At 38.2% G+C, this 69,635-nt stretch overlaps 8 protein-coding genes across 12 annotated transcripts; 6 read left to right on the top strand and 2 right to left on the bottom strand.

The window, feature by feature from the left end:
• The first annotated feature begins 5,801 nt into the window (after positions 1-5,801).
• LOC135623791 (uncharacterized) lies at positions 5,802-9,490 on the top strand. 2 transcript variants are annotated; one of them, XM_065127135.1, is made up of 6 exons: positions 5,802-5,897; positions 5,971-6,439; positions 6,635-6,825; positions 7,742-8,248; positions 8,840-9,001; positions 9,327-9,489. In XM_065127135.1, the coding sequence occupies exons 2-6, from the start codon at positions 6,346-6,348 to the stop codon at positions 9,447-9,449; spliced, it is 1,077 nt and encodes a 358-aa protein (XP_064983207.1). In that variant the 5' UTR covers positions 5,802-5,897; positions 5,971-6,345; the 3' UTR covers positions 9,450-9,489. The 2 variants fall into 2 exon arrangements, with proteins under 2 accessions (XP_064983207.1, XP_064983208.1); XM_065127136.1 differs by lacking the exons at positions 5,802-5,897; positions 5,971-6,439 and having other exon boundaries at positions 6,607-6,825; positions 9,327-9,490.
• A 3,176-nt stretch (positions 9,491-12,666) lies between these two features.
• Positions 12,667-13,813, bottom strand: LOC135623792 (probable aquaporin TIP2-2). The gene is made up of 3 exons (XM_065127137.1): positions 13,596-13,813; positions 13,249-13,496; positions 12,667-13,169 (listed from the first exon to the last, which is right to left on the bottom strand). The coding sequence occupies exons 1-3, from the start codon at positions 13,720-13,722 to the stop codon at positions 12,807-12,809; spliced, it is 738 nt and encodes a 245-aa protein (XP_064983209.1). The 5' UTR covers positions 13,723-13,813; the 3' UTR covers positions 12,667-12,806.
• Positions 13,814-16,120: 2,307 nt separating this feature from the next.
• On the top strand, positions 16,121-20,613 carry LOC135581004 (probable lactoylglutathione lyase, chloroplastic). 2 transcript variants are annotated; one of them, XR_010491487.1, is made up of 10 exons: positions 16,121-16,327; positions 17,304-17,502; positions 17,583-17,707; positions 17,907-17,971; positions 18,731-18,943; positions 19,073-19,120; positions 19,668-19,775; positions 19,934-20,074; positions 20,187-20,250; positions 20,388-20,613. XR_010491487.1 is itself a non-coding variant. In XM_065127134.1 (9 exons), the coding sequence occupies exons 1-9, from the start codon at positions 16,195-16,197 to the stop codon at positions 20,430-20,432; spliced, it is 1,077 nt and encodes a 358-aa protein (XP_064983206.1). In that variant the 5' UTR covers positions 16,132-16,194; the 3' UTR covers positions 20,433-20,613. The 2 variants fall into 2 exon arrangements, 1 of the variants encoding a protein (XP_064983206.1); XM_065127134.1 differs by lacking the exon at positions 20,187-20,250 and having other exon boundaries at positions 16,132-16,327.
• An 878-nt stretch (positions 20,614-21,491) lies between these two features.
• Positions 21,492-28,734, top strand: LOC135623789 (U11/U12 small nuclear ribonucleoprotein 59 kDa protein-like). Its single transcript, XM_065127133.1, has 10 exons — positions 21,492-21,714; positions 22,046-22,221; positions 22,310-22,727; positions 22,889-22,972; positions 23,495-23,560; positions 24,813-24,885; positions 25,418-25,791; positions 26,512-26,552; positions 27,137-27,266; positions 28,483-28,734. The coding sequence occupies exons 2-9, from the start codon at positions 22,073-22,075 to the stop codon at positions 27,213-27,215; spliced, it is 1,284 nt and encodes a 427-aa protein (XP_064983205.1). The 5' UTR covers positions 21,492-21,714; positions 22,046-22,072; the 3' UTR covers positions 27,216-27,266; positions 28,483-28,734.
• A 1,000-nt stretch (positions 28,735-29,734) lies between these two features.
• On the top strand, positions 29,735-33,195 carry LOC103999320 (uncharacterized). Of its 3 annotated transcripts, none has more exons than XR_001975569.2 (4): positions 29,735-29,998; positions 31,518-31,650; positions 31,725-32,646; positions 32,784-33,195. XR_001975569.2 is itself a non-coding variant. In XM_009421043.3 (3 exons), exons 1-3 carry the CDS (start codon positions 29,826-29,828, stop codon positions 31,779-31,781), a joined length of 363 nt encoding a protein of 120 aa, XP_009419318.1. In that variant the 5' UTR covers positions 29,735-29,825; the 3' UTR covers positions 31,782-33,195. The 3 variants fall into 3 exon arrangements, 1 of the variants encoding a protein (XP_009419318.1); XR_010491486.1 differs by having other exon boundaries at positions 31,725-32,727; positions 32,805-33,195; XM_009421043.3 differs by having other exon boundaries at positions 31,725-33,195.
• A 2,208-nt stretch (positions 33,196-35,403) lies between these two features.
• LOC103999319 (ubiquitin-conjugating enzyme E2 10) lies at positions 35,404-45,022 on the top strand. The gene is made up of 5 exons (XM_009421042.3): positions 35,404-35,498; positions 35,585-35,669; positions 37,423-37,550; positions 40,556-40,660; positions 44,668-45,022. The coding sequence occupies exons 2-5, from the start codon at positions 35,600-35,602 to the stop codon at positions 44,809-44,811; spliced, it is 447 nt and encodes a 148-aa protein (XP_009419317.1). The 5' UTR covers positions 35,404-35,498; positions 35,585-35,599; the 3' UTR covers positions 44,812-45,022.
• Positions 45,023-52,434: 7,412 nt separating this feature from the next.
• On the top strand, positions 52,435-54,396 carry LOC135623900 (ethylene-responsive transcription factor CRF1-like). The gene is made up of 2 exons (XM_065127361.1): positions 52,435-52,721; positions 53,059-54,396. The coding sequence occupies exon 2, from the start codon at positions 53,149-53,151 to the stop codon at positions 54,151-54,153; it is 1,005 nt and encodes a 334-aa protein (XP_064983433.1). The 5' UTR covers positions 52,435-52,721; positions 53,059-53,148; the 3' UTR covers positions 54,154-54,396.
• A 13,205-nt stretch (positions 54,397-67,601) lies between these two features.
• Positions 67,602-69,390, bottom strand: LOC103999316 (uncharacterized). Its single transcript, XM_009421040.3, has 4 exons — positions 68,920-69,390; positions 68,523-68,669; positions 68,319-68,402; positions 67,602-68,246 (listed from the first exon to the last, which is right to left on the bottom strand). Exons 1-4 carry the CDS (start codon positions 69,358-69,360, stop codon positions 67,938-67,940), a joined length of 981 nt encoding a protein of 326 aa, XP_009419315.2. The 5' UTR covers positions 69,361-69,390; the 3' UTR covers positions 67,602-67,937.
• Between the last annotated feature and the right edge of the window lie 245 nt (positions 69,391-69,635).

Here is a 69,635-nt window from a genome sequence, read left to right as displayed (position 1 = left end):
TCATAAATGCATTCCATCAGTAACAGGCGACGTCCGTCAGGTTTCGGGTTCTGCTATCAGCAGACTGCTTTGAGATGTGATGAGGAATAGTCTCATGATGCGAATTATAGAGAGAGAGAGAGAGAGAGAGAGAGACAGCGGTGGCTCTGCACAAGTTGGAGGAGATCAGACTCGGCAGTTTCAGAGTGCATTCACCTGCATTATTTCATGGAGCTGGGAGGGACTCGAAGACAAGCTTGCGATGCAGGTACTGAGTCCAAAAGACGAACTAGTGCTCATTCTGTTGTCGGTAATAGTTGTTGTACTTGTTTACAGCGTCGGCTCCATGAGACGTCGGCAAAGTAAAGCTTCCTTGGTCCTGTACCAGTTCAGTGGCAAAAGGAAAAGGAGGAAGTCTGATAGGATTGTTTGATGAGACCAATTCAATCGGCTCCATGCCAGCAACCGAGACGTGCCCTCTCCTTTAGTTCAAGGAACAGTGAATCATATACTTACGGTCAGCTCGACAGATACCTTCGACCTGAGATAAGTTTGATGGACGAAACGTAAAGCATATGATGAATTCAGATCAAGTCGTCGCATTCCTAATATGAATCTAATTAGACTCGAGTAGTTCCTCACCTCGGACAGGTGAGCTTGTCTCATGGGGGACCGGCTACTATGAAGAGGGACCGGACCCTAAACGTGGGGTGGTGGAAGAAGGAAAGGAGTTCGTAGGTGACGACGACGACGACGATGTGATCACGTCGGACGGCCAGGAGCAAACGAGATGAGATGCGAATTGGCCACTTGTAACAGCACAACATTCCATAGGAGAAGCCGGGAACAGGAGTGGACAAGGAGACATTTCTCATCAAGAAGCACTACTCTTTGGCAGCGCTCCCCTCGAGATCAGGTGTACTCCTCATCAGGACAGGTAAACCATGTCACTAAAGCTGTAATGATGATGAGGATTACAATCCTTTCCCTTCGGTGCATCATTTCATGGCGGGGTTCGGAGCCAAGAAAGTCTGTGTCGCAGGTGATGGAAGAGACAAGTTGTCCTGGACTCGGGAGTTGTCGCAGTCCATAGCGAGTCCTTTTAGCTTTGCAGCAGTATCTATTGGCTGGCCACGAGGCCTAGGCATCATGAAGTATTGGGACATCTGCAAGTGAAAGAAATATCATAATTAAGAAGCATATAATCTTCCAAAAAAGAGTGATAAGACTATTACTTTTTATTTATCTTATCCATATCTCTCAGCCTAAGCTCTTAGATGGCCAAACAGATGCCGAGGCCTAACATGATAGTGTCATAGTTAGAAGAGTTTCCTAAATATCTCGATGCTAAGCCACTCCTCTCAGTCACCAAATTCTCTACGCTGAGCTGAGGTAAATGGAGAGAGCAAACACAAATTAAAACTATGGTCCTAAGGTTTCTCTCCAGTGTCGTTTCATTTGCTTCTCATTTCCATGCTTTTACTTTGAATCTCTTTTTCTATGTTGGCCACTGAGTTCTCCATTAATCCCAAAGCGAATTATAAGCTCCACCATCTCAGAAAACGAGCCATAATTGTTATTGCTGTTCCCAATCACTCACAAGTTTCAACTCCCAGCATAATAAGCTTGACACCCCTCAAGAACAATAATAATAATAAGATACACAGTTTGTTTCTGCTCCCTACTGGCAAACTAGTTTCAGTGGAGGGTGCTGTCTCAGCCATGAGCAAATTGCTTTAGAAAAAAGTAGTCCAAAAGAAATTAGTTCCTCTCGATGTCATGACAAGGAATCATGATAGATTGAAGTGGAAGTCATGATCTGCTCATCTTGGGCAAGAAATTTATTCAAGTGGAAGTCTTTTCTTCTGTGTGCTGATCGATTGAAGAGTTTGCTGCACTCCCTGACATCTATGAATCTGGCCTTTTGTGATGCATTTCCTCCATCTGTCACTGTTGGTAGCTAATTAAGGACCAGTGACACCAAAGTACATACCAAGCCAAATCTAAGACAAGACAGTGAAGTGATAAGATTTTATAACAACTCATGTAGTCAAGTTATTGTGATTCTTTTGTCAACTGTCCACAGAATTCACCTTCTCCACAATTTTTGTTTTGTTTTGTTTTTTTTATGCTAACTTGCTTTGAGATTGTTCTCTACTTTGATTTCAATAGATTTACCAGATGAGAAGATCTTTCATCTACACCAGTATGGATCCAACACCTGATTCTTCATCCAAATTATTGGGCATGGAAGTGATGTTGCTTAGATTTATATTCTGATTTTGTTGATGATCCTTTATCATACCACTCAAGAGCTAGTTAACAATTTTCTTGCCACCAAATCTGCAAAAGAAAATTCCAAGTCCTCATGTCACATGAATTAAATAAAGTGAGACATTTCTTTTCTTTTGGGGGTGGGGGGGGGGGGGGTGTCTTTGATGACAAATAGTTTCAGCTAATGTATAAACAGATCATGCATGCATGCATTAAGAGGTTTGAAGCAAGCATTTCCAAGACCCAATGATGTCCCCAGTGCATGCATGAGCTGAATTCAAATCTACTTAGGAAAGGTGTGCTTGAAGATGAGATGTGGAGGAAATCTCTATGAAATCTACCCCAAATCCTCATATCTTGTCATGAGTTTGTCCCATAGCAAGCATTAGGCTCATTTCAATTACTTTTAGGTCTTGGATGTTCTTGTAGTGACCTCTTTAGTCACATTGGGTGATAACGTTACTTCATGTCGCCATGGGAAGTGGAAACCACACAAAAATGGTAAGGCCCACCCACCACATATATGGTTCGTTCCATGTGTCGAATTTACATTTGTTAGGTTTTGTTCATCATATGGACACTTTGATGTAGTCAATCAAACATCTCAATTATTTGAAGTTTGGCTTCTTTTGTCATGCACAAGTCATTTGAATAGACAAATTAAGAGCACTAATTTTTTTTTCTTATCAAAACTATAAATTGCATACCTATCTTTCTTTTCTTTTGCTTCTAGATTATAAATAATTTTGATTTGATTGATAATGATGTACTAAACCGATTTAGACTTAAAATCTTATCTAATATATTTTACATGACATATTGGACTCACTATGGGTCGAGGATTCGAAATCTTATCCAATATTTTTTTTTATTTACTAAAGAATTAACTTATTAAAGGTTGTGATGAGCATCTTGATCGGAAATATTTTATTAGACTAAAAGGTCTTGGGGTTAAATCTTGTTTTGACTACTTGTTCTTTCTTAAAAACACAATGTTGCTTTTATCTTTAGCATAATTGTTCTATAAAAATGCTAAAAATAAATATGAGGGAACAAATAATGAATTGAAATAACAAATAAATTTGTAAACATTTAATATTTTAATATTTAAAAACCCAATGTTAATGGGACATATATGAAATATCTAAATATTTGAAAATATATGTATTTATATTATTAAATTTTAGAAGGGTACATTATACATTTATAAATTTTGAATGGATAAATATATAAAACCCTTAATATTCCTCCTATGAGATTTATAAGATTTAAACCATATAAAAATTTAAAACTTAAATCGATGCACTTAAACGATCGATTATCCCTAATAATAAGTTCGTCAAATAACATTCACATAAATATTTACTACATCAAACCTTATAAGCATTACATTTATTTCCTCCCATCAAAATCATAGATAATTCACTCCTTATGATTTGACACCTCAATAAGGACCAAAACTATCACACTCTTATTGTAAAGAAATATTTACAAATTTTGTACATTTTTTATAAATTCATATATATATATATATATATATATATATATATATATATATCATACAATCATTTGAATAATTTTTATAGTAAAACATAAGTTGATAGAAATAATTTTAGTGCAAAATTTTATCATTAACTAATTATAAATATAACTGAAAATTCACATATAAAGTTACATATGTTGGAATGCTAAAAATTATGACCAAATTGTATCGGATGATAATATCCCGAATATGCCTAACCCTTTGGTAATAAATAACATATTTATCTAAATTAATCTATGATCTTATAACTAATTTATAGTGTCTACACCATAGCCAAAATCACTAAACAATTAAAAACCATTTAAGATAACATATCAATATAGGCTTTCAATGCATAAGTCCTTATACATCATCTTAAATATGACAAATAATCTAATGTTCGAAACTACAATAATCAAACATTTTTAAAATTCTTTTAAATAAATATAATATTAAAATAGATTTTTAAAAACTAATAATTCATTCAACACTGGCAAATCATATTATTGGAAATATGTACATTATTAATTTGTTGCTTGCTAGCACAATGATCAAGATCCTCTCACATTTCTTAGATCATTAAAAGTAGCATAAATCAATATAATAAAGAATAAATCCTAAAATCATATTAATCATTAATTTATCCTTTTTTTTCTTTTCTATCCTCAACGATAATCATTTATATTAATATTTTATTTTATTCTTTAATATCATATTGCAGAATTAAATCAATTGTTCTATAATCCTACTTACTTTTTTCAATAAATAGGAAATCGTAATTACTCAAAAATGTATATAAATATAATTTCTTTGAATATAAGCTGACTATTTTGATATAAAAACAAGACATGGGTAAGATCATATTGTTTTTTCTCATTTTTCTTCTTCTTCTTCTTCTTCTTCTTCTTCTTTTCTCCATATTTTTCTTCTTCTTTTCCCCCTTTTACTTCTCCTTACTTTGGCACAACCTTTTTCTTTCCATTCCTTTTCCTCTCACTCACCACGTCAAGCCTTTCTCTATATTTCTCTTTTCTTCTCTTCCTCTCTCTTTGTTCTTCCCTTTCTTTCTTTTATTTTGTCTTTTCTCTCTCTAGGCGCTGTGTTTCTTCATTTTATATAGACTTTCTTTCATTCTCCATCTTATCATCGAAATGAGAAATGAAATGGCTAATTGGGAGAGTTTAAAATTCTAGAAAATTTGATAATGAATAAAAAATATTTTGATTTGTTGTTGTCGATCCTCAGATACAACATTTTCCCATCATAGTGGAATATATAAGTAGATGTTAAGTATTAAAACATCCTAATATCTCACTTTTATTCAAGTATATCTATCTTAGATGATAATAATAATAATTTTTAAATCAAAAAAATCTCTTAGGTATTACAATTAATTTAAAATTATTTAATATTTTAAATTGAAAAGGTTCAGTAGTAATCATCCTTTTTTTCATTTTATTTACATCCACTTGCTTATTAATATACTAAATTTATTTTATATTTTTTTCATGTGGCTATCTTAAGTTCTACTTTTTCTAGGATGCATCTAAATTTCAATTGAATATTTTAATATTGAGGATGGAGGAGCAACGAACGAAAAAAACATAATACTACGATGTAATTAAAAAGAATCCTTTCGATTAAGAAAATCGATGTAGTGTTTAAACAAGAGGAAAGATATAGAATACTTATAAGATATTCCCAAGTGCATACACACACACTGTCTTGCTTCATGAATTATTGTTCTATTTATAGGACCTAGAGGTAACTGTTTCATTTCATCATGTCCCCTATGATTGAGTTAAGTATAGGAACTACCCTATAACTTCTAACTACATATAACTACCTAGAACATTGTAACTACCTAGATAACTACTATGAATCAATTCTCAAGTTTATCACCTTTCATATCCTTAACGGTTTTCCTTTCATTCAATCAACACATTAATCGAAAACAAATTAAATCAAAAGCTCTTTCATTATATACAGTCAAGAATTCTTTACACAATCCTAGCTCTATAAGACACTCTACAGACCATCCATCTTTTGAGGAAGGTTACGATGTATGCGAATGATGTTCTCGAGTCCAACCAGAATCTTGAAGGCTCTAATGAGAGTACAGGTGATGGCCAAGATAAGCTATGATTTCTTTCTTGAATCTGATGGCTCTTTTGTTTCGGCCAATCTCCTTGCAGGCGGACAGACAGAGTTGCACATCGGGAACTCACACAATGAACCTCTTTGCTACACCGCTACGATCCCATCGATTGATGTCTGAAACGCCTTACTGGATGGAGTCAGGATCGTCGACACCTTGCAACTTGCATCAATTTGGATTCGTTGGATTTGTGATGTTTTTTTCCTTTTGTTTGCTCAAAGTAAATGAGTGCTCAAGTCATTCATTCAGTGGCTCTTTTTGGTAGATGCCATGCTTCATACTTTTTTCCTTCATGCAGCCGATCTGAAGCCTCATCAGCCTTTTTGTATCTAATGCTTACATCAACATAGTGTTTTTTTATGTTGTTGTTGTTGTTTTCCTTTCAGAAAAAAACACGTTCTACAGTTTATACATGCTGAGATTAGAAGCAGTAGTTCAGGAGCTTTCCAGATGGAGGACCATGTTCGAGACAAATCTTCAACTGGTGAAGAAGATTAAATTATTAGGTAAGTAAAGATGGAAAGATCCACCTTTTCTTCTTTCTGATTCTGTGTTTAATTAACATCACCTTTTTTGTTTTCTTTCCTAGTAATTATTAATTTGTGGTTTTTGTCCCTTTTTTTTTTTCCTTTTACTACTTCTTTCATGCTCTCTCTCTCTCTCTCGCTTCTTATAGTTTCAGTTCCTTCTCGGCCTTCTAGTTCCAGGTTCCGAGCCAAGAGAAAAGGCAAGAGAGAGAGAGAGAGAGAGAGAGGAAGAGATGTACGCAGAAGCCGGGATGCTGTCGCCGTTCATGCAAAGCTTTCCACCAATGGCCGAACAGCATCTCCTTCCATTCACAGATCTCGAAGACTTGCTCACCACAAATTTCCCTGATGCTGCTTCCAACCCGGTACATGTCGCTCTACCGGACATTCTTTTTTTTATTGGTGTTTGCTGCTTAAAGTCTCATTGACTCATACGGCGGCTTTTCCCGCATGAAAGAAACTCAAATCAGTACTGAAACACTTGGAATCGTTGACTTTATGCTCTCTCTCTCTCTCTCTCTATATATATATATATATATTTATAGACATATTTCTTTTAATTATTTTCTTTCCTTCCGTTTGGAAGTCCTAAGAAGTGTATAGATGTTAAAGGCATATTTTAGTGATCATGTCCACTTTAACAGATGTAGAAGATGTACTACAATTTTTCTTTTTTGTTTGTTTGTTTGGAAAAATTAACTCAAAGAGAACTTCGTTTATTTCATGGGAAATGACGCGCAGAACTCTGAGGATTGTTGATTCTGTGCAATCTGTCGAGTGCTGTGTCTGTAAGAAAGTTTGTGTCTTTTGTTTTCCATCCTATCACTTCTCTGATATCATGTTGATGTTGAGTTGATTAGTCTCATGTTAATAGAAGCAGTATATTTGCAAGAATTTTATAGTGTTTGACATTGTTTTACATTGTTACAAGGTTAGATGCCAAATGTAAAATCTTTTTTACATCGTTTCTTGTAATTTGGTTTCACAAAAACTGGAAGCTTGCTTTTCTGATCCAACAAGTCTCAAAACATCAAATTTCTGCATTTTTCATTTGAAGGAAACAGAGAATTTATGGAAGTACATTTGTGAAGTTTTTCACAGTTTGCTTTGACACCATGCAGAAGATTTCATTAGATACATACATTTGTTTGCTTGCTTATACAACATTGTGGTCTTCCCTGCATTTGCAGCTCCTCATGTTTCGTATGATTTCCCCAGCAGCTCTTCTGTTCTTCTTTGCACTTGCATATGATGTTGATTTGACAGAGTACTCTGTTTCAGACATGTGCTATATCTGAGTATGACCTGGGAGGAGAAGGAGATCTGTTCAAAGCTCCAAAGCCCATATTAGAAGAATCACTACTTGCATTTGATCCCATGGCAGCAGCAAATTCGATGATATTTGGTGGTGAAAGTATCATCATGGAAGACAAGATTCAAATAGCTCACATGGAATCAATCCAAAATGAAGATCTATTTTGTGAGGTCTTCTATGACTGCAAAAATGATCTTCTTGCAATATCGACTGATGCACCAGTTCCTGAGGCAGCAGACTTCATGCTTCCTGTGCTGCAGACTGAAGAAGTTGCGGTTGGAGAAAACAATAACATCTTTGCAGAGGGGCCTTTGCAGAAGAGTGTCAGCTTTGGGTGTCTAAGGTCAGTAGACTGCACAAATGGATCTTTGCAGAGGGGCCTTTCCAGCATTGGACCATGTTTACTTGATGTTCACGAAATGAATCTTGAAGCTGCATTTGGAATGAGGACATACAGTGAAGGAGATATCCAGGTCAGATTAAAGAAGTCATGACTTCCAATATGAATTATTAATTTTCAAGTGATCATCTCATATTTGGCTTATCATATGATATATTATTTTTCAACTGTACATATTTCAGAGCTTATCACAAAGAATATAATTGTTACCAATCGTTAGCTTTTAACACTGGATGCAAGGAACATTAAGAACAATCATTTAGTTCCTCAGATTCACAGGTCGCAGTGTCATCAGAACTGCTGCAGATCCTCTCCTTACCTGGTAATGAGTTCAGAGACAATGAATGATGCCCCTACGACATAATCAGACTATTCAACTTTATAGTGAATCTCTGATAGTTACCAATCATCCAGGATCATAAGAAATATGAGGGTTTTGCTACATTTTTCTCTGTAATTTTCCTGAATTTGTTAGCTTTAGTTGTGAATTGTTCTTCAGTCTAATAGCATCATCAACTGAACTTGATCTTGAGATAACTGGATTAGCTGAATGATGACAGTTGTCTTCTAGTCTTCATATCATGTATATTAAGATATGTTTAGGTCCTGCCAATTTCCAAAGGATGTGGCAGGTCATTGATTCCGAGTTTTTTTTGTCTGGCAGAGTATTGGAATCATCAATAACTTAGTTCATGGTCATATGAACATTGTTCCTTCCTTTAAGCTTTTATCAACAAATGAGGGTCTGAAGATTGAAGAAAGAATCCAAAAGCTTTCCAGGTACAGGAAGAAAAGAACAAAAAGAAATTTTCACAGAAAGATCAAGGTGAGTTTCTAGTCTATTCTCACATAGTACTTGTAGTCTATATGATCTCAACAGTTAACTACACTAATCAGATTAAAATTTTGACACACCTATGATAAAAAAAATGAATCATCTACATTTGAAAGTGATATTACCCACCCCTCCACATATTAGCTTTTGATGACAGTTTTCAAGCTACGTCGTTAGTTCAATTGAGCTACTCTAAGCAAATCCTGGAATGGCATTTTGAGGAACAACACATCTTAAATCTCCACGTAACAGCCTTCTATCCTCGTATGAATTCATCTAATTTGAATAACAGTGATCATATATGTGGATTGTGCAGTATGCATGCAGAAAGGCCTTGGCCGACAGTCAACCTCGTATACGAGGAAGGTTTGCAAAGATGCAGAGCAGTTGTGCGAAGACTGAGCATAATGATGCTGCAAACTGTAGAAACAAGGAATAGGGATCGTACCAGGAAAGAGCTTGCAACTTGTACTTCTTTCTGAGCACACCTCTAGTTGTGGTGTCGATCTGTCTATCCGTATTCTGTACGTTCAAAATAAATCAAATTTTGACATTGCACTTGGAAAATAATTTTGGCATGAGACTTATATGCAAATAGCAGAGATTCAGCAAATGATGCAGAAAAACCTGGGAAATGTCTTCTGTTATTAGTTACAGGTCTCACTCTCTAAAACAGGGTTGTGCACAGCTCCTCCCGCTGGGAAAACAGCACACAAGTATTAGATTTACATACAGTGAACGCATGCAACTTCTTATTGTGTACGGTAGTGGCTCCAAATCTATGTTATTTTTGGTCAAAAGAACAAGTCTTCATTGTGCACAGTAGTCTGTAATAGTGAAGGCTGAAGACTTGTATGCTTTCTTGATTAGGATGTTTGCTTGATCCTACATGTAGCACTTGCAGCGAAAAAATCAAATGCTACATATAGCAATTTATATTTCCTAACCACATTGCTTGGAGAGGGAGGAGATGATGACTATATGGACTAAAGTAGGGAAAGACAAAAAAAATATGAGGAGATGATGCTTGAGAGAATAAAGAGGGTATCTAAATTCGTATATTTCAATGCACATTGTTGGTCAACTTGCAGGATGTCAAGGTCTAGTTACACATACACACACTGCAAGTGATGTACTTGAATAGACAATCAAGTATTTCCAAGTGGACTATTTAGTGCAAAATGATTTCGAACAATTCACTAATCAGCAAACAGATGCCCTAGAAATGAAATTTCTAATTGTTGCTGAAGATAAACAGTCCGCAGAACTTAACTACAATACACCATAAAATCAGAGGAAGATGAACCCAGGTTGTATTCAAATTTGATTTCTGCTTTCACTATAAAAAAATATTCTGTGAGGACACAAAAAAACTAATCAAGTGCTGTAAACTAGAAAATGTGAAACGTGATGATCAAATAGCATAAATAGGCCAACAAAAAATGAGGCCAGCATCAATTCTAAATAAAACTTTTGCAAGAATCGTGAAAGTCGTCGTCTAATTCAACTGCAATTTCTTTCTAAAGAGTGAAGAAAGGAAGAAACTTTGGATCATCAAGATCTTACAGGTTGAGAGTCATCAAGTCGAAAACAATAAAAGTTTTCTTCTTTTTTTTTTGCATATCAGCCTCATCAAAAACTGAGATTTTCAAATCTCTGGCTAAAATGAGTAAAAATAATGCGATATGCACCCGCTGATGTACCAACTCCAACAGCTTCCTTTATTGTGCCATGGTTCCATCATCCATGCAATCGCTTCATCTTCCATGTTGCAGTGGCAGACAGTAGATTATACATTTTGTAAGGTAATCCTGCTGAGAAATATGACCGATGACAAAATGGTGACAGAAACTGAATCATGATATAGGATAATCTAAGTTGAGAAATTTCAGCTAAACATAATCAGTAAGTATGTATACTGTATTGGAGGTTAATCACTGGTGTTCACGAACTTACGCTTTAAGCAAACATGAATATGTCATGGAAGAAAAATCTAGGGCAAAATGTTACAGGTTCCAACCCAGCGAGGTAACCATGTACAAAAAGCACATGATACATTGTAATTTGGGCGTCTGGACATGAACACAGATAGCAAAACAATAAAGTTTGCAAGTCTAGTGTCAGATGTCATGGAAGTAAAAATTGCACAGTATAATTGATATTCTATTGTGGTTAAACTATCAACTCACACTATTGGAAACTTGATTCTCTTCAAGCTAACTTTCAAGCAATGAGCAAGTGAAAGCAGCATCTTTATCTCAATCTTGCCATAAAACTTCTTGTATGTGGGACTTATTTAAGTAAAAAGTGCTTATCAAGTGAGAAACATGTTCATTTCTATAATTTATTAAAGGCAATGTAATGGAAGAATATTTACTATCAAACAAGACACCCAACCATAGCTGAGTAATAAAGAAAGATGTACCATTTCCTGTGCTAGCTGCAACAGAAGAACTAAATACGACTCTTCCTTAATGGTAGTCTTATAGATTTGCATATCACTGTTAGAGTAAACGCTCAATATTTCAAGAATACTATATTGTCCTCAAGGTTTTTGATATCTACATCATGATTCATTTCCGTGATGAATAGTTTTAAACAATATCTGCAATTAAAAGAACCATGAAAAGCATCCATTGATGCCTCCAAAGTGTGCCTGCAATCCAAGATCTTCAAGTATAGGACTAAGCATACAAAATTGTGACAACCCAAGCTTAATCCCACGTTGGATGCGAAAAGCCAATGGACTAGAATGGGTACACTATCATTCAGATTTATCAACAACTTAATGAGTCAGTCACTCCATCGGTCGTATTGCATTTGCCGGGTCATGGCAGATGCATTTCAAACTCTCCTTGAAAACTCATTAACAAGATCAAATCTACAACCTTAAACCGGGCATCGTTTTCCCGGCCGAAGATCAAAACTACTTACCTGTACGTAGCAAATTGCGCTGACGGGATTCGGCTTCCGAGTCTTGAGTCCGAGGGCTTTGGGTTTACTCCCTCGGCCCTCCACCCTCCTCTTATTAAACCCCAAAGCTTTACATTTTCGACCCTTTCATGCTCTCTCCTACGGCCTCTTTCTTCCCTAAGCGTTATTGTCCCTCTCCTCTGATGGGGAAGTGTCGTCCGAGGCTGAAGACGTTTCAAGGCTTTTGGGGCTTGCGAGCCGTTCGATAACATGGAAGGATTCGGCCTTGGGTCAACAACTTGGGCTACGCGGTCAGATTAAGCACTAACTCGAACCCAATTTGAAATTTGACCACAATATTTGGATCAATTTTGACCCCGCGGTATCTTGATCTGATCCAACCCTAGCCAAGAACCCGGTCTAACCCGAGTCAAACCGGACACAGCTCAAGATTTTGGCCACGAGTGAGGTTTAGGTTCGGCTCAATTAATCTCAACCCGATAGGCAGATGTTGAATCAACATACATATTTTTTTCATATATGTGTATATATACATATATATATATATGTATATATGTATATACATATGCATACATGTATATGTATACACACAAAGCCATCCATTGGGTTGATTAAACATCATCTAACATCACTTTCTTGTTTGTTGACCGATTAGCTCCATTATTGTGCTGGTTATTGTGATGCTTCAAGGACTTCTGAGTCAAAGGTGAATAAGAACTTGATTGGCAAGAAGATGACACTGGAAATCTTAAGAAGCTCAGAGAAACACACAAGCAAATTGGCTTTCAGACTTCCAAAACACAAGCAACATCAAGCACTCAGCAACTCATATCTCTCGTTCTTATTCAGCTGAGCTTGCAGGTCACTGAGGGAGTGGCTGGTGGTCTGAGCACATGTAGGCGTAGGTGTACACCAGCCCGGCGATGCCGCCACCGATGAGGGGACCGACCCAGTAGATCCAGAGGTCGGAGAAGTTCCCGCTGGCGACGGCCGGCCCGAAGGAGCGCGCCGGGTTCATCGACCCTCCGGAGAAGGGGCCCGCCGCGAGGATGTTGGCGCCGACGATGAAGCCGATGGCTATGGGGGCGATGGTGCCGAGCGAGCCCTTCTTCGGGTCGGCCGCCGTCGCGTACACCGTGTACACGAGGGCGAACGTGATGATGATCTCCATCACCACCGCCTCTCCTGCTCCCACTCCGTCTCCCAGGCCATGGGTGGGGGTGTCCTACATGTTTCAGTGGAAGACAAGCATTTAGCTCTCTCTTGCGTCAACCCACCACAACCATGCTTTGTTCCGATCTTACCAGTCCTGTCGCGAACTTGACGAGAAAAGCTCCAACGACAGCTCCAAGCAACTGCGCGACCCAGTAGAAGATCCCAGTGAGGATGGTAATCTGGCCTCCCAGAGCCAGCCCGAAGGTGACCGCCGGATTCACGTGGCCGCCGGAGATATTGGCGCCGACCGACACCGCCACGAAGAGCGCGAAACCATGGCAAACAGCGATCGCGACCAGCCCGGCAGGATCCAAAGCTGCGCTCGACGTCAGCTTGTCTGCAAACCACAGCAAGCATCTAAGTCGAGACACAAAAACCCCACGGAAACTGTTGTAGGAGGGATAAAGAAAGAAAAAAGAGAGGATGATCAGTTAACTGTAAGCGATAGCTGATCCGACCCCGGCGAAGACGAAGAGAAGAGTGGAGATGAACTCGGCGAGGTAGGCTTTGAGTGTGCCGACACTGAAAGAGTCGTCAAAGCGCCCAAAGGCGATGCCGGCCATGATCAAGGAACTCAGAGATCAAAACCTAAGCAAAGGCTGGAGAGGGAGAGACAGCTACCTAAACAAGATGAAGGCTGTTATGCATATTTATACACACACAGACATACAACTACAAGAGTTCACGGATTAGGAATGCATGTGATGAAATAAGGAGAGGGCGAGGAATGACATGGAGTGCTTATCCAATCCCATCTTGTCTACTATAATTAACATGCAGTGATGGAAACGTCGGGAAGCTCATCAATGACTTGTGGGGATTCTGCAGCCGACCAGCCAATGGTGTGGCCTGCATGGTGGGCCACACCATGGATTGATCCAAGGAAGAAGATTGAAGAAGAAGAAGAAGAAGAAGACGAAACATGTGATGGAATGAGTGTGTTGTGGTAATTGTTTGAACTCAAAATATTGATGTCTCATTTGTTTTCCTTTTGGATTGTAGGGTATATGACCTCTGATGATAGTTATTTCACATAGTTTCATCACAAATAATGCTTCGAATAGCTGGAAGAACATGTAGCCATGTGGCTCACGCTGGTCTGCAGATTAAAAATTTGTAGTGGATGGAAATCTGAGCTAATTTAAGGTATTGGCTTTGCATAGCTTATCGGTTCATCATGTTAGGACTCCGACATCTCAATCGCATCAGCTGATCTTAAATTGTGATAAGGTAGCTACTAAAGAAAGCTCCAGCAATGGAGTCCAAGGCAGCGATTAAATAGATGATAACCACCAAAAAAGCATCTAAATTATACATCAAGAAAAATCATGGAATAATTTTGAGATGATTCTGATGTCTCTTTCAAGCATGAAAATTATCTTCCATATCACAGTCAGGATATTTACGAAAGACCTCTGGAAATGTTTGTTCGTAATCAGAACCACATTTTTATTTAGGTTAACATTGACCTGTGGAAGAAACCAGTGGTTGAAATGATCCGGAGAGGAGGACAATGGCACATGACATTGTCGACTGCAATGGACAGGAAAAAAGATGAGAGGGAATCGTCTCTTGTGATGGTGGGGCAGCTGCAGAGAGACCAAAGGGCTTGATGATCTCAGTAAAAATCTGTCGTCCTTGTCCTGAAAAATGAGGGATATTCTTTGATTTATTCCTTCTGCATATGAGATGCCAAGAACTGTTCCCAAGGAATGCAACGTCAGGAGGAGCTGGAAGTGGTCCGTCACACTCATGCTGAGCTGAAAGAAAACGCGGATACAGTGAAGTTGGCAGTCGCATGGAGAACTCCAAACCTTGGCTGGAAAAGATGAGAAGAAGTGGAGAAGATTGTAACATGCCAACCACTCATCACACCTTTGCGTGAGTTCTCACATCCGTTCCTGATTTTTCTGCTGCTGAAAACAAGGGGATAACTTAAGCACCATGAAAGTGCTTGACGAAAGGAAGCTTTTGCCTCCAAGTTCAGAAAAGAAAAAAAGGAATCATCTTCGAAAGCCAAACACAGTGTTGCTAAACATGTTCTTTCCATGCAGCTGAGAGATGCAATTGGTAACATTAGTTACGTTTATCTACTGCATGCAAATGGGTTTCGGAGTGAAGCTTTCGATTAAGATTCTAAGGAACATGTATCTATTATATGAAACAAGATCTCATTTGGCCAAATAGAGCAATCCAGAACTAATAATTGCTTTGGGTACTTCTTCTTCTAATTAATGAAGTGCAGATAAGGCCAAAGATCTTGATGGAACTAGCCAAGAGGGGCTCTTTAGATTTAGGTTGAGAGCCCAGTCTTTTTATCTAAAGCTCTATAGCTTTAGCTTTAGATTTAGATAGAAGTTTGTCTTCCATCCAAGCCTATGATGCTCTATGTTACAATCATAATGTATCAACTTTTGGTTCCAGAGGAACCTTACATGTACCCGATGGTGTCAGATTTGTCCATCTTATTAAATTGAGACAATGGTTGATCAAGAATTTTGCTTCGGTAAAATATGTGCAATTACTAGATTTCAGCTCTATACCAAACCATGTATGTATTTGTGTATATGGTTGTGTATGAAGGTACGCCACTGTGTACATACATACGTTTGTGTGTGTTTACGTGTGAATGACGGCATGTCATGTCTGTGGGATCAAGAGGAATCTCCACCGTTGAATCCGCTTGCGGATTGAAGATCGAACTTGCGATCGTCTCCAAATCGTGCGGTTACGCTTTCTGCCACGATGAGCGCATCCTGGCCGTTCCCGAGGGTCTCAATTGTCCATAGGCATGGGGCCCACTTGTGTGAGCGGTTGACAGATGGAAAGTCGAGATGTAGTAAGATCATGGTGAAGCGACGACGAAAGATAGGGAGTTGAAGGGACGCCGGATTCGCCTGGGTTGGAGAGGATCCTGACCTGCACATTCAGCACGTGATTACCACGTGGCCGTCAGGAGCATGATGGATAGAGGCGGATTCGAGGGAAGAAACGTGAATTGCTTACGAGGTCGAAGACAGGATCTCGGCCGGCGGATGGCGAGGAGTGTTCCCATGGCGGCCACCTCCTCCAACTCGCACATCCGACTCGCTGCGCTCCACTCGCCACTCTCCTCCATCGCCGCCGCCGCCCGGTTCGCTCCCAGCAGTCTCAGCTCCGCCCCACGCCGTACGCTATCTCCTCTCTCGGTTGCCAAACTCCCAATTCTCCGCCTTCTCTTCTTACCTTTTTATCGATGTTTTGGAGACTTATCGATCTCCTTCCTGATTGGTTTCCCGATTGCTTGTTTTTGGGAGAAAAAAGACAATTCTTTTGGTGAACGCAATTGAGTACAATCTGGAATAATGCTTGTACAGCAAGTCTATGGTGAACTACTCGATTATGGTCATCACTTTCGCTCCAAGATTCGTGTTTCAGCTAAAGAAACATATGTTAGTGATGAGCAAGCAACCTCGGCAGATGAATTTAACTTGGTCGTGCTTGTCGTATTTTGGATAAATGATCTTTTTATTTGGTAACAGTTTCATTGATTATATTCAGGCATTTAGTATCATATTCCGTGTGTTTTGCGTTCTTTGTGATAGATTACTTGATTGCAGATACTGACTTCTCTCCAAGATTACATTCTTTTGGTAAGTGTATCTTTTGTTGGTATGCTATGACAGCATCACACCTAACAGAGATATCTCTGTTGGAATATTAAATCAAACTTTGGAATATTGTGTTCAGTCTCGGCCCTTCTTTTTCTTTGATCACTAGTCTATTCGTTTGTTTAATGAACTGTTTCTCTCAAGTGATTAATCTTTTGTTTAAATTTGGAATTTTCAATCTTTTGCTGTTGTTTTCCAATTTGATTGTATTGTGCCTGCTCACTGAATAGAGGTTGTAGGCTTACTGAAGCGACTCAGTAAAATTGCTAGGAGGCAAAGCTTATACTATGTGTGGCATTAAGACTATTTCTTTGTTATTACCTTGTTAACTATAATATGATGTTTTTTCAATACTGCATGATTACTTTTCTCTCATTTTCACATGCTACTTCCCTTCTATGTCCATGGTAAAATGTAAACAGCTTAAATCTTGTTTAATATAACATTAATTTCTAGACCTAATCCTGTGGCTCTTTTCTGTATGTTATATTCAGCTATACATCTGGAACATTTGTTTGGAATAACAACTTCTAGATTGGTAAGAAAAGCAAATTGTATAAAAGCCAGTGTCTCCGGCAACACGACGCAAGCAAGCACTGTTGATAAAGAAAGCGCTTTTGAGTGGGTGAAAACGGATAATCGGAGAATGCTTCATGTTGTTTATCGTGTTGGTGACTTGGAAAGGACAATAAAGTATCATGCCCTCTTTATTTAAATATATTTCATCTTTAATTGAAATATCTGGTTTAGACATGTAAAACATATTGGTGCAGATTCTACACAGAATGCTTGGGAATGAAGTTGTTGCGGAAACGTGACATTCCTGAGGAGAAGTACACTAATGCCTTCCTTGGATATGGACCCGAAGACTCACATTTTGTTGTTGAACTTACTTACAGTAAGGGACATGGATTATTTCTTCATGACATTAGAGGAACATTTCTTTTAGACATCTTTGCACATTTTTAATACCTACATCTTTTGTTAGTTGAGGAACTCAGAGTCTGCTATAGTGTTGCTGTTTGATAGTGTCATAATGCAAAATGTGTATCCCTGACATATCTGAATCTAGCTCTGTATTTTGCAAATGATGGCAGACTATGGAGTTGACAAGTACGATATTGGAACTGGTTTTGGACACTTTGGTGTTGCAGTTGAAGATGTAAGACTTCTTTTCATGTATAATAATGTACTGGCTTTTATCATCAGTTTATGCATGGTTTTGAGGAACATAAATGCCAGTCCTAAGCTCCACGTGTGTCTAAGGACATAGCATAAAGAAATAATAGAAAAAGAGCTTTAGTAATCTTCATTAGTCCATAATCTGATTGTATATCACGCTGATAAACACTGAAATAAGCAATCTTCATGTCAATTTATATTTGGTGGTTGAATTTTTTGTTATAACTCGTTTATCCTCAAAGACAATTTTTATGTTGAATATGGATTTTAAGTTCTCAAAACAAGCCTTATAAGTTTTTCTGCTTTGCATGAGGCTATGATGCCTTGAGATCATTCTCCTAGTGTTATACATCAATGAAATTTTGTCTTCGGAAAAGGAAATCCATTATGTGCAATAATATCATGATGCTTCCTTTCACATGAATATAATTGGAACATAGTTTATCTTCTACTGGAAGTTCTTTTCCATCTTTTCGCGATAAGCTAGTTTTTTAACCACTCAATCTATTGAGTTGGTGGACAAACATTATTTCAGATGCTTGCTTTCGTGCTGTAACAAGAGTCACTGATACTCCTACCCTGGCCTAGTTCTGATGTCTCTCTTCTTGAATGACTAGGCTTCTTCAAAATTTCTTCAATTTTAAAAATATATTTTGATCTAGGTAGCATCTCACCAACTTCTGTACAAATCATTCTTACAAAATGTTGCTTGTGAGATGATTTCTTCTTCTGGATACAGGTTGCCAAGACAGTGGATCTTATAAAAGCTAAAGGAGGAAAGGTAACCAGGGAACCTGGCCCTGTAAAAGGTGGCAGAAGTGTGATTGCTTTTATCGAAGATCCTGATGGTTATAAGTTTGAGCTTTTGGAAAGGGGCCCAACACCAGAACCCTTGTGTCAAGTGATGCTTCGTGTAGGAGATCTTGATCGTTCCATAAATTTCTATGAGAAGGTTGTTCTCTTTGAAATTTGACAACATTTCTTGACCATTCTATTTTTCCTTTTCATTTCTTGAGAAATGGTGTTTGATCATTTTCTATATTCTAAGTTTCTTTTTTATTTTTATTTTTCTTGTAACAAGGCATTTGGTATGGAGCTTCTTCGCAAAAGAGACAATCCTGAATATAAGGTAAATTTGATGCATCTGAAGTTTTGAATGCATATTTTCCAAAATTATTTAACAACGCTATACATTCTTGTTTGATTTTTTCTAACTCCAATTAAAATTTTAGCAATGTTGAACGCTGAAACGGTGGGAACCTTGTTTACTGGTGCACTTTATGTCCACCATTGACGAGGAACTACCTTGTTTCTTAAGTATTTGAGTAGTGGACAATATCCACTAGGCAGAATATAGTCTCTATCCTTGTTATCCACATGGACAAAATGATCTTTGAAACTTCATTTCTTAGAAGGCCAATTCACATTCCTTTCCTAAGCCTTTGCTGATACAATACTATTGGTGTCTCCTAGAATGCAGTGTCTCTCCAATTTTCTCGTTCATATATGTTGATTGATACTTAGCAGGAGAGTTGTTCGATACAATGCATAACTTTCTTGTTGTATGTACTACTACTATTTATTGTCTAAGCCTTGTTCCTACCTTTCGCTCTGAAAACATTTTGATGCCTTTTTTTGTCATGTGTCCTGTAATCGATGTGTAAGTTCATTTTTAGTACACTATAGCGATGATGGGATACGGTCCTGAAGATACAAACACTGTTTTGGAGTTGACCTACAACTATGGAGTTACAGAATATGACAAAGGGAATGCCTTCGCACAGGTAATTTTCGTTACAATCTGCCTAGAAATCTGTTTAGTATCTCAATATGAAAGTTGTCGAGGATAATCTATGTATTGTTGCACTCTTTCTATTAAGATTCTAGTGATATGGTAATGGAATTGAACTTTCTCTGGAATTGCCACATATTATTATTCTAGATTGCAATTGGCACGGATGATGTTTACAAGACAGCAGAGGCCATAAAACTGCATGGAGGAACGATCACCCGTGAACCAGGCCCCTTACCTGTCATTAATACTAAGATAACTGCCTGCTTGGATCCAGATGGTTGGAAAACTGTATGTACCTGCATTTGACTCATTTTAGTATCTTGATTGTTTTATTTCAAGATTCTTGCAGCCCTTAAATACCGTATGCATATTTATGTTAGCTACTTGTTTATTATACTAGGTATGAAAGTACAATCTTTTAGGATGATGAAGGATAACATTCTGTAAAGGTTAACCAACACACTGTATGTCCAGATTGAATCTTTAAAGTCTTAATAATAACTTCCATAGTTCAGCAAATTTCCACTCTGCATAAACCAGTAAAACCACGCTATACTAACTGTAAATGCGCATGAAAATGGAGGATCATTTGGTTTTGCAGGTCTTTGTTGACAATGTAGATTTTGTTAAAGAGCTGGAGTATTAAGCCCTTGTTATCGGACCTACATCTCAAGGAGCATCAGTTACTGGACGACAACGGCTGGCTGTCGCCTAACTAATCTTGTAAAAGACCTACATCAGATCTCAGTTTGTATATAAATTGTTTTGCCCACCATGTTAACGGAAGTACTAAGATATGAATTTCGCACTGCATCGGAGTTTTGATATTCTTTTTTTGTTTGTTACAAAGTAAAATCAAATCAATCTCGATTGGGTTCTGCCACAATTAATCACTTTTATCATCCAAGTATATCATCTTTTTCACACTGGCTTCCCTATGTACATGTCAGGCATGACTATCCAGCATTTGTGTGATGCCTTGGATGCAGATCTTTTCATCACATTTTCTGCATTCAAATTTGGAGGTGAGATTTATCTACAGGATTGACACAATAGTATAATATTAAGAAAGATCTAGTATATAGAATTTCAATATTCTTTTCAGAACCAGCTTCAATTTCTGTAATTGATCATTTTTATATCTCTGAGTTGTGAACCCATAAATGCTGATTGATTATGTTGAAGGCCACCTTCAATGACTGTTGCTTTTCAATTACAGAAAATATTAGTACATATAGTGTTGAACCAAATGTGACTTTGCTATGGACTTGTCCATATAGTGTTGTTAGTTATAATATTTTTAATAAACTTATAATATTTGTGGTGTATTTATCAAAATATTATATGATTATTTAAAAATACTATAACTAAGATAAATAGATTCAAATTTATTTTAAAAATAGAATCTCAAATATGTATTCTATATTTATAATGTTTCGATTAAAAAATATTATAATAAGATAAGAAATTGGATTGATTCATCTTATGAATTGGTCGACTGAGTGTAGCTAAATATTACTGCTCTAATTATTATATTGTAAAATATTTTTGAAATTATGAAAAATATTAAAAAGAGATAGCAGAAAACACGTTTTACTTACTGTTCTACCCACACGACGACCCCATAGCGGGCTCCACAGTGGGTCCACTCACGAGCCACTGTTCATCTCCTTATAAAGGGCCGACGAAACGGGTAGAAAATGGAAAGCCCACTAGAAATTGCCTTCCGTTCTTCTACCCAAGCCCTAGTGAACTGAAGGTGCTCTCCGCCGGTGGTGCCGAATTCATCTCCGTCGGTCGAGGGCGGCATACTCGAACGAGAGGAAGAAGGCGAGGAGGGAGAACTCGCCCCCCTCCTCGATCAACATCTCTCTAAGGTGGATCTTCTCAAGATTCCGTGGCTCCTGTGGCTCTCGTGCAATCGCAAGGTGAGAATGCTCCTTTACGCAGAAACCAGTATTAAAGGATAGGTCCGCTGTCACATCGTTTCCGGTTCTGTTGATAATGGATTTATCAAAGATCACTGCTTGTCAGTATGGGGATCCTTGTGTTTAAGAATTGACTCTCGAAAGATGACCCTCGATTGAGAATGGGAAGGAAGGTGCAGGGAACCTTGGGGGCCATCCAGTAGTCGTGGCTTACAATGATATTTTTCCTGACGTTTTTTTCTTTCTTTTGAGATTGGCTCCTATGTATCGATAAAGCAGATATATATTAACTCTGTTTCTGACACAATGTAACTGTTCTCTTGCCTTGCAGTTGCTTCTTTTTCCCTTCTTCTGTACCATGTTTACGGCTTCATTTGCACCCGGTGCATCTCCTCAGATTCCGACATGGCATCCTGCTCAATCTTCTTTATCTTCCTTCTGGCAGTCGGAAGATGTGCATGAGCATCTGAGAAAGTTGAAAGAAACCGTTGGTCTTGCAAAAGCATTGTACATTTGCTCACCATCCAACTTTGTTGAAAAAAATTGATTTTGATTCCTCATCCTAGTCCTTCAATTGTATAAACGCTTCCTGCAGGAAGACAGAGCTAGAAGAAATTCTTCTTGTTAGAAGGTCAAGGGACCCCAATTCTGAAAGAGTTTCCTTATCTTTGGATTGCCCATCACCAAGAGAACTGTCGCCGTCTTTAAACGATTCCATTGCCACCGGCGTTTCTCGGTGTTTTGAGGATGAGTCGAATTTGCAAATTTTAAAATTGATTGAAGCAAAGAGAATCAGTCTGGATGTTCAAGAATCTCTCTCGATGGAGGCAGCAAACACACTGCTTTCGACTCTGAAATATCAGCTTGTGCCTCTTAATGGCATCACAAGTCAAGCAATACCATGGGAGGAGAAGTCAGCGGCAGTTCAATTTGCTAACAAGCTGCAAAAGTCCAAAAGGAACAAGTTGTGGAAGAAAAAAAAAAGAAAACGTGTTGCTGAATTAGCACGCAAGGTTGTTCAGGACTGGTTTGCCATATTAGTTAAATTTCTCTCTGTTCTGAGGCTTTGTTGATAAGCTTAAAGTTATTAAACTTGCGGTGCCTGCGTTAGACAAGTTGTATTGCTGCTTTATGTTTATTTATTGATTTCTTGGATTGATTTTATGTTCTGAAGTTGCGTGAAGATTATGTTAAAGCTGACCACGATGCTGATGAATGGAGAGCTAGGGAGATTGCCAACGACATGGCGAGACACAAGGTATGCCATTTATTAGTCATGAGTTCAGTATGATTTTTGTATCTTACAGGGCTTTTTGGTTGCTAGTCTTTAAGTTCTCGAAACATGAAATTTCCTCATCCTGCCGTTTGCTATACTGTAGATTGTTGACTTCTTCCTGCCAAATCATGCTTCCTTGTTTTCTTTGCAACCCTCCTTTGGATAATCTATTCAATGAACCAGGTCACCAACTTTAAAGTTCATCATGCCTGATTAGTATTCAATTTTTTTAGGAGTCTCCTATTCAATATGTAGGTGCTGCTATACTGAACATACAATGGTAAATTTCCAGCCACTTAGACTATTTCTTGACATAATTGGGAAAGGTTGTGGTTTAAATTTTTTCTTTACATTTTTTAAGTTAAACTTTGATCGCATATTCCCTTTCTCAGGTTATCACTTTTTATGGTTCTTGTTGATGCATGTATGTGTCCTTTCTGATCTTACAATGGATTACCAATTCAACCTTCTCCCTAGTGGCTAACATAAGCATGGTGATTCCAGGTAGAAAGCATGAAAGAAATTGCAAAGCTGAAGTCTAGAGAGGAGAGAAAGAGACTAGAATCTGAGGTAAGACATTCTGGGCACATATCACATGTATGCTACAATAAGGATGTTGAGTATTCATGATTTAGTACTAATTATTAATGTATATTATTTGTTCATTTGATTTTGAGATTTGACAGTTTATTATGTTGTCTGTTTTTTTATTGTTATAAGAGCATTTGAAAAATGTACTTCCATCAAGGATTGCCTTGTCATGGGCCATGTTGGCACTTGGCATTTATCATCGTGCTGTTGATGTGTCCAACATTCTGAGTTTCCAACACAATTTTCTTCAGATGCTTTAGTTGTTGAATCATTTAATGGCTGTTTCAAGCATATGTGTTGTTTGATATTTGATAGTCATCTACATTTCATCTTATTTCCTTGGCAGAGCAACATTTATTGATTATTCTGTTACACTGTAATGTCAATATATTGCCGTATGTTCTGTAATGATTAAACATTTTGATAAAGATGGTTTTGCAATGGACGGTGAGTTGTAATTTAATTTTTACATTTCAAAACTAATCAAATTATATTTAAACAAGGAAGCTTCTTGAATTCATGTGATGATTTTAGCTGTGTTTTGATAAGGTTAGTAAGGCATGTGAATACGATGCAACTGCAACAGCTTTGAAATAGGGAGAAGATTGATATGACTGCTGTGATAGGTGCTACTAGACAATGTATCCCCGTATGAATTTCCAATAAATGTAGGCATATTTTATGCTGATGCTGATGTGCATGTCACAGATGAATCCCTGTGATACAGACATAGTTCCATGTTGTACTGCTATTTCTGGATTGGTAAGATGGCAGAACTGTCATACTGTTACTACCGATGAAAGTTTTGAGCTAGTTCCCCATGGCAAATAGTCATGCTCATGTGTTTTTCTGCTTCCCGACCTCAATCTTTCATGGTACTTAGTGGTTGAATCTTGTCCTGATCTTGGGTGGCATGTGTGGAAATCTGTTCCTTTTTCCAAATATACTGTCTGTTCTTGAAAAGAGCCTGCCCTCATCATGAACTTGTAATATATAACTTGACTACTGCAGTAATGTGCTTAAATTCCTTTTGTTGTATGCCTTTCCATTATTTTATTGTCTACATTTATCAGTGCATAAAAGATAGCTGGATTTTGTTTAATTTGGTGGTACACATGATTATTTGATATGTGTACGATTTCTGTTTTTTGCATTCAGAGATAGTATTAAAAGAAAATTGTCAGTCCTGATAATTTTAGCATTTTTAACCAAAAGTTGTCTTAACTTTCAGCTTGAGCTTTTCCTAGTTGTTGAGAAATTGCAAGAGCTTCACTCCATCAGAATTCAGAAGTTGAAAAAACAAGGCAAGACACCCTTTTTTTTATAATTATATAAAACTCCCAAAATTTTATATAGTTTCTAAATTTCTTTGTTTTTAGTTAGATCTTGATAAGTTGCGCTAAAGAATTGTCAGATTATAATAATCTCAGTTTTGCTAGTGTAATATAACAAATATTATCCTTCATACATTGCAACACGATCTGTAGTATGACAAGAACACATTTACTTTTTGTGTGATTTGAAGTCTTATTTTAGTAAGTCATGCACTGTTTTGAGAGTTAAGCTTATGCCAAAAGAATTCAGTCTTTACACAGGTTCACTAATAACAATCTTAGTATTACACTGTTGTGACAGCAACTAACTGAAACAAATAGGCACAAATGACAAATTTACTCTAACAACAGATCGATTGAAACAACTGTCTGATAGTAAAAAAGGATTTGTTTTACTATATCATGAATTTTCCAAGTAAAAAAGACTGGATGATTTGACCCGGTTCAGTAAGGTCGGTTCCAAGTAAGAAGCCTGTCAGATCTTGAATTTGTGGTTGTGCAGGTCATTTCATTCCAGAAGAGGATGATAAATTTCTTGAGCGTGTACGAGCTGCTGTTGAGGAAGAGGAGCGGCAAGCTGCAGCTGCTGCTGACACACATGCTGCCAAGGATGCCATTGCAACAGCCGAGGAGTCTAGAAAAGTTATGCAGAATGCAATAACAGAAGCAAATTCTATTGATAAAATTGAAGGCGAGCCATCTAAGACCAAAGGCCAAAGTGAAGGAAGTTTGGTCATGGATGCAAATATGAAGTCTGAACAACAGAAGGATGAAGCTCCGGGTTGGGGTAGTGGCTATGACTCTGTGTCAAATTTACCATTTGAGTTCCTCCACTATTATCATGGAAGCAGCAATGATATGGGGACACTAATTGAAGTGAGTTCACCAAATCTTGGAGCTAAACCTTTTTATGTTATCCTAGTTTAGTTGTTTGAGTCTGTGAAAGTAGTTATAGTTTTTGTTTGATCTTACAAGGATAAGTTAGTGCAGATAGTTTATGTCAAGTATAACTGATTTTTGATGCTTTTATGGTTCTGGATTTGTAGATTATTTTAGTTTAGATTAACAAATAGTACGAATCCTTTATTTTCTTCATTTGAGATAATTTTTTCTGCAAATGTTATTAAATATTCTTGTGAAATTGTCTCATTCATTCCTGGTGGTATTGAAGTACAAACCACTTTGTTACATTCGTTTACTTAGATTAAAATACCTAAATAAAGGGTTTTAGTCATATTGTTTGAAGGTCTCTAACCCATATATCACTATTGAGTATACAAAATTTATTTTTGCTTCTGCGTAATGGTTTGAATCCTTAATTGCAATGATCAACAGTATTTAGTGTGTTAACGTGGTTATTCAAAGGCTTTTAACTATATGAACTGTTAACTTCAAGATGTAGTCAATCGTACTTAATGATCCGATCCAAGCATTTTCAATCATCTTTTAAGATTGTATTACAAGTATAATGTATCCAAAATAGTGACATTTATTTGACTCTCTCTTGCAAGTTCTTTCACTGTTTTTAGCAATTCTTTTTTTATGTTCTTTTAATGTATTAGCCTTATGGTTGCAAAATTCAATTCATATTTTCAGGTTAGAAGAACTTGGGATGCTTATATTAGACCTGGAGGAAGGTACATTCCTTGACTTTTTCGTTAACATATGGGCACTATACCAGAATTATAATATACTAACATCATACTTTTCTGTTCTAGGAAGTGGGAATATTGTTACAACTTACAACATTTTTTTGCTAAAATAAACTGATGTTATTTTAATTTTCCAACACAAGTTTCTTTCTTGGCCTCTTGAGCCGTTGCAAAATGTCAATTAATACTTAACTTTTAAGGTCATAGATTTCATTTATATTCTTTATTGGGGGAGCACTGGAATCTTCCCTTTTAATAGGGAAGTCTAGAAGGTTGTCTACTTTAAATACATGCCTTCTTCTGATTAGCATCTTATGAAAGAGGGCTTTTAATATATTGATCTTATTATTTTTTTGCTGTTTAATTTAGCTGGACCATGGACTGGCCACTGAGTTGCATCAATGACCACTTCAGTTTGTGTTTTGTTATGGAACTGACTTGTTTTGTGCTTTACTAATATGATCTGGGTGTTGTTTCATTTCATTTTGGGTGAAATTAGAAAAAAGGGCTTGTAGCCTTTGTGTTTATTTTTAATTTTAAATTCATTTTGTGGGTACCTTTGGATGCAGCCGGATACCTGGACACTGGGTGCGGCCACCACCACCTGCAGATGCAGTCTGGGCATCATACCTTATCCAACCGAAGTAGTGTCTTCACATGAACTATCTGTCTCATCTTGCAGTGTCACATTTGAGAAAGGTATGCAATTTGCTTAAAAGCATAATTATGAAGTTTGATTGAAGTAAGCTGGTATTTTATATTTATAAACATGTTAGCTTTGTAATAGAAATACAAGTGCATTTTTCGGACACGCAAAGTGTTAATTTGTAACAGCACTTCAAGAGGGGGGAATCAAATGTTTACCGTTTATGGGAAGGGGAAAATAGATAGAGGTGGACAAGTTGCTTCTGATCATATAATTTGCTCGTCAGTTGTAGATGAATTAGTTTCTTCTTGTCAACAAGAAACTAAAATGTCCCAATTTGAACACCACATTCTCACATTGTCATTTTTCCACATGATAATTTAAATTTCTAAATGTTGCTGAATTTCATATCATAAGTTATTGATTATTTTAACTGTCATGCATCCATTGACCATCTGTTTATCACTATCATGCTGATTGACCATCCTCTACCACCTTCATTCCAAACAACCATCAATGTCGAAGTGCAACCCTCCTAGAAGCTCGTATATCTTCTGACGTCCCATCTGTTGTCAATTTCAAATTGTCTTAATGTTGGCAACATGTTACTCCTCCCGTCTCTCTCATCCTATGGCATCTACTCTCTTTAAGCTGGTGTACAGGTGATCCATCTCTGAAAGCTGGGTCATAAACCAATCCCTCCCTTACCTAGTAACATGAATGACCTGGATCTAGAAATTTGTTTTCTCGTGATTGATATATATTTCTCATACACATATCATTGTAAGGCCCTCCTGGGGCATTAGTTGACCTGTAGAAAAGGATGAGCACCTCCAATCAGTCCACAGCACTAGTAGTTCAACCTAGCTTAGTTGGAGTACCAGCTAATTTGCAGCAATAAATATTGAGCAAAGATCATTGCTAGTTGGTAAAGCTGCATGGTAGCTTTAATTCTCCCTTTCAATCAAATCTGTGGCATCCGAGCTACAACAATAATAGTGCTTAAATCCTTGCTTCATGGTGAATTGCTGTCGATCAATGTATGCATCTTCATACTTTCTTTTCTTTATTACATTGATTCATGACTCAATTCTCCACCGTTATGAGTGGGCTTAACTGGTTTCCTAATGACTGGTTCTCCTTATGCCTCAGAGACATAAATGGTCTTCCAGGAATATGATTTAGATGAGATTTTCCAGCCAGTAAAAGATTAAATTCCCTAGCTCAGTATGGTTCTCCAAACTAATATGGGCATCTTTATTTGTGCAGGTGCAGTGGTGGTGCCGGAGGGCAACCGGTGTAATGCAACGAGGACAGGGATCGCCACTAGTTATTGTTGAATCCAACACCGAATCTGCTGTCCATATTCCAATAATAGCATCAGCAAAGTTAAAGAAAAAAAATATATAATTTCAGGGTTAGAAAGTACAGTTTGTGTAATGTTAATCCTTTGCATTGGTGGGACCTCATCTTTTAAATATAAAATGACAAGTTTTGGCAATAATAATTTCTTTTTTCGTATCTTATTAAGTCCCATAATTTCTTGATATACGGGATAATGTGACAATAAGAAAGGTGATTATTATTTAGTGGTTTGTTCACATACTTGAATACATCCTTTTGAGTGTTGTTTTGGGCTTTTGTCAGTAAAATGACTCGTTTGGCCACAACATCATAATTCGACATAATATATTAATATTACCGTAAAAAGGATATTATAATTATTTGATATGAGGACAAAGTTATTTTATTTTGTTCTTAGCAATGGATTAGTTAAAATTAATGGTGAGATAATTAGTATTTGTTAGTGTAAACAACTTGAAGTCGTGGTCTCGGCGTCGACACGGCTTGGTTCGGGTTCGGATGACGGGGATTTTACGAGACGGCCTTCGAGCCCACCGAGGTGGTCGTGTGTTATGGTTTGGATGGTGTCGTTGTTTCCCCCGAGTAGGAACTCCTTGTCTTCGCGTCTCGTGGGGACCTTCGATCTCATCCCTACATAAAGGTCAGGTCGGGGTGCTCGGTCCGACCCCTTCGACGATCAAGTTAGCTGATGTCCAAGGGGATTTAGATGAAAAAGTCTTTTTGTGTGCCTCTCCCCTTCTCGTTCAGAATGCGAGCGTATTTATAGGGAAGCTTATTGTTTCTTGATGTGCCCACTTGCATGGGGCAAGCTGGTAGCATCTGACATTGGTGTTGGCGTGGCGTGAAGAACCGAGCCCTGAGCAACCGTTACTGTGTCTCGGCCGACGCTCTGGTCCGTTTGATTAGGTACCATCACGTCGATCGTGAGGCGTCATCTGACGTCAGCCTAGTCTTACCATAATTACTATCCTCATCAGTATTAATAATTAAATAATTAAAATTAATAAATAATTAAATAAAATAATTTTTTTATTTGAAATATGGATATTGTTCTGTGTAGAGCTCAATGTTGTTTATTAGAAAAATAATTAAATCATTTCCATAATTTATTGACATAAACATCAATCTTATTATATCCATGTAAAATACCCAACAAGGTTGCGTACGGCGGACGCTCCTCTTACTCTCGGTCGGTGGCTCTTGCGTCATCAATTGTGTCCGCGAACGAGAGCGGACGAGGGAAGGCGATGGCGAATGCGGGCGGTGCGGCGTTCCGATGGGTGCTGCAGCTGCACCGGGACGTTCCGAGGGCCGCTCGGTTCTACTCGGAGGGCCTCGACTTCAGCGTCAACGTCTGCACCCTCCGGTGGGCCGAGCTCCAGTCCGGCCCCCTCAAGCTGGCACTCATGCACTCCCCCAGGTTTCGCTCCGTCACCGTGTTCTCGTTTGAGTAGTCTCTTATCCCTTTCCGGTCCGATCCTTGTGCGATCCGCTCAAGTACGATGCCGTCATATTTCGCCGACCAATTGTTTGTAGATTGTCCACACAAAACGAACACAACATACTACTGGTAGACTAATCTTAGAGGCAGCGTGATACCGTGGGAAGGACAAGGCAATCTAATGCACCATTAGAAAGGGAAAAGGAATAACGTTGGCGTTTGTCTATTTTGACTATAAGGAAAAACAAGATTGAATATTTAGACTGAGAATTTGAGGTTTTATAGTGGCAGGAACATATTCAAGAATTAGGTAAATTGCGCAATAAGCATCAGGTGCTGCTACCGTTGATCTTATTATGGTGTTGTTTTCTTTCTTCTGTGAATCACTGTTCTTGTTTAAGTTCTGTGACCGTTGGAGAATTTGTTACATATTTCCCTAAATTCCAGTACTTACCGCAGTATCGTTTTCTCATTTTGAGAAAATAGCTGCTTATTTCCCAGGTGCCAATCCTGTGAGATTTTAATTTGTACACTTGGCACCAAAAGCCATTGCAAGGCTCAGAAACAATGAAGAATCTCTCAGAGAGCAGACTTCATGTATTTGGGATTCTCCTTGAGAACAGGTTTCACCTGGGGATTATTTCTTTGTAGATATTGATTTTAAATACAACTCGTCCTATTCTGTTCTGTCATCAAATTATAATTGTTGCAAATTAAGCTGTAATTGACTGATATAACCATTGTGTTTGATTTGACCCAGTATAGTGACATACCCTGATGAAGCTAAATCAAGAGCATATATATATATAAAGTGTGCCAAAGAAAACAGCAAGGATATATATGCCACAGTACATTTCTAAACATATTGTATTGTCTTCCAGGAAACAACTTCAAATAAGCAAACAATGTGGGTTCAGAAACAGGTCATGGATATGCAGAAATTTCACATAATTAGCTGATAATGGAATAGGGATTCCAGAAGCAAGTAGGCAATAAATTATGGGGAGAGAGAGAAGGTAAAGAGTGCATAAGAGACACTGGAATACAGAGATAAGCTTTCAACTGTTACATTAATTCTCCAAAGCTAAACTACAAAGCCCAAGGTCTTCTTATATCCCCATATTAGTTGTATGCTAATAAAAAAATTTGCAAGAGGTGGTTTGAATGTATATGGAAATTCAAATAGGTCCTTATGATAAAGAGAGGAGGGGAGAAATGTGCAGATGTTTTTTGGCAGTTAAGAGGCCCACATGCCAGGTTTCCCTAAAATTCTTGCAATGGTAAGATTCACAACCTTCTTTAATCCGTGTGTCTCTAGGTAGTTTCTTCTGCAAAGTACTATGTAAAATGGGCTTGGGAGACCACCATAATGCCACAACCTAGGACTGTGCTCTGCTAGGAGATAACATGCTTGCATATATTGTCTCCAACATTCTATTATTTTGTCACATAAATTTAACATCTCTCAGAAGTTCAGTGTTCAATTTTTTTGTTACAGTGACATAACCATGCAGAAAGGATACTCTTCCATGTTATCCTTCACAGTAGCTGACATGAACAGCACAGTGACCAAACTAATGTCACTGGGAGCTGAGCTCGATGGCCCCATAAAGTATGAAATCCATGGCAAGGTATGTTATCCATACATCTAAAATTATCATCTGAGATGTTTTGAATTCATTAATTTGGTAAGTTTTCTGTACAGGTTGCTGCCTTACGATGCCTTGATGGGCATATGTTGGGTCTCTATGAACCTGCATGAAACTTCTTATAAGTTTCTGTTTCCAACTACAACACAGGCTGTGCGGGAAATTGAACATGAGATTCTCTCAGCAACATCAGGGTTTTTGATTTGATGTCAGTGGCAGGATCTTTCCTCTCACTGTATTTGAAGAATATAGGAAACATCTTCTTTATGGTTGCACTGCAAGACAGAAACTGTTTTCCTTATCCACATGAATCAAAGCAGTGCAAAGCATGTGTCACGTTGGACCTCTCATTTAGCAGATCAAATAGTGCAGTGGCAATTCTGAACATGTGTAAAGTTCATATCCTTTATATTTTAAGCTTGGCCAACAGTTGATTGCCTGTCATGAAATTTTTCATCCGCAGAATCTCCATCAATTGACAGTTCTTTTGCTTTCAACTCTGCTGAAAGTTGTTCTGCTCTTTTGTGCACCGATATTGTTCTCATATTGTATCTCCATGAAGTAGCTGATAGGCATGGTGTGGAATTTCACACTTGTAGTTCAGAAAATATCTGTCATTCATCTCTATCCTACCAGTCTATGAATATATTTACATATATATGGTGTAATTTGTGTTATGACTTTATTATTTGTCATATACCTGCTATATTTCTGAGATGGATGCATATTTTTCTGCCTGTAAGAATGGTCTTTGCCCAACTTGCTAATGGAGAAGAGGTTTTTGGGTGCTTTTTTCAACATTCAGTATTTTTGACTTCACACATCCACCGTAATACAGTTGTGTCCAGGAGAAATGTTGTATGATTGAATTCTCTGTGATCAAGAACCATGTCAACCTCAGCGAGCAATTACTATGATGACTTTTCTATTAACTTTGTATAAAGCCAGATCAGCATCTTATGTCCACGGCATCTGTAGGTGAGTTGGCATCCATCCAGCAGCAAATCTGGGGATATAAGATTTCTCCTTCGGCTTCGGCAATTTCCTTTCTTAGTGGAGGTACTAAATTTAGCATAAATGCCTGATCAAAACATTTGCATTCTCATTTTCTTCAGGTTTTAAATCTTACAAAGCAGGCAAAACAAGGAAGATCATGCAGTCCTGCTGCTGGCAATGCTGAACGCGCAGCTTGGTAGCTCGCCTGTGCATGAGTAGGCTGTGAATGACTTGCCTATTTAGCAATGTGGCTCTGACCCGGTAGCTGCACTCAAGATTGTGTCAAGCATCAAGGTTATTTAGTCACAGTTGATTGTACTAGTTAAGATTTATTCATGTGATGAGAAGGTTTACTGACTGTGTGACCGACTAAAGCTGTTTTCGATCTGAGACCAATGTCTGCTAATGCAATTACGTTGAGAGTGGATAGTTTTTGTGATTGAAGTAGCATCAGCATTGACATGGTGGTATCACTCAATGTTAAGACTCTTTGTTATTATACAGTAGAAAGTTGACTGAATGGATTGCTCACATCATGCTATGTATGTTGTGATTGTTTGGAATGATATATACGTGGAATAAAAGAACTTGGTGTGAAGAAGAGCAATGTATTTAATATTTATACAGGTTTTGAGGAAGGAATTTTCTTTAATCACACACTCAAGTTACTTAATCATAGATCGATTGAAGAAGAAATGCAAGATTTGCTTGCTTAGCTGTCTTGACTCGACTCTTTTAAGTCTAGTCCACCTTACAAATTCAAAGACCTATACAACATACTTGATAAGGGACCCAGATGTGTTTTTTGAAGTTTACATGTTCCAATGATAAAATCGTACGGGTACGTCTATCGTCCAAAGCGGTACCCGTCTATCGTCCAAAGCGGATAATTTCTTGCGAACCTACATGTCGCACCAATGACCGACTGACTAAATAATCCTTTATCAATACTCAATTAATTTATCAAAGTACTATTATCCTAAGTATCAACTCAATTCTTTATTACAACTCAAGACCAATTTATTAGCCCGGCCTATCAACTCAAGATATCCAAACTCAAATGACCAGCTAGCAGAAGGGTCTGCATGATTGTGAGGGATACTAACAACCCAACATCTAAGGCACTTTGAGTCGAACATTTCGGAATGCTGATGAATGTATTACCATAAATAATATATTTGAATACACAGACGTGGTTACTATTATGTTATATACAATAAATTAATTGTGAATTTTGCTACATGTGAAGTATGAAATGCCTTCATTACCCCACAATTTATAGCCGTAGTTTCATCGATCAATTTAGGAGGTCTTTGTCAACCTTAGAGTTTTAGAAGGGTCAATTGCTCACTATTTTCTCCTAGACGATGCCATATACATGTAGTTAGGTAATCTAGTAGCCATTCGGAGAGCACCATTTTTTATACTTTAGAGCATTGGATTGGATGGAGGATGTGAAGTCATATTTTGGTCGTTCGAGTAGGAATCAATGTCCTTTTCCATTTTTTTTTCGAGTAAATATCATTGACCTTATTCACTTTCAAATTATCTTAACACTCGTAACACTATGTCGGGAACATTCTTGATTATATCTTTTCGAAAGTAACATATTTGGATAATTCGAGTAACATCTTTTTAATATAGAAGTGTCGATGTCTTGAAATACATCTAATGAGTCCTTTTATAATTAGCTTTTATTTTCACAATAAGCACTAGTTATAGAGAAGGTGGTACAACTATACTATTCACCCTAGGTGCTATCCATATGATAGTACGGTACTAACAATATAACACCAAGGTGTCGATCACTTGGTGTCATTGTGTCAATTGCATGATATCAAGGTGTCGAGTGCAATGCTCCAAGGTATCGATCATCTGGCATGACATTGAGGTATTGATCATCTAGCCTCAATATATCAACCATATAGTACCGATATGTTAGCCACTTAGCACCGAGGTGTTAGTCACCTAACGTTGAAATGTTGATCGTGTGACGCCAAAGTATTGGCCGCTTGGCATCGAGATGTCAATCACTTGGTATTAAGACATCGATCATCTCGCATCGAGGTATCAACCATTTAGTACTAATGTGAGTCAAGATATTAAACCTATCATTATTATAACATTGATATTTGTACTTCATATTATTGATAATCTAAAATCTTTGACAAAATATAATTAAGCATTGGCTATCCATTCTATCTCATCGAGAATATTTTAATTAATAAAAATCGAATAAAAATATGAAGTGGGATGATACGAAGATAAAAGGTTGCGTATCGATCGTGAAATCTCATTCATTAATAAATATGATTGAGTTCATCGAATAAATTTAGAACAATAACAAAGGATAAGGTGAATATTAATTTATAATTAAAAATATATTTAGAGATATTTATATATCCTTTGTAATTTTTTATACGTATATATATCATTTGCTCAGTTGAAAATCTCTTAATGCCAATTGGTCATATCAATATCGAAGTATCATTGTCTTTGTAATATGATTGTGACATATCATTTATATTTGATCTATTTCAAATCCCATAATTCATCTGTGAGATCATACTATTTTCGCAATACTTATATTAGAATATAAGAAATTGTTAGAATATCGAGATGAAAATAAGAAATTTCTTAAGATGATATATATATATATATATATATATATATATATATATATATATATATATATATATATATATATATATATTACATTATAATGATGACAATGATGCGTGTCGTGTAAATAAAGCCTCTCTCGCCTTTCCTTTCTCCCTTCTTTCGCTCGACTCGTGTTGGGAGAAGAGGAGAGAGTTCGACGATTCGAGCAGGTACTTCTTTGATTCGATCTTGGTGTTTTCGATCGAATTCTTATCCTTATCTTTGGGATCCGATCTTTCTGGGTTGGTCGGAGCAGTCGGACGTCCTTGCGATGGCTTCCAAGCGGATCTTGAAAGAGCTCAAGGATCTCCAGAAGGACCCCCCAACTTCATGCAGCGCAGGTACTGCCGATCTAAATAAGCATCGATTACCTGTCTGATTGCGTCAAAAAAGTTGCAGTTTTTGCTTTCCTCTTCTTTTGAGTGCGATTAGCTGCGTGAGTTTTGCGACCCGCCTGCGTGGGGCGTTGGTTCCTTGTGAGATCGCCGTGGAGTGGTTGAGGTCTGTGTTTGTTGTGGTCAAGGTGTTACTTTTTCTTCGTCTTTTCGCAAATATCTCTGTATCATAGGAGTTGTGATCACGATTCTGTTCATCAGAGAAGTTCTTTCCTTTTCCTCCCCTTTCCATATTTTAAGCTTGCTTTACGGCTGCACGATTCTGCATTTGATTATAGGAGATGATCTAAGACGTTGGAGTGAATTCTGTTTCTTGGGATCATGCTGTTACGATGACGACGAGAACTTCTTGATTATTTGAGGTTGTTAGTAAGCAAGAGGTTTTCAATTGAGCACATCAAGCAAAATTTCCAAGAATATAGCAATGTTGATACATCATTTTGATTTGGAAAGAAATTTTTTTCATCATTTTGTTAATCCATTGGTCAAATAATGATCTCTTTTACAATGAAAAGATATACACGATGACCAAAGCTAAAAGGATATTATTTTCGAAAACAGCGATTTTGATAAACAATATCTTGGTGCTGAGTTTTATGATGCAACCTGTAGCTGGCTCCTTATATGGTGTTTCTGTGATTGAAATTAGTAATGCTAAAAGTTCACACTTTGAGGATCCTTGACCTTTTTTGTTGTCATTGTGATATGCTTCTTTGTGCAGCTTTGAACTTATTAAATATTGTAATGTGATCATTTGACTACTGCAATGTACAATGTTGACTTCTGCTTCAGTGTTGGCATTACAGGATGAGTATGTAGCATTTTTTTAGCTTTCGCACCAGTGATTAAATCCATAAGTCATAATTCAATCACCTGTTTGCCTTACTCATATACCCATTGCATCAACCTTTTAAAGGTGGGTAGTTATAAATATCATGATAAGTGAACTTTACAATCATGTGGTAGTTGTATGGTACATTTTCAAATACTTTCTGCTGAATGCCTGTTTCATCCTTTTATATAGGCCTAACAAAATGATAGTCTGTAATTTTTGTTTTAGTCATATAAGCTATAGATATGCTTTAATTTGTTATTTTTCTCTAAATAAAATATACATCCAAAAATACTATTTTCTGCCAGCTAATAATATCAAATATTTGCTAGAGTGCAACATAGCAGCAATCCTTGTATCAGGTTGTTCTTAAGCATCAAGTTGAATGCTTCAGATATGGCTAATTATATCTTTTTGAGAATCCAAATTCACCAAGTATAGACAAAGAGTTACATTCTTCTTGGACATATGAGTATGAAAAGTGAAAACAATGAGGTGGAAAACAATCCATTCTTCATAATCTAATCAACCGGTCACTTTTCTCATTGCACTTTTATCCATCATTTGAAGGGTGAGTAATTGTATCTATCACAGGGAAGGAACTTTGCACTTCCAGTCGTTCTTTATGTGTTTGTTATGGTATATATTATTACAAGGTGCATTTACACACTTCCAGCATAATATATAACTACACTTTGATTAATGTCTATGTAATAAAAATAATTTCAATGTGCTATGCAAGAGAACATCACATTGTTACAGCGATGATTTTTAAGCTAGAACTTTGATCATGTCTTTTGAGTTTTCACAACTTTCTAACATTGTAAACTCTGTTTTCACAAATTTGATTGCTTTTATGCTTAAAAGGCCCTGTGGCAGAAGACATGTTTCATTGGCAAGCAACAATAATGGGTCCCCCAGATAGTCCTTATGCGGGGGGTGTCTTTCTAATTACCATCCACTTTCCTCCAGACTATCCATTCAAGCCACCCAAGGTACCATAAGAACTAGTAATTGTTAAGGTGTTTGACTAGGCTTCCTACTTTGACTTGTTTCCTTGAAATTTGTTTATGATATTGCTAGCATTTTGGAGTTAACAAATAATTCATTATCTAGACTGTTTGGCTTTCATTTTGATTTATTTTTTAGTGATGCATGTATTAAGGAATAAGCTGTGTTCCTATTCTACTACTGTTATAAAAGTAGCAAGATGACTCAATAATTCATTCAGATATATGCAATAACTGTTCAGACATATCAAGCGTAAGCTTTTATTTGCTACTGCTGACACTGATAACCTTACAAGATTAGACATCTGACAGCTTTATAAATATTATGATGATTAAATTCTAGTATCCAGGTCATAGAATATGAGTCAAATGTTTTTTGGTCCACTCAATGGACAAAAATGTGAGCTACTGAAATCAGTGTTCCCTGTTATTGTGTTTTGGACAATAACCCAGTGTGTGCCTACATTTCATATAAAAAAGCTAAGGAAGTGAAAGAGGATGGCATGGTGCACAAAGATCCCACCAATGCAGGGGAAGAATCAATGTAAGCAAAGAGGTCATTTTTGTGACTTGAATCCTAATACCTAGATGACAAAAGAGCCACTCATAGTGACACCAAAGATAAAAATTGTAAAGTTATTTTGTATGGACATTTTGTTGAGAAAGGCATATTCTAATGATATGTGACTATCGTTTGAGTTTGCTGATAATTGAACTTTTTTTTTTTTTGTATTGATGACAACCAATCCAAGTAGTGTATGATATTGTTAATTTTTCTGGTTGTGATTCATAGATGACTGACAAATTGATTATCTGACTGTTGGCTATGGATTCACTGCTGCATTTGTTTGATTCATTGTTATTGTTTAAGAAGTTAATTTCTGAGCATGACTTCTTTTTACAAGACATTTTAGGATCACACTTTGATTAAACTTGAAATCACTAATGTTACTCAATCTTCTTCTGAGACTTTAAAGTTGATGTCTTCAAGAGGCTCTTGAGATTTGGCAGTTTCTGATATTCCATCTTCTTATCTCATCCTTGAATGGTTGATTTGTATTTAGATAATTCATTATTTTGTGCTAGCATATGTGTTTTCTTTCTCTCACGTTTGTAGTTCATTGAATTTCTATATATGGATGTCAATGAGCATGAAGTTCTCTTTTGGCATAATTCATGCTTGCAGTACAGTAACACAACTAAAACTTCTAAATATTTTTACATAAACCATGATAACAAGTAAGAAATCTCTACTAGTATTTTTGCTGAAGTTTTTGGAAACTTCAATCCTGGTGTGGCTTAAATCCAGAAGCATTTTGGCAACATATCAGCTAAGTTAGGAAAATGTTCCTTCTACTATCCATGAATAGGAAGCCAGTCAATTCTTTCAAAAATGGGTTTTCTATAAAACAAACAACAAACTGGTCATGCTAGATTGATTATGACATGTTGGGTTCTAGTTTAATTTCATTGTTGTACTTAAAGAGTCCAGCCGTAATATCTGATCCTCATGGGTTGGCACCAAATTTCTCTGTTGTCTTAGTAGTAATGATATATTGTTACAGCCTTCTTTGTGGGACCTTTTTACTTGTTGATCAACTTGATGGAGCCATTGCTTTTTCTGTAAAGGCCTTATGAATAAGGTTGAATGGTATAATAATTTCCCACCTTAACACTGTTCTACTAATTAAAGGAATAGCTTATGAGTTTTTTGTCCTTTAACTTGTGAACATGGGAATTCCAGGGGAATCTTCACAACCTAATCAGTGGATACATGCAGCTTTCTTGCTGCATAGTCTACTGTTGTTGTTATGCAGTTTTCTGCATGTTCTGATTCTATCTTCAGAAGTTTAGAAGTTAATTAGGATAATGTATCCTGAAAATAAGTGATGAAACATACTTTAATAAGGTCTGGGTGATCCTCTAGGCTTGATCCTTTCTTGCTGGTTGAGGAAATGCCTTGGTGATCATGATGGAACTTATACTGAAGAGTTTCATCCTTGATCTTTGTGGGCGCGTCAACTTGTGGGAAGATGTTCTCTACCAGAAGTCACTGATTTTAGGATATGATTTTTTTATTGTTATTACACTTGGTTATGTGCAGTGTACTATTGATTTTGGGCATCTTGCTTTTCCACCTAGTTGGGTATCTAGATTTTCTGTTGAGTGCTTTGTCTAACTTTAGAATCTGTGCTACCTATGTGGAAAGATGTGCTTTTTATCACTATGCCAAAATAGAAGGTGGTTGTGAACTAAACTTAGTAAATTAAAATCTACCCAAGAACAAAGGGGGAAGATACTATTTAGTGCGTAAGAAATACTGATAAGTTGCCTTTGCTTTCTTAGAGTTTTCCTAAGATGATTGATGAGTAGTAGTGTGGGGCATTCACTCTCCCTGCAGTTAGAGAGTTGCATGATTATGAAATGCCTCGTCTTTGTTGGAACAAAAACTCCAAACTGCAGAAACTTGGGGCTAGTTATTTGGTTACTTTTTTCACTGTGCTTGACATTGAACTAATTGTTTGACTAATGTATTCTCATGATTGAGTCTTTGAAATGTTCAAGTCTATTTGCAAGTTATAAGTTTTATCACCTCTGGTTGTTTTGTAAGTTGAGAATGTTAATCAAGAAGTTTTTAGGTCATCGCTGCATTGGGGTTCTTGGTTGAAGATGTCAACCAAATAATTTTTCTGGTTGTAAATAAAGCAGTTATATCATGAGCTGATTTTACTTGATAGTTTTTAGATGAAATGGGAAGTAACTTGGCCCGCTTAGGGCCGATTGAAGTACAACATACAATCATAAAATTTTATATTGGCCTACTGTTACTTTTTCTCATTGTATCAACTATCGAGTGCTTGCTATAAATAGAGATGTCTTTTCAATTATGACATTTTGTCAAGTATTTAACAACAATTGTGTTGCTACATCTTATCAGTCATGGTTGAACAATGAATTCTGATTGTCTCAAGTCCTATGAGGTTCTGTAGGTAGCATTCAGGACAAAGGTCTACCATCCAAACATTAACAGCAATGGGAGCATTTGCCTTGACATCTTAAAGGAGCAGTGGAGCCCTGCATTAACCATTTCCAAGGTTACTGATTTTTCATTCATATTCTTTTAGAGTTGAATTAAAGTTATGTTTTCCTGGGTATCTTGAGCCAAAAACATTCACTAGTTCATATTTTTAATTATTTAGTGCAATAAATGGTAATAAAATTAAACTGTAGACTACATTCTTTCCCTGGAATCTTGACCCACTAAATTTTTGTAGGACTGAGAGGCAAAAATGCTCACTACTTAGTACATTTGAAATATCAATTGCCAATTATCCTTTACAACTATTTATTAGAAAGGTCAGCTGCTTTTTCATGGAGTCATTATGGTTTATTGCACCACACAGCTGTTGTTTGGTTCCTATATCAATGATGTTGTCTCTTTTTTTATTGGTGACTTGTGAGTTGTCAGGTTGATGCAGTTGTAGTCATGGATTTTGTAGTTTGCTTGTATTAGTTGATTGTTTGTGGAGAGTATAGCAAGGACAAATTGATTTCAATTTGCTTCTCACAAATAACTTGCTGTTTTTTTTTAAAGAAAATCTATTGATTTAAACTGGGATTACAAACTGGGAAGCTGAACTATCAGCAGCAGAAAACAAAAAAGGTGAGGTTTGTGATCTACCAAAATGTGCCAAAGAGTGGCTTACAAAATTGCTAGACCTATGGATGTGTATGATGCGTGTAACGTTAGGGTATCAAAAAGAGAAAGAATGTCCAAGACTAAGTTCCGCAAGGACCAGGGAGTGGGAGATATTCCCATAGCAATGTTAACAAGCTCCATCGAATCATTGTTAACTTCAATGGAGGAAAGCTGAAGGTTTCGAATGGCTTGGAGGCCCTCTAACAGAACTGCAATTTCGGCCATTTAGAGGGGTTGAGGCTTTACAGCAGCTTCCCCCAAGCCAAAGAGGGGTACTGTCCACAGCTTTTAGAAGAAATCCTAAACTTGCAGGTTGGGAGGAAGACACAAATGAGCCATCTGTTTGGAGAATAATAGAAGCACTTCCTCAGGAATGTCTCTAACCTCCCTCACCATTCCCTTAGGGCTTGGGGGCGTATTGATGAAATCATTAGCAGCAATTAGAGCCCTCATTGCAAGTATGGATAACCTGGTTGAACGGTTGCTATGCTTGGCTTCATTTTGGTTAGTCTAAAAGAACCACTAGGACATGGCTAAGGAGCTAAGAAGGAGGCTACGGGATGGGGGATCTAGACAAGCTTCTTCAAGGAGCCAATCACCCTTGTACCAAGTCGAGAAAAATTGGAAGGTAACTCCCAGCTTTACGTGAATGGTTTCCCAAAAAGAGCGAGCATGGTCACATTTGTAGAATATATGCATAGGTGAGTCTCAAGAGAGGTGACAAATATGGCAAGTGTCAAACTGACAATGCATGATGTTGGAGATATAGTTTGAGGTAGGCAACTTATTCCAAGAAAATTTTCAAGGGAATATTTTGATTTTTGGCATAATCTTTAGTTGCCAAATAGCCCTCCATCCCATTCAAGGCTCATCTGGGGAATAGGAAATGAGTGATATGCTGATATGTGCTGCTTACAATTGGAAGACCCGGAGGAGTCAATGTCCAAATCCAGGCATCATCACTGGGGTTGTGAGGGAGACGGATGTTCCTAATCTGATTAGCCAGCAAGTAGTGAAAAAGAGAGTCCAACATCAAGGAATTTCACTGAAAATCCAAAATCAAATCAGAAACCAAAGAGAAATGTCTCATGTCATTAACCCCAATATAAGTTAGCCATTTGGGAAATGGAATATTGTTCAGCCAGGGGTCATCACAAATATTAGTAGAAAATCTATTGCTAATAAGCTTTTTGAAACCATCTTTTAAGTTTCAAGTGAGTTTGGAGATAGCCTTAAAGGAGTTAGAGACCCTAGTGGGGGAAGGAGCCTAAGGATGGAGACTTCTGTACTTAGAGAGGAAAACATCAACCCAAAAGAGTTTGTCACAATTAAGAATTGGGAGAACTCATTTGGCACAAATGACTTTCTTAATGGAGAGGAGGTCTCGAATGCCTCGACCACTTGTCTCCTTGGATAGAGTCATATTATCCCAACTGAGCAAGTACATTCTTTTATGCTTAAAGGAGTCATTCCAAAAGAAATCACGAGTTAGTTTAGAAATTCGAGAAAGTAACTTAGCCAAAATCCAAGAACTGAGCAAGATATGATTAGGGAGTTAATAACATAATTAATGAGAACAACTTTGCCCACTTGGGAGAGAAGTCCCTTGTGCCACCCTTGGATTTTATCAAGAGCCTTATTTACTAAAGAGTGTTGGTATCTATCCTGAAGTCCTCAAGTATTTAAAAGGCCAAGAGCCCTTAGGGATGTCAAGGTTGTCCCAGATCATATGCTTGGTGGAAGGATCACGATGTTTAGAGAAGTAGATGTTTGATTTGGCTAAGTTAACCTTGAGAAGTGTCAAGTTTTGGAAGGTTGATAGGATTTTAAGAACCGAAGAACAAGACTTCAGGGTAGCATGAAAAGAAAGGAGGAGATCATCCACAAACATAAGATGAGAGATCTTCGTGCCCTTAAGATTGAAAGGAGTGATTTACTAGTTTGACACTGCCCTCAAAATAAGAGAAGAAAGAACTTGCCAAGCCAAGATGAAAAGATAGGGAGAGAAAGGGTCTCCCTGTCTAATGCCTCGGTTACTACAGAACCATCTATATGGTTCATCATTGACAAGACATGAAAAGATGGGAGAAGAGACGCAAGCATCAATCCAACTAATGAACTGAGATAGGAAGTTCATAGTCCTAAGAGTTTGCCTAATGGCATCCCAGGAAATAGAATCAAAGCTTTTTCTAAGTCAAGTTTGAGAAGGATGGAAGGGTTTTTACTTTTGGAGGAACACATAGAGTGAGCCAATTCATTGGCTATAAGGATATTATCGTGAATGTTCCCACCCTTAATGAACGTCGATTGCTCATGACTAACAAGGTAACAAATGTGATCCTTGATTCTAGTGGCAAGAGTCTTAGCAAGGCTCTTGTATAGAATGTTACAGAACGCAATAGGGTGGAAATCATTGATAAGGTTAGCATTAGGGGATTTATTAATAAAGACGAGCCAAGTTCTACCGCAGAAAGAAGGGATAAAAGCATTGGGGTGAAATCTATCGAATGTGGCAAGGAAATTGTCCTTGAGGTCAACCGAAAACTATTGAAAAACTCAACATTAAAGTTGTCAGAGCCTAGGCTTTTACCTCTGCCCATTTAAAAAATAGAAGCTTTAATTTCTAGCTCAGAGAAGGGGCGAATAAGGGAGGAGTGAGCGGAGTTAGCAAGAATGTGCATCGAGGGACAACAGGACCAGTCTAGGTTCCAAGTGAGGGAAGATATCGTCACAAAGAGGACTACCAATCGACAAAGTACGAAAGGATGGTTTTGGTATCCTGGGCAACGGTATCGTTTGGGCCTTTCAATGGATGGATTTTGTTTCTAGAGCGTTTGATGTTAGCTATCTTATGGTAGAATTTGGAGTTCTAGTCACCCGCTCGAATCCAGAATCTTGGCTCTAGATCACCATTTAATATGGAGTTGGCAATTGAGGGCTGAAAGCTTGTTAGAGAGACTATGGAATTTGACGGTGTCGGGGTCAAAAAGAATGCTATCAGGGTTCTTTTGTTCGAGATTAGTGATTTCAAGACTAGTGGACCGAATATCTTGTTGACAACATGTGTAGCTGATGAGTCAAAATTTTAAAATATTAAAGATAAGATATATTGCTCCATTATCCTTCTCTAGTAAAATAATGTTATGGACAAGCAATATGATTATAATCAGCTAATGCTTCTAAAGGAGCCTCCCACTGCATAAGACTCCCATGTCGACGAGGGAGGTTATGTACATCTGCAGCCTCTCTCCTTTGGAAATTCTGTTTTTTATGATTCGAAATTATGAAAGTAGCCAATGAGCAATCATACTCATGTATAAAGTCCCAATGTTGGCTAGCTAATGCATTTTTCTGTAGAAAAAGAGTAGCAAGTTCTTGATTGTTGCTTTTCACTATTTTCAGGTATTGCTTTCAATCTGTTCACTTCTGACAGACCCAAACCCTGATGATCCATTGGTCCCAGAGATTGCACACATTTACAAGAATGATAGGAACAAGTATGAGACCACTGCAAGAAGCTGGACCCAGAAGTACGCGATGGGTTAGACATGTGGTGGCTTGAAGTTGGGGTTGTCTTCTCCTTATGCTTTATTTTAGATGGTGCCTTGAGATATGCAAGAATGACATGGTTTATGTCTGTTATCACTCTATATCATCCATGAATCAATCAATGGCATCGATCATGCACTCAAGGGAAAGGAAAAATAACTATGTAGCTGCATTTCGAATATATGCATGCCAAGTTACTATTTGGACACCCTGCACCTGTGTTTCTTGTAGTCTTCACTGTTGTAGAGTACCATTGATCTCTGTTGCCCATGGAACAAGCTTAGATTGTGGTGCTTTTTGAAAGACTTGCCTCTTGCAAGATATCTTTGTATATAGAATGTGGCTGAGAGGATGGGCATTATTGGTAGCTTGTCAGCCCTGTTATAGTTTTACTCATCTGAGCATGCATCATATCATATATAAAACATTCAAAATCATGAGTATAAGATATTTAATATTAAACATGTCATTTTATAACTTCTTCACTAAGCATAATCTTACATAGTATATACACAATAAAAATATAAAAATCTTATATTAAAATAATTTATATGCACATGTAAGAAATATAATAAATTCATAGACTTCTATACTTATATCAAAACATATATGTGTATTTTTACACTGCATATCATCATAATATATGTGTACTTTTATATCATACATCATAATACTTATGTACACTCTCATACCGTATATCATAATAATTATATGTACTTTCACACCGTATGTCATAATATATATGTGCATTACACGTCGTAACATATCTATGTATCTTCATATCGTACGTCATAAAAAACATGTGTATTCTTGCATCACACGTCATCATATATGTATGTAAGATTATGTGATTCTATTTAATTAAGATGTATTATTAATATGATTAGATTTTGATTATTATTATCTGTCAATAAAAAGAAAGTTCAATTATGGTAAGATTTCTTAGGAAGTTCAATTATGGTAAGATTTCTTAGGAGATGAACTTAATGTGAGGAACTCTCATAATTACTTATCGTAGACCCTCTGTTCTCATCTATAAATAGACAGGACATCCTAGAATTATATACACAACACACAACAATTGAATATACAGATATGTGAATGTGTTGATATATGATATGATTGAAAGATTACAGATCTTCTCTCATATCCTCTTTGTCCCTAAATTCATCGATCATAGTGGTCTCGTGAAGGATAAGAAGAGAGGAGAAGGCGAGTCTTGGTTCTTCTTGTAAATCAATATCACTATAGATCTCGGATCCGAGGATAGTGTGCTTATAAATAAGATAAAGACTTTATCTCCTTGTACCTTTTGAGCAACATCAAAAGATATGCATTGTAAATTTAAATATCTATTGTTATTTGATTTTGAATTTTGACACTAGAGTTTTCTATAAAATAATAGCATATTATGGTTTTTATACTGTTGACATTAGGGCCATGGTTTTAAAATCAAATACTTTAGATCTATTTATTCACATCTTTCGCTCACGAAAAAGTGTTAACCGATTTTTATTTATGATGCAGAATGATTTGTCGATATTATTGATCCATTTTTCTATCTAGTCCATCCTGTTGCTTGCTTGTAAGCGATGTAAGGTTCCTCGTATTTGATCAATGGACCATTGTTAATAAATTACTATTGGCGATAGTATGATTGAGGGTGATAGCCTCCGATGGTCACCCGCTTAGTCGTGGGTAGCGGTTGCATAGCACCGCTATGTTAGATGGCTATAGTAGTACCACTGCCCATGACAATTGAATAAATCTGATTGGGATGTGTGTTATTATTTTCTTAGTCTCATCTCGAATTTAGAGGATACTCAAACCCAATTTAAGAGTCATAAAGCATGAGTATGAAAAAGATATAGGAATCAAATATCATACATTTGAACATATTCGAATCTGAACCCAACTAAATATTCATACATTCGAACCCAACCTGAAATCCAAATCAACTTAGAGGTCAACCTACTCTGATACTCGATCAAATCGACCAGCACACTCTGGTCAATCAAAAAGGGCACTGATCGATGCATCGTAATCAAGCATGGTATCTTCTCTTGCGCATGATGCTTTCATCTAAAACATAAACATTCAAAATATCTAATGTATAATAATTGAGCGTATCATATCATCGAGTGTCATGTGTTTAAATATAATAAGAATTCAAAGTACATGATACGTCATAACTAGGTAAATAATTAGGGTTTGAGAAGGTTACATGCATACTAGAAACAACACTAATATAAAGTAATTAGATCTCTCTCACAATCCATTGTAATTAGATCTCTCGTGATGTCACACTTTGCAGTGAAGAATCCAAGAGAAAAAAGAAATCTTTGGGTATCGTATCCACTATGTATTTTACAAAGCATAAACGTAATCATTCATACCCACGTATTAAATATCCCGAGTTTGGAGCTCACATGCTTGCACTTAAAATACATAATCCGCAAGCTCTAATCTGCTTACGCATTAATGGCAAAGTGGAGTTGTACTGTTCAGGAGAGGGGTTCATGCACACGAGTGGAACACCCTAAACCCTAATAATAATGTAGGTGTTGTACACTATCGAGTGTACTTGTAGATCCTTGGGGCTTTAATGCTCTTGTTTAATTGCAAGAAAGATGTGGAGAGTTTGTGTGGAGCACGTCTTCATGTTCTTTGATCCATTGGTGTGGTCAAGCTCATGAAGATACCAATCTCTACATAAGCCATCACAGAACATCATCATCCAAACGCTAAGCATTATGGCCACAGTTCATGTCGAGTGGTGGGCGCGAGAACCAAAGCACCAGCCACGTGAAATCTCTCTCGTGCATGCGACTCTTTGGAGTCCCGTATGATTTGTGTGCTGATGTATCGAATCTCATCTTCTCTAAGAACCAGATTCCCATGGGGCAAAGAACGAATGAACAAGCAATTAATGCTGGTTCGAGAAGAGTAATTGTAGTTGCAGATAAACAATGTTGCAGTGTAATCGTCGTATCAGATATCTTCTGCCACTGATTTCTGACTAAGATTTGACCTACAGTAGAGATACCACTGCACAGGAATCTGATGCATTAAGAAAGATGGGATCAGTTGATTGTGATTGTTTATTTCCTTGACTTGAGCACTTCCTCTTTGTGGCAAGTTGATCTCCGATTGATTGCTCACTTAATTAGACATGTATAGGGAGATGATGAAGCCATAGAAGTTGGTGTGAGACTTGGGTTGGCTGGCCATGACAGCAGCTCAATCTATTTAATATGATACAAATGGATCTATTCAACACTTGACATGATGGTTTGTGTCAATCAGATATGTTCTATTGAAAACCTTATTTAAAATGATATGGATATGCTAAAACTTGGGTTTTTAATGTGTGCTGAGTGATTTATTATCTCCTTTTCTCAGCCACTCCCTAAATCTAGTTTTGGTTACATATTTTGCTTGGGAAGAAGGAGTGAGCTGAGGGAGAGAACACTTTCCATTGATTGCTCTGTTAGCTACCATTTCCTTTTTCCTTATTACATAAAATGAAGAGCTCTTTGATTAGAAACTACCTTGAATCTTGAGATAATAATAATAATTACCTTTTACTAAGTAAAATAATAGTACTCATGAAAAGATTGTCTTTAAGTTTTTTTTTTCCTTTTTGTGGTATGATATATATATATATATATACACACACACACACATTTATACAGAACCGAAAAACTTACATCTAAGCTCTTGTGATTAACTAGTTGATTAATTGGTTGACCATTAGAGTAGAGATGTTTAAATTATAATTGGCACTATTATTCTTTAAAATTATAATTGATAATTATGGTTAGTGCATGTGGTGGATATTAATATTTAGAAGGACTTATATGCTATGTTGTAAGTGCAAATATTTATTTCAAAAGGATAAATATGTGAATCTCAAAAATAATATTATTTGACCACTCTTAGTTTAAATTAAAAAAAAATATTTTCTTAAATATAACTCAACAAAAAAATATTATATGCATGTATGTATGTATATATAGAAACCTCAATCGAATATGTGATATCTACAAGTCCTTAATGGATTTAATGATGAAATACCACTCGGAGTATAATGGATTTAATGATGTGTACGAGTCCTTACATACAATAATGCGATCATCTTGAACATCGTGTAAGATTTGGCATCTCACATCAGTCAAAAGCTTGGTCTTCATTTCCATGTGATGCAATGCAAGTCATGCTTTGAACAGTAACATTTAGAGTCATAATGGCTATCTCATGAAACAAATTAGAGTCATAAAGAGATAGAGCTTTGTGTCATGCTTTGAACAGTAACATTTAGGTGACATCTCCATCATCAGCCTACGCTTTACTGCCCACTTTGGGACTCTCGTTATCTTGGTTAAAATAAGCACCAACACTGTGCTTTGTGCATCTTTGTTTCTTGGCCATCTTTTATCTTCCACTGTGGGTTATACATGCAATAGTATATGATCACACATCTTTCTATGCGTTGAAATGTCGAGTAACAAGATTTATCATGCCATCCAACTACTCTCTCTCTCTCTCTCTCTCTCTCTCTCTCTCAATTCCAAAGCATTACACAAACAAGTGATCCAAAATGGTGGAAAATCTACCGGAAACAGTACATCTCACTTCCTAGAATGTTGTGCTTCTGTGGATTTGTGGTTCTTCATAGACACTTAGCTCCTTCGAGCACTGAGCTAAATTTACAAAGTGCTGATATCCAAACACAGGTATTTTAGTTACCTATTGGGGTGTAACTGAAGACAAAGAGAAATGGCTTGTAGCATTCCTTGGTGTGTGAAGGTGAAGGTGCCTTCCTTGCATCCACTAGTCAACAAGAGGATATCTCATTTTGATCAAGTGAAAAGTAACTTCAATGAGTAAAAATGTCTGCTTCTTGAGCTACTAAACTTACTTACCTAAGAAACTAGACTGCATAAGGAACAATTATCTAGTGGCATTTACCATACCATGATAGTGGAGAGGTAATTGAAATAAATCTTACCAAATATATAATTGAGGGATCTAAAGCCATGGATATCAAAGCATAAAAGCTTATGCACGCATTTGGGATGCTAAGGTTTTGCCACATGTAAGTGATAGAATTCATTTAGGATTAAATTCATTTCTATTTTGCGTCATCACAAATTCATCTAAAATGGTAAGTGATTAAAATTGAGCATTAAATAAGATTTTTTTTTATGTGCGTGTGATTTAGAGATATCAAACACACTATCAAACAAGAAAAGACTAATCTTTTGCCTCCGAAAGAAGGAGTGAATCCAAACCAAATTAACATAAACTCGGATAATAATATTTTTTTATTTTTTTTACTATTTTGGTGGTATCTCATGAATGTTATTTTAATATTATAATTATATATTATGTTGTAATTTTCATAATAAAATTAATCTTTCTCTTTACAATAAAAACTCTCGTATTGAATCTCTCCTCATATCCTATATTATTGGGAAGTACTTGCACTCCTTCACATGCAAAACCTCATCTCATGATTGATTCTATTATTTAATACGAGATTTCTTATTCCCTCTTTGCAACTTAGTTTTGGATGCAATTATAATCAAACTCATTGAACTTGAGGGGATAGGATCTTGGCAAAGAAAGAGCTAAGTTCCTTCGAAGTCTAATTGGTAATTCTATTCGATTCCTTTCCTTTGAATCAATTGTATTGATGGCCTCTTTCCACCCCATACAAATCTTTCTTTTTTCAGTGCAAAGCTTTTATCACTATTTATGATTTATATAATTCGTACTATAAATGCGAGGGAGTTAATTTTGTAATCTTAAGCTTAATTATTATTGAAGATTTTAAATTTGATTACTTTCTTGAATTTGATGGTTTCTTACGTTCTAATATGTACGAACTCAAAACTCGTGGCCTAAGTTGAGTCACGATCCCAAGTATTATTAAGGTTGCATTTGTACTAATAAATTTTACTCGAATTTAATAAGTAGTATATTTGAGAATTTCACTTTATTCATATATATATATATGTATTTTTCAAATGATTTATATTTTATCGATGATAAATACGAGGGAGTTAATCTCATGACCTTAAGCTTAATTATTATTGAAGATTTTAAATTTCATTATATTGTTAAATATGATGTTTTTTTGCATTTTAACACCTCAAGTGTACAAATGTAAAACTCATGTACAAATCAAGTCACTTATGAGTGATTCCTAAGTATTATAAGAAGGTCTAAGTTCCTACAAACAAGTTTTACTCAAATTTAATGAAAAGTACATTAGTGAATTCAACCTTTTTTTTTTTTTTTGAATCTAAATATCACGTTTGTCACATAAATTCATTCTAAATTCGATCAAAGGAATCTAAATCATACAAATACATTCGTGTGTATATATACACATATATATATATATATGTATATATAATGGATGGATTCAAACATTTATAGGTATATGCATTACGGGGTTCATCTAAGTAGACAATCATTTCATGATAGGCAAGTAGTGATACAAAGATTCGATGGCCCCTTCCACCAAAAGATTCATCCTTCGCCACATCTTTAATGTTCGTTTCATCATATGATAACGATGCACCGTATCGGAGGGAGTAAACATTACAAGCTTCCATCCAACCCCCTAATAATGTCCCAAATCTAAGGCCTATTGCATGGTCCTGTCACTGAATCCGTGGTTGCCACAATGCTCTTTGGTTGGAAGAACAATCTCATCGGTAAAAGAGCGAAGACATGACATGTAAACGACGATAAATTAAAAGCTTCGGGTCCTTTGTTCATGTGAGCATGTCAGAGTGGCAAATGGGGGGGTGGGTGGGTGTGGAAGAAACAGTGAAAGCAGGTGGGGAAAGCTATGTTTCGTACACAGCCATGGTGAGAAGAGATTAAACAAGGCATGGGGGGTCTGAACTTGGGGAGTGAGCATTTGAATGCCATGAGCTATGAGTGAATCTTTTAAGCTATATTTGTTCAATTTAGGTATCACTATAATTAATAAAAATAAAAAAATTATTTTGGTTGAAATGTAATGGTAATGAAGATACTATGATCTTGTTTAAGTTGAGATACACAAGTATATATATATATATATATATATATATATATATATATATATATATATATATATATATATGTACCTAATATTAATTTATACCAAATACTTTTCTACTTAAGATTTTAATTAATATGATTTTTTTTTACTTTTTGTTGAATTAGTTTCATCATCAAAATTTAATCACGTGACAAATGTTTCACTTACTTAATCTTAATTATTTTAATAATTAATTTAACTCAATTCAAAATTTAAATTATATAAGATTTATATATATATTTTTTGATATTATATATATATATATATATATATATATATATATATATATATATGTATATGTATGTATGTCCGAACAGTCAAAAATAAGTTAGGAGAAAAATTTTGAAAGAAATAAAAAAGAATTTTCTTTCACTTTTAAACCCTTTTAATTGTTTCCTTTTTGGGTTCGCATGCATGAGAGAGACTAAGATTTAGAAAGTTCAGATACATGGAATATATAATAACACAGCTTTGCGACCCTATAAAACTGTCTTGTCCTGCCGTCGCTCTCTCTCGTCCCCCATCTCTCTCTCTCTCTCTCTCTCTCTCTCGCGTTACGTGATTCGCCGGTTGCTTTTGGTCTTTGCAGCGCCTCCTCTTTCGTGTCTCCCACTGCAGCGCACGCTTTGCTCCCTCTCTTTGCTTGGCTGCGCCAAAGGCAGGCAGAGAGAGGGTTCCGTAGATGGAAGCCTGTGCTGCGCCTGTGCTGTGCTCCAGGGATTAGTACCACCGAATCCTGTGCTGCTGCGCTCCGGGAATCAGTACTGCTGCGGACGAGAGACGAACCTGGCCTTTCCCTTTTGAGGTAAGACAGAGCTCGCTTTTACTCTCTCTCTCTCTCTCTCTCTCTCTCTCTCTCTTGCGTGTGAATTGGAATCGATGGATATGGTGTGTTGTGTACTTCGTCTCCCAAAGGTCGTAGCTTTCCTAGAAATTTCACTGCTTTAGCTGCTTTTTCCTCTTCCCTCGCCACTTGCCACTCGCGACCGTGAAAGACTCCGATGCATCTTTATTCGCATCGCCTCTAGGAAATCGGAGGAATCGGAGCTTCGGCTTTTCCCCCCCCTTTTCATCCTTGCTCTTATGGTGTGCGAAAGATTGGATTTTTATGGTGGACGTGTGCGGTCGTTTTTGTGAGACAGGGACCGGATGACAGCAGCGCCATTGCGGATGTAAAGTGGAGTGGGGAAGAGAAGAGAAGAAAGTGCGTGTGGTTTGCTCGAGAGAGATCGATGGAGACGACGCTGTTGCTGCCCGTCAAGCGTACCGAGCACGTCCACGTGACCCCGAAGCCGCTCGCGCCACGGCGGCCCGAGCACGCGCACGCACACAAGCCTCGCACCGTGCGCATCTATTGCGAGGACTTGGACGCCACTGACTCCTCTGGCGATGATGAGGAGGTGCCGGAGTGCCGGAACCTCCGCCGCGTCCGCCGCTACGTCCAGGAGATCCGGTTCGAGGTCCGGCCCTCCCCTGTCTGTACGAGCAGCAAAGCGTCGAAGGGCGCAGCGGCCACGGGGAGGAAGAGGAAGGCCGCCGCCGACGTTGCTGATGCGGACGACGGCGATCGGAGCGTGAAGCGGTTCCGCGGAGTCCGGCGGCGGCCGTGGGGGAAGTACGCGGCGGAGATCCGTGACCCCTGGCGCCGCGTCCGGGTGTGGCTCGGCACGTTTGACACCGCCGAGGAGGCGGCCAAGGTGTACGACTCCGCCGCCATCAAGCTCCGGGGCCCCGGCGCTGCCACTAACTTCTCCCAGCCCGCTGTCGACATCTCCCCCGCCGGCCCTCCGCCGAATAAGCACCTCCCGGACGACAACCTCGCCTCCGTCTCCGGCACGTACGACTCCATTGACGAGCCGCGCAACCTCTCCTCCCCGATCTCCGTCCTTTGCGGCTTCTCCTCCTCCGCATCCTCCCCGTCCCCTTCTTTGCCATCCCCGACGGAAAAGGCAGCCGAGGCACCAGCCTCCGCCAGCGAGAGAAGCCGACCAGACCAACTCGTCGACATCTTGCCCTTCGAGGAGATGCCTCTCTTCGACGAAATCCTCGGCTTGAGTCACTCACGCCCGAGCTACTTCGACGACTCCGCCCCGATCGGCTTTCTAGCCGAGGAGATGAGCGACGCCCTGTTCGGCGCGGGGCTGGACCTCGACCTCGGCCTTTCCACGTGGCAGGCCGACGACTATTTCGAGGACATCGGCGACTTATTCCCGATCGAGGCTCTCCCCGCCCTCTGATACCTCCTAACTCAGACGCTCCACTCCCCGGGCGCCGATTCATCGGCCGATTTTGTCGCGGCAATCAAAGAAAAAATAATAATAATATAATAATAAAAGCGGCCCCTTTTTTATTTTTTCTTAATTTTGTTTTTGTAGGTCTGTTGTAAAACGCGTCTCCGTTACTTAACGGCGACGGAAATCCGTCTTCTCTTGTTTCTTCGTCTCCTTCAAAATTTTGAGAAAGAGTTATGAACTGCTTCATCTTTTGGCACGGATGGGATGTGTCCAAGTGCCTGTACACGAGATTGAATCATGTCAGAAATAATTGTTGCGATTTGACAAGAATAATAATTACGATAAGACTCACGTGACATTAGCTACGTCAGGTGACAACTTAATAAGCCATCCGATCAACATGGATCGGAATGTCTGTCGAGACGCATTAATATCCTGATCAGGTTCGATCCCTCACGTCACGTCAATGATAATAACAGATGCTATCAGAAATACGATCTTGTTCCTTGCAGGCAGACACGTTAGGCAATGATAATTCTTTGTATAAAAACCCTTACATTCTGAGGAATGAGAGGAAAGGAAGAAAAAGAGGACTTCTCCATCCGAAATCCCTTTCACATCAACTAACTTGATCATCGAAGGGGTTGGGCCGAGCATCCTGACCCGACCTTTGTGCAGGAGCGAAGTCGAAAGTCCCCGCAAGATGCAAAGGCGAGGAGTTCATGTTCAGAGGAGACAACGACACCGTCTCGACCACCCCGACGGACTCGAAGGCCGTCTCGGGAAGATCCCCATCATTCGGATCCGAACCCGGTCGCGTCGGCTCCGAGGTCACGATTTAAAGTTGTTTACAGTAACACGACTTAACCCACACGTAAATCCAGGAAAAGAATATATCAACTGGTTTTCTTATATATATATAAATGTCATACCCACCTATCTATTCGAGGAGTGAGTCTTCACCATGATTGGAGCTCTCTGGCTTCCTCTTCCAAGTCTTGCTGCTGATTGAGAAGCCCAATCATGCGCACAAGGTCACTGACAGACACTCGGAGTTGCAGTACTGCAGGGGCTTCATCTCTTACCACGGACAGCCGGAGCCAGCTTCAAGCATCTCCCCACCATTTTTGCCACCTCTGGAGATCACGCATCGATGTACTGTTTGGAATGGTCACTGACTGGATCTGGTCAGGTTGCAAAGTAGTCACCAGCTTTTGCTCTGCTCACTGAAGTCCAAGTGGAAGGTAATCACCGACGGCCATGAGGATGCTCCAGTGGGGTGACAACAGCGTGCCCATGAGATGTCAGAGACTGCTCCACAGAGGGAGCACCATGCCACAACACTTCATGCTGACGCTCATGATGAGTAACTATGGCCACGAGGCTCCCTCACTTCTTCCCACCGGGGATAGGACGCATGGCTTCTTTAAGAGCAAGATCTCCACAGCCGGACCGGCCAAGCTCTGCGTCTGAATCATTTGAACACAGTGGCTAGGATAAGTCTCATCGTGAGTTCCCTGAAAGAGTAGTAATCATGCAGTGGCTAACTGTGCAATGCTTAAAGATGCAATGGCAGCATAGCAAATAGGCATTATATAGCTTTCATCCAAATTTCTCACACATAACATCACATCTATCATGTCAATATCAATGAAAATATAAATACTATATATTTATTTAATTAGATATTATTAACTATATATACCTATCAAGCGAAGAAATCATATCTTTTTGTTTAACAAGTTAACATGTTTCAAATTTACTAATTTTTTGGTTATATTATTTTTTACAACAATAATAAACTATAAAATGACATCCTATTTTAGTGATGCATATAACATATATATATGAAATAGAAATAAAGTGTCACGACACTAAACATTCATAATTGGTATACCAACCATTATTATATGAGAAAGGATATATCAAAATCTATCTATTTCTTTAATAAACATTATTAAATGAGGAAATGATATCATTTTGTAATTCAATCCATTTAAACATCAATTTCTTTGTCTTTGTTGCTCTGCAATATAAGGATTTGTATACATAATATACCAAATAATGGTTTTAGCTCATAATTTGTTGCTACAATTATATAGCATTGATTCTAAATAGGAAGTAGCTACTCAAATCACTGATCTTACAGTTCCAGAAGATGATACACTTGGTTGTTCTTTTTTTCAAACATAAACAGTCTCTGCTGTGCAATGATTCATTTGTCATAATTTTGATTATGATTTGCATCATAACAAAGTCATGGAGTCTCTTCATTTTTCATTTTGAATATGTTGGTCCTTCTGAGAAGAAAAAAGGATGAACTCCATGAAAAGCTGGTGGACCATGGCCACACTTGCTTGTTCTCTGACTTTTTGTCCTCCTCTTTGGGCATGGCCCTTTCTATCCAATATGTGGATTCTTAGACAAAAAAAATCCTCTATCCTGAGTACTGACAAGAACAGCTGCATGAGTGATGATGATAGAAAACCTTGCATTTCATCCTGTCACAAGAACAAGTAGAATAATTACAGCATAGTTTGAATTTGCTCCAACTTAGATTGGCTAGTATTTTAAGAACATTAGAAGCTTTGTGGGTTGACAAAATCACCATCATTTTAAGTGTCAAACAAGGATCCTTGTCCAAACAGAAGCTCCTACTACTTAAATGAGATGAGGTTGGGTTAGATAAGTTGGATAACAATGCAATGCACAGAGCTCATATCCATATGGAGCAGTTTCATGTTGATCTTGTTCTTTTCTAGATTGGTGTTGCTCGAGGGAATCTGCTTTGAAATAGTTCAGAGAAGTTCTAATTGGGTGTGGATCACTTTAAGGCTGCAGTCTCCAGATTTAGTGAGAGGTATAGAATAACGAGGTAACCTTTTTTGTACTGGTATTTTGGCACCATCCATGAAATGGTCACTTCTGTTCTGAAATGCTCCTCTACCTTTGTAGGTTTGCAGAATTGCTTTGCTTTCTTCCTGATGACAACTGCTCCCAGACACTTTTCTTTGTGCAGAACAAAGCACAGAGTGCAGAGTAGTGGAGTTGTCTCAAGTTTCAGCTCCATTTCCTACAGCATAACTCACCTCAAAAAGTACAGGAACCAATATGAACAAGCATGAGCCAAGCTAATGGCTTTTCATTCTGCTGCTGAGGGGCACTGATAGGTAACACCTGCACATACCTCAGCAATCTGTCTTATCCATCAAGTTAGAATGTGTAAAAATATTAGCTACTGCCCCATCACTATTGCTTCGGAAAGACGGCGTAAGTTCATTCAAATCTTAACCTAATGTCTACTTTCGATGGGGGACTAATTCGGTACGTAGAAAGCCGGCTATTTCCTTTTATTTATAGGCCTGATTGGGCCCAGCCCGTTTCCGATCTTTGTTCCAGACTGTGTTGAAGGTGTTGGATAGTTTTTGTGGAGTAGAGTCCTTCGACGCCACTAGGATCACATTTGTGCATATGATCTTCCAGCGTCAAATAAATGCCTTGAACAACCTCAATTTTATACCTCTTAGAATGGAAGCCTCTTCTTGTTTGCATGTGGATCTCATTGGAGCTGATCTCTTTGCTGTTGTTTATGATCAGCAGACTTTCTGTGTGTAGCTGAACGGCCTTTGAGCTCTCAGAATTCATCTCTCCGATCTCTGTGTTGGATCTTCAGCCACAGAAAGAAGTTTTAGCTTCAAGCTTGATTGCCAGCCACTGTTCCTTTCCATGTTGTGGAGGACTCCCTGATTCATCTCTAGCCATAGCCTCCAGCACAATGAACAGAAGAATACACAACGCTGTCGCCATGGTGTTTTCCATGAGACATACTGTGGGCTATCCGTGGTTTGTCCATGTTCAACTGAGGACAAAGCGCCATGCTTTGTCGTCCCTCTCCAAGCTATCTTCTGTGTCCACCACACGACTTGCCACCTCAACCCCACTGCACCAGGCATGGATTGAGCCCCTTTGTTCTCGCCTCTACAGTATCGCAGGTCCATTCCATTGCCCAAAGAGTGGCATCTTTGTGTTCGGTCGATCCAGAAACATCGTCTTCCGAGAGCTACACATCATGCGTTAGGTTCTTGAAACCTCACAGGTCATGAAAGAGTTGGAACTCACCACTCATTCTCTTCTCGCTCGATCATTGCTCGACAACAACAACAACAATCGATGGAGGCTCTTCGGTCCGTGAGTGAGTGATGGGTTGTGGAAGAAACAGGACAAGGTGGGCACGACAGAGACCAGGAAACTGCGAAGACTGGAAGCCGCTGTTAGCTCTTTCATAGGAGGAGGAAGAGCCCGTTTGACTGATTACAGTAACATTACAATTTAGTTCTACAATGAGGCTTGAATCCATTCACAAAAAAATAGACGACATTATTATTATTATTAACATGATATTACAAATATTTTGAACTAGTAAACTTGGATCCTTCATGAAAAATAATATTAAATCAAACCAGACATAGTTTGACCACCTTAATTACTACTCAGATTTGATCTACTGATGCAGATGACTAATATAAATATGTATGTATGTATGTATGTATTCAAAACAATAATGTCTTAACTTGTAATAGCTTCACTAGAACAGCCACCAAGTTCCTCACTAATGCTTCACATTACACCTCTTCCAAGAATCAGGACAAAACAAGGCAGATCTACATAGGTTTTTCTTGTTACAAATACAGATGAGCCACAAAATATAATACAAATCCCCACGATTAGAGATGATGGTATTATTAAAATTAGATCAGGGGCCAAGATAATATCTATCATCAATTGCATGTTTATTTTTATCAAATTTGATGACAAACTCACAGAACATGAGAACCCCATGAGAAATATTGCTGATTTGCAGAGGAAGATTGCTGATGAACTTGATAGAACCCCATGAGAAATATTGAAGAAGCTCGTTTGAGGATTGGAACAATGGGTTAGGAAGGGTTTTTTCCAGCAAGCTAAATGTTTGTGGTGTTAATAATCAGAGGTAATTTAGCTGCTAATGCTGTTGTCATGTTAGGAGAGCAACCTGCTGCTTTCCCCGTGATAGTACTTGCCCATGGATATTGCTTACAGTGCGTTTCAGTTTCATCAGATAGTCTTGGCACTCTTCTGTCATCAAATCCGATTTCTGGTTCCAGTTTCATCATATCGTATTGGGACTCTTGCCGTCATCAAATCTGATTTTTGGCTCGCATGAATGTTCAGTTTGTGTTCGTCACTCGGAATTCATATTTTCCGGCGGTGCATAATCTGGTTCGATTTGGTAGAGTTACAGTAGGCATACATGCAGCTGGAGAAATCGTCAGTACAAAGTTGAGCTGTAATCTTTCCAAGAACTCTGTTTATTCCATTCTTTTGACACTGTTTTGTTTCCTGGAATCATTTGTTGCAGTTAAAAGACTTTCAGCTTGGATGGGGCTGGGGGCTTTCGGATAACAGCAAAGTGTTGCCCATCGTTTCGCTTGGATGTGCTGTTCATAGGAGGAATATCTCGCGTATGCTCGCTCAGGTAAAATTTTTGACCAGGGTCGTTCGGAGTTCTCCGGAAGAATCCGATTAAAGCGAGACTCGGACAGGATTTTGTATGGGTCTAATTTTACCATGCCCAATATACGGTCTCTGGAATTAGATGAATGAGAGACTATAGATACATGGTAACTGAGGACATTCGAAGGACTAAGGGACATACAGGTCCGAAGGATTAGATCTTCTTATACCGTCTGGGGGACTATAGCATAGTGGCATAGTACATCCATAGTTGATGAGTCGAGTGAATTATTAGCTCTATAATAATTCACTATATCAGAAGAAGTTCTAACGGAAACGACTCACGGCCAGCTCGGTATCGGACATATGCATATATAAGATATCTACGAAGCCCCGATCCTATGGATGAGATCCGATTGGAAGATTGGATAAAGATCCAATGTGAACGAAATAAAAATTCAATGAACAGGATCCGTTAAGGATATGCTTCTAGCACTTATATAAATCGGAGGAACTCCTCGATTCATAAGCTGGAGCTCTTGGCAAATGCCCCTCCTATTCTCCTCACTCTCCTCTCCTCCTCCCTGGCTTTGGCAGCCTCGTGGTGCACGGGGAGAGGAAGATCCCGCGGTGATCTGAGAAGCATCGTCGCTGCGTCTATGGATTGCCACTAGAGAGGAGTATGCTAGTGCTCCTTCATCCTCTTCATCGGACCTAGAAATTCGGGGATATACGATCTCCCTAGGTAACGCTTCTGACATGATACATGCGATTTTTCGGATCAGCGGATTTTTCTTGCACCAATCGTCGCACAACGAAAAAGTACATAACTATGGGAAATCTGGTCTTATTTTGTTTTCCGCTACGCATGGGATGTCGACTCCTCACGATTTTCCAACAGATTAGGACTCTCCTAACTATAGTCCCAACAGATTAGGACTCTTCTAGCTAAAGTCCTAACAGATTCAAACTCTTCTAGCTAGAGTCCCAATAGTTATGAATCCGAAATAAGGTTTCGGACGTTTACATTCAGAATTCAAAATAAATTATTATTTAAATTTAAAAAAATAAAAAGGAGAAAACAAGTGTGATGGCTTTTTCTAAATTTATGCATCATTTTCTTCTGTTCCTCAATGATGGATTATTTCACAAAAGAACAGAAAAAAAAAGAAAAAAAAACTTGAGTTGGTGATTAGAAATCGGAGACTTAATTCTTTTTCCCATCATTTCTCTAGAAATAATCTATCCTCTGCCTCCTCCCCCTATAAAACATTCTATTTTCTATTCCACATTTTTCTAACGTGATCGGTATCCTAAACTTGTGACGATTAAGATATAATATAAAATTGCTAATCTATTATCGAATGAGTCACCGTCCGAATCATAATTAAAGATTATTCATGCATCTGCCGGAGGCTCACAGGGGGGGATGCACCGTGTGAAGTCTTTAATGTCGTCCGTCCACGTGTGCGGTGATCATCACGAGAATCGGATGTGATCATCCATCTACGTGGATGTCTCTTTTCTGCGAGCATTGCTTCAACCGGTTGGCCTTTCGTAGCCTTGCCTGCAACGGCGGTGAGGAAGCTCTGTTTATACTATCGAGCTTATCGAAGGGTCGTGGCACGTCTAACCTCATGTGGAGACCTATTAGGCACGACGGTGATGTGAAGTAGGTGTCCACGTGTCGACATCTGACACACCACGCACTATCCTCTCATCAATCAATCGATGCATACCTTCCAAATATTCGATCATGAAGCAAACCTTAATTAATACTCACATATGAAATCATTTTCTTAAACAAATTTATGAAATGTAGTTGGGAATATCTCTTGGTTAGAATTACGTGAGAAAATTAACAACCAAATTTACATTATTTGAATTTTATGTAATTTTTCTTGGAATGCTCTAGTGCACTTTTTATCTTTTGTTTTGATATTGGACAAAGTGGGCACTTTATACTACCAGTGTGGGCTTTAACATGATCATTCTTGTCACGATGAGATGACTTTTACATTTTACTTTTGCTCACAAGATGATCATTCTTTCACTCTGAAAAGATCTAAATGCATGGCCAAAAGAACAGATCTTTAAATCACTTTATTTGCATTTAGCACACATATTGCCCGGTTGTATAGCATCAGCACAAAGTACAAGCAATAAAGCATAACAAAACTAATAGGTTCACAAAAAAAGCATAATGCATTTAGCACAGATCTTTAAATCACTCTTTCACTCTGAAAAGATCTAAATGACATTGTCGATGGTGTCAGTCTACGGTCTTGCTGGTACGAGGATCTGCATCTGAACATTGCACTGACAAATATATTATTTATGGTAATACATTCATCAGCATTCCGAAATGTTAACTCAAAGTGCCTTAGATGTTGGGTTGTTAGTATCCCTCACAATCATACAGACCCTTCTGCTAGCTGGTCATTTGAGCTTGGATATCTCTGATGCCAAGTCAAGAATTAGTCTCCTAGATGTGGCAATAAACTAAGGATTATTATTATTATATGTGGTGGATAAGTGTGGCATAAGATAGGAAGAAGCTAAGTATCACTTAGCTCGCATGTAAGGAAGCGGAAGATACTGAAAATTATCGTGTGAGGCACAATGAAAAAGTTACACATAACTTAGTGATTGATAGGTCGGGCCAATAAATTGGTCTTGAGTTACAATAAAGAATTGAGTTGATACTTAGGGTAATAGTACTTTGATAACCTAATTGAGTATTGATAAGAGATTATTTAGTCGGCCGACTATTGGTGTATCCTATAGGCTCGTAAGAAATTATCCGTTTTGGACAATAGATGTACCCGTACGATTTTATCCTTTTAAAACATGTAAACTTCAAAAAATAACTCTGGGATCCCTTATCAAGTATGTTGTATAGGTCTTTGAACTTGTAAGATGGACTAGTCTTAAAAGACGACAGTCGTCGAGTAACAGCTAAGCGAGTAACTTTTGTTGGTACATAAGCAGTTAAAGAGGTGCATTAAATCTTGAACAACTAACAAAAAAAGAGTTCTTGTAAGCATTCATAGATCCGTGTAGAGTTTGGACATTATGACCATAGTGAGGCATGAGTTAAAACAAAGGCTTAATGCTTAAATCAAAGGGAAAGACCAATAAATGAAGGGAAAATCAGGTTGATATTTTTAATTTTCGATGACGACGTAAGGTTGAAGGAACAAATGAACGCCGAGAAGGGTTCATCAAAGAGGCGGCTTCATCACAGAGCAAACTTCATCGAGGAAGCTATATATTGATAGAAGCAAATATGGAATGACATTCTTGCATTTCTTCTTCATAGCGAGTAACTCGAGTGTATGATTGAAAAAATTCCTCCATCAAAACCTGTATAAATAGATTGTTCTTCTTCACACCAAGTTCTTTTATTCCTCGTATATATCATTCCAAACAATCACAACATACATAGCATGATGTCCATATGCGCAAGCCATTCAGTCAACTTTCTACTGTATAATAACAAAGAGTTCTTAACATTGAGTGATACCACCATGTCACTGCTGATGCTACTTCAATCACAAAAACCATCCACTCTCAACGTAATTGCATTAGCAGACATTGGTCTCAGATCGAAAGTAGCTTTAGTCGGTCACACAGTCAGTAAACCTTCTCATCACATGAACACAGGCTGTGCGGGAAATTGAACATGAGATTCTCTCAGCAACATCAGGGTTTTTGATTTGATATCAGTGGCAGGATCTTTCCTCTCACTGTATTTGAAGAATATAGGAAACATCTTCTTTATGGTTGCACTGCAAGACAGAAACTGTTTTCCTTATCCACATGAATCAAAGCAGTGCAAAGCATGTGTAACGTTGGACCTCTCATTTAGCAGATCAAATTGTCCAGTGGCAATTCTGAACATGTGTAAAGTTCATATCCTTTATATTTTAAGCTTGGCCAACAGTTGACTGCCTGTTATGAAATTATGAATGTTTATCCTCAAGTGTCGTCCGGGAAGATCCCCGCTCATTTGGACCCGAACCCAACCGTGTTAACCCCTCGACCGCGGCTCAAAGTTGTTGCCCCGTGAGAATCTGGTTCTTAGAGAAGATTAGATTCGATACATCAGCACACAAATCATACGGGACTCCAATGAGTTGCATGCACGAGAGAGAGAAGATGAGATTCGATACATCAGCACACAAATCATACGGGACTCCAATGAGTTGCATGCACGCACGAGAGGGAATTCACGTGGCTGGTGCTTTGGTTCTCGCGCCCACCACTATTTATGATTTATGTAGTTCGTACTATAAATGTGAGGGAGTTAATTTTATAATCTTAAGCTTAATTATTATTGAAGATTTTGAATTTGATTACTTTCTTGAATGTGATGGTTTCCTACATTCTAATATCTCAAGTGTACGAACTCAAAACTGGTTGTCTAAGTTGAGCCACGATCCCAAGTGTTATTAAGGTTGCATTCGTACTAATAAATTTTACTCAAATTTAATAAGTAGTATATTTGAGAATTTTACTACTAGGCAGAAAAGGATCCGTGTAGTATACCCTAAATAGTTGGGAAATTACAGATTTGTTTTTGTTGAAATGCTGGCACTGTTTGGGTCATGATTCTGTGGGCTCTCATATAGAGTAATTGAAATGAAAATTCTTAGTTCAAGAGGTTCTTGGAACTAAAACAGAGGATCTGAACCACAACTTGATTTCAGTGGGTGCTTCATTGCTAGATGATAGCATGCCATAAGCCATTGGATACTGAATGCAATTTCCTCTCCATCTCCCCTTCCTGTAGAAGCCATTTTTTCCACAGACACTCCTATTTGTTATCCAAAGTATGATCACTCTTAGTGTGAGTTTCCTTTTTTCTTCAAGTTTTAAGCACCATAAACAAATAAAGTTAGCACGCGTTTCAGTGAGTGGGTTCTCAATAAGGAATTGCTAAATCAATCCACCTTCACTTTTAAGCCTCCAGGCTTATTTCATTTATGTTCTTTGTAATATTTGCATGGATTTTTTTTTTTTTTTTGATGAAGAGTGCAAATTAAAATTCAGAAAAGTTTCCACCTTAGTAGAATTGTCAAAATATCTTAATTTATTTTTTGTGTTGGCCAGAATTGCTGAAACCTGATTTAAAAACAGATAAAGCCATTGAAACTGCCAAAAGTGTGGAATTGGCAAAATTGAAATCTTCTTATGATTCTAAAATGATAATACAAACCTTGTTTCAAATGTGTCCTGAGATTTCTTTGTTCGGATACCTCATTGGTGGAAATTGTAGAATACATGTCCATCATCTGAAAATTTAGTGAGAGAGAAACATGTTGTCCTGGTACCTGGAAAACCTACATCTACTCCTACTAGAATCTTCTAGCTGAGTGCTGAGTCTCAATAAATTGCTACATTCCAATTTTTCTGTTTCTGCTTATATTGACATGTTATTGCTGTTTGGTTCATGGAAGATCTTGGAGCTCTGGGAGACTACACTGCTTCTCCATTCCTGCCATCTGACTCAGACATCCTGCTTGACTCCCCCAACCAGAATGACATAGGTAAGAGAGTTTTATGATTGCTTGAACTCTTTCATCTAACATTACAAAGGATCCAAGTCACGGATAAGAGAGTTTTATGAGATTCTGTGATCGTGTTTGTGCACTCATGAGATGCCAATATGGTGTCTTAGAATTGTAGTTTCAGGTTATAATGTGTTCTCGCTAAGTTGCATTCGAGCTCAAGGAAGAATTGACATGCGCTTTTTCGCACTTGTGTTTCAGTTGAGGAGTTCTTTGCTGATTCTATCACTGGGACATGCTTGCAGTCAGATGGACATCAGTGAGGCCTTCAATTAATGGACATCTCATTCCATTATAGGCTGTTGTAAGTACAATTCTGGCCCTCAAATAATAGATGTTAATGGTTAAAATGTAATGCATCTGGATAGCTGCTGGATTTTATTGGCCTGTACTATTAGAGATTTTGATATGGATTCTACATAGATGTTAAATAAATGAATTATTGTCACCCTTATTTATCAGTAGATTGTTCGTATTGTGTCATATGTAGACAAAAGTGCATCAATGCATGAGGGAACTGCCCAATTTCATATCTTTATATGTATAAAACTTAGATTTTGCCATATAAACCTTATGAATTGTTTGCAAGTGTGGATTTTATAAAGATTTATTTGAAAAAAAAGATATGAACCATGGTATGTAATTTCGAATGGTACCACCTGATACGGGCGATACGTACTGGTCTGATGGAATATTAGTGCTACAGTGTTATAATAAGAAGAAATCGATCGATAAATCCTGATGTACCATTCGGTATGTTCTGATGTATCGCTCAGTACGTCGGTATCGTACTATACCGAGCTAACCTCGAAATATCAGTACGGTATAGTATTACATACCTTGTTACGGTATGAACACAATACTATAACTTCTTATCAATATTGAGATTATTTTTAATTCTCTTTTCACTTTTCATCTAAACATTTTCCTAATAATTTTCTTTATCTCACTTTTGTGTCAAAATCTATTACCCCAAATCCTGTCTTCATGGTTTCTACGTGTTTGTCCAACTAAATAAACCGATTTCTCATGTGGACAGAGTGTCATCGAGAGTATGACAGAGGTGTGTTCACTAATCAGAGGACTCCTCCATCATTGAGCCGTTCACTCTCTTGCATGGAGTATACGCCAAGGAATAGAAACCTTCCTCGAGAACAGCACTTTGTCGGCTATTATCCATCCCCACAAAACAGTCTCCAACGCCACCACCTCTCTCTCTCTCTCTCTCTCTCTCTTTCTCTCTCTCTCTCATATAATGAATGTTCTTATGTTCTTGCCATTTCTTTTTCTTGACTGAAAGGAACTGAGACCTCAAACTGAAGCTTAACCGATCATACACCACAAGGACCCCAAATTCTAAGGTTCATGTAAAGATGTCTGTAACAAAAGTCTAAGTTTGACATGTTCTGATACAAAAAGACAACAACAACAACAACAACAATTAACCTTTACAGTTTGAAGAGAAGCTCATCAGTGTTCAGCTTCAGAACAAGAAGAGAAGACCATTGGAAAGTTCAAGAAGACGGCCAAGTAGCAAAGGAAAGCCAACAGAAGCATCACTGCGGCCAGATCAAAGGGACGCCCATGGCGTACGTGCTTCTTCAAGGCCTTGAGACGGATTTCTCCTCGCACAAGGGGTTGATGGAGTAGGGCGCATCGTTGTGGCACCAGGTAGAGCCGGAAGGAGGAACGAAGCCCCTCGGCAGCATCGCCGAGAAAGTCCTCGCTCCAAGGTCATAAACGGGGCTTCTCTTACTTACTTTCCTCCTCCACTCGCTGTTCTTCGTCCGGCGGCCGTGGGAAGGGTAAGGCCCATGCCTCGGCTTCGCGACGTGGAAGACTTGGCGGTCACTTTCAGGAACGATGGGAGATGGAGCAATAGCCGAGGTAGGAGGGGGAGAGAAGAGAAGGAAGAAGATAAGAGAGGACAAAAGTGCAAGACAGTGGCTGAAACCCATCAGAGCTGGGTGACTTGGGATTGGAGAGCCATTTGTCAGGAGTGCAACAAGAAGAAGAAGAAGAAGATAAGAGTAGTCATGTAACTTAGATCCCAAGTGATCCTAATTGAGACACTGTGATGTTAGTATCATTACAACTATAGGTTAGGGGAAGAGAGAGGTCTGACCAACATTAGAAAAGACAAGTCAAAGACACAAAGGTTGTGTGTTCATTCTTCATCGTAGAGGACACTAATTTTGCTTTCCTTTTGTTCTTTTGCTTTCTCCGTGTGGCCCTCAAGCTTTATATGTTTCGGGGCACTCCATCCTCTCCTTTGACCTACGAAAGGAGGACATGAGAAGCAAGCTGATGTTCTTGTTCTTGCAGTCAGTGACTCCATCAACATTCGGAGAAAAGCATAGGTAAGGAAACAAGCAACAAGAACAAGGATAAAACTCTTCCTCTTAGTTTATTTTAAATGGGATATACAAATTGGAAATGTAGCATTAGACATCAAGAATTCACGTTTGATGTATGGTGGATGATTCAGGTTCAGGTTCTCTTTACAGTGTAGTAGTACTGCTACTGAAGCAAATACTTTTTATTGGAGTCTGGTGACAATCTGAAGAAGAAGAAGAAGAAGAAGAAGAAGAAGAAGAAGAAGCAAGAGGAATTTATTCTTCCATTTGCATGGACGACAACGTGAACAGTCATTACTCCCTCGTGTTGTTGTGTGGCCTCAGAAACACCGGCAGCTTCTGTTGTGTAGTGAGCTCGCTCGATCTACTTCTTGCCGCTGTTGGCAAGTGCTTTCTCCTGTTGTTGAGCGTGATGAGTCTCTTTGTCGACCCTGCCATCAGCTGTTTTCGTTTCCGGAGGTTGCGCGATCGTCTTTGTTTGGTGAGCTTGCCAAATCGTCTTCTTGAGGTTGTTGGCGACTATCTCGAATCGATCGAACTCGGGCAATGTCATATGAAGTGCCGATCCTGTACTGTCGAACTTTGAACCATGGTAGGTTTTCCGGATGTCTTTAAACTTCTCATAGCGTTCCTTTGCACGATCTGTTTCACCCTTCATGGCGTAGACTGTAGCCTACGTGCCAGAAACAGTAGATATAATGATCGAACTTTCTTGAATTATCTACGCGTGTAGGCACTTTCTCACCTGATAGAGAGGAACTCGAGCATCTGCCGTGGAAACATCCTTGCTACATAGGCACGCAAGATTCAGAGCTTTATTATATTCTCCCTGGCAGATATTGCAGGATAAAGTCAATGAGAACACATCACAGATATCTTTCACTTCATTGATTATTTATGTGGTGTTTGGAACTGAAGCAATGACCGATAAAGAGAGTGTTTTGGGCACCTCGTAGATCAGCATTTCCACCAGCAACATCTCAAGCTCGTATGCCTTGTGCGTCTGCTGATCGGTTTTAGCTTTCTTCAGTGCTTCCTGCAATATTGTGATTGCTTCCTTCTCCTTTCCGCTCATCTCTAGTCTTGGTATGATTGCCTGCCATAAAAATCTCAGTTGCAGATCCAGCAGGATTTCACCGAAAACAATTGAGCGATAGAAGAACAAACGGATGCCGCAGCACCATCGGGCATTCGAATGCCTCATTTCGTGCATGCTTGTTGGAATCTCGATTTGTAGCAGAAGAACCAGACGAAGAATAGAAGCTTACCGTAAAGCATGCAGGTGGGGAGAGACAGTGAGAGAGAGAGAGAGAGAAAGCCAAAACCAGGGTAAATAGAAGCCTTACATGTAACTTGTTGAAGTCCATCCGATCCTTGTCGAGCTCATTGCGCATGTCGTCCAAGGCGCTGCTCAGCTTCGACTCGTCTCTGCACGCCTCGTGAGCATCCATCAACCTCTGCATCGCCTTCTCCCCGCCATGCAGCATCGCGAGCGACACCGACCGATAGAGCGCAGGGTTCGCCCGGGACTGCTGGCGGACGACCTCTTGACTCGCTGTGGGTGTCTTCTTGCTGTCAACAGGACCCGCCGTGGACGATCTCTTCTTGCGCCGGTAAGCCAGCACGAGGAACACGGACGCAAAGATCAGCGTCCCGGCGGCGCCAGGAGACGCCAGAAGATGCCTGGCTTTGGCAGCTACCATGTACAACATGGATGATCGGGGAGCACCCGCACCTTCCTCAGCAACATGTCCTGCCATTTTGCAGTTACCAGAATCCTCATCCATGGTTGCAGAAGGAACAGTAAGAGAAGGGTCTGTGAGAACCTACATGATTGGAACCTGCAGGTTGCCGCCCTTGATAAAGAAAGAAGATGATATCTTTCTTAGCAGAAGAGGAAGATCCTAAGTGGCCGAACGATGCTGTGTAAGGAAGCAACGCATCAGTCCTATGGATGGTTCTATTGGGAAGAGCTATGAGCTCTCTACGAAAGAAGAAGACGTCGATCTCAAGCCAAGTCTTACTGTATTGTGATGCTTGGCTGCTCCAATGCGGTCAGAAT

The sequence above is a fragment of the Musa acuminata genome, chromosome BXJ2-9 (genome assembly GCF_036884655.1).
Source record: "Musa acuminata AAA Group cultivar baxijiao chromosome BXJ2-9, Cavendish_Baxijiao_AAA, whole genome shotgun sequence".
In the NCBI taxonomy this organism is placed as follows: Eukaryota; Viridiplantae; Streptophyta; class Magnoliopsida; order Zingiberales; family Musaceae; genus Musa; species Musa acuminata.
The sequence above is the reverse complement of the archived record's forward strand: the minus strand, read 5'-3'. Positions and strand labels throughout refer to the sequence as shown.

Coding starts and splice junctions, on each gene's coding strand:
- LOC135623791 (XM_065127135.1), top strand. CDS start 6,346: ATGCTGAGATTAGAAGCAGTAGTTCAGGAGCTTTCCAGATGGAGGACC. Junction 6,440..6,634: donor GAAGAAGATTAAATTATTAG/GTAAGTAAAGAT, acceptor TCGGCCTTCTAG/TTCCAGGTTCCGAGCCAAGA. Junction 9,002..9,326: donor ATTTTCACAGAAAGATCAAG/GTGAGTTTCTAG, acceptor TGGATTGTGCAG/TATGCATGCAGAAAGGCCTT.
- LOC135623792 (XM_065127137.1), bottom strand. CDS start 13,722: ATGGCCGGCATCGCCTTTGGGCGCTTTGACGACTCTTTCAGTGTCGGC. Junction 13,497..13,595: donor CGGATCAGCTATCGCTTACA/GTTAACTGATCA, acceptor TGTGGTTTGCAG/ACAAGCTGACGTCGAGCGCA. Junction 13,170..13,248: donor TCAAGTTCGCGACAGGACTG/GTAAGATCGGAA, acceptor TGAAACATGTAG/GACACCCCCACCCATGGCCT.
- LOC135581004 (XM_065127134.1), top strand. CDS start 16,195: ATGGCGAGGAGTGTTCCCATGGCGGCCACCTCCTCCAACTCGCACATC. Junction 16,328..17,303: donor TCTCAGCTCCGCCCCACGCC/GTACGCTATCTC, acceptor TGTTATATTCAG/CTATACATCTGGAACATTTG. Junction 17,708..17,906: donor TGTTGTTGAACTTACTTACA/GTAAGGGACATG, acceptor AAATGATGGCAG/ACTATGGAGTTGACAAGTAC.
- LOC135623789 (XM_065127133.1), top strand. CDS start 22,073: ATGTTTACGGCTTCATTTGCACCCGGTGCATCTCCTCAGATTCCGACA. Junction 23,561..24,812: donor GAAAGAGACTAGAATCTGAG/GTAAGACATTCT, acceptor CTTAACTTTCAG/CTTGAGCTTTTCCTAGTTGT. Junction 26,553..27,136: donor TATATTAGACCTGGAGGAAG/GTACATTCCTTG, acceptor CTTTGGATGCAG/CCGGATACCTGGACACTGGG.
- LOC103999320 (XM_009421043.3), top strand. CDS start 29,826: ATGGCGAATGCGGGCGGTGCGGCGTTCCGATGGGTGCTGCAGCTGCAC. Junction 29,999..31,517: donor GCACTCATGCACTCCCCCAG/GTTTCGCTCCGT, acceptor TTTTTGTTACAG/TGACATAACCATGCAGAAAG. Junction 31,651..31,724: donor AGTATGAAATCCATGGCAAG/GTATGTTATCCA, acceptor TTTTCTGTACAG/GTTGCTGCCTTACGATGCCT.
- LOC103999319 (XM_009421042.3), top strand. CDS start 35,600: ATGGCTTCCAAGCGGATCTTGAAAGAGCTCAAGGATCTCCAGAAGGAC. Junction 35,670..37,422: donor CCCAACTTCATGCAGCGCAG/GTACTGCCGATC, acceptor TATGCTTAAAAG/GCCCTGTGGCAGAAGACATG. Junction 40,661..44,667: donor CTGCATTAACCATTTCCAAG/GTTACTGATTTT, acceptor CACTATTTTCAG/GTATTGCTTTCAATCTGTTC.
- LOC135623900 (XM_065127361.1), top strand. CDS start 53,149: ATGGAGACGACGCTGTTGCTGCCCGTCAAGCGTACCGAGCACGTCCAC.
- LOC103999316 (XM_009421040.3), bottom strand. CDS start 69,360: ATGGATGAGGATTCTGGTAACTGCAAAATGGCAGGACATGTTGCTGAG. Junction 68,403..68,522: donor TGGAAATGCTGATCTACGAG/GTGCCCAAAACA, acceptor AATATCTGCCAG/GGAGAATATAATAAAGCTCT. Junction 68,247..68,318: donor CTCGAGTTCCTCTCTATCAG/GTGAGAAAGTGC, acceptor TCTGGCACGTAG/GCTACAGTCTACGCCATGAA.